This window comes from Helianthus annuus, chromosome 8 (genome assembly GCF_002127325.2).
Source record: "Helianthus annuus cultivar XRQ/B chromosome 8, HanXRQr2.0-SUNRISE, whole genome shotgun sequence".
NCBI lineage: Eukaryota > Viridiplantae > Streptophyta > Magnoliopsida > Asterales > Asteraceae > Helianthus > Helianthus annuus.
Genome location: NC_035440.2, coordinates 136,224,358 through 136,296,446, shown reverse-complemented (window position 1 = coordinate 136,296,446; position 72,089 = coordinate 136,224,358). Strand labels below are relative to the sequence as shown.

Below are 72,089 nucleotides of genomic sequence, written 5' to 3'. Positions count from 1 at the left end.
ACTTTTCATTAATTACAAGATTGCCACCTTGCCTTTTGACTAGATATAACACTATAAAGACTTGATTTCTTCGGTTTCTCGCTACAGCTCGGATTGACGAAGGCGATAGACATTAATGCACTAACAATCTCCCCCTTGGATATTGCCGCAGTCAATCTCGTAGCGTTTTGTCTTTCTCTTTCTCGAACAGAATCCCCGTGGATCTGTCTTCAGCTTCAGTTGCTTCCCTCCTTGATAGTCTCTTTCTTCAGGCTCCCCCTTTCGTCAAGCTTCCGTGCTTTTAGGATCGACGCCTGGCTTTCCGTAGCAACAGAATCAGAAACCTACACATCTCAACCTCTCATAAGACAAAATAATTTTGACTCTAAAAGAATTCACTCAAAATTCTCAAACATATAACACACAATATTGTGATTCAAATTAATGAATAATCTAAACATTTGAGGATTATCTTCCAACTTCTCATCATCTTAACCAAACCAATTGTTCATCTTTTTTAGCCTTTGAGATTTTGAATATCAGCTTTTCAACATCAGTTGTCGAAAATCTTTTTGGATTTTTAAAATTTCTATGCTAATACACACTAAAATCTTTTTGGATTTTGGGAAATAAACTATATACAGACATATTTTTGTGAGTTTGTGTAAGAGGATCATATCAGTTTTTGAGACACATCACAAGCACCGTTAAGCTTTAATTATTTTAAGTTCCAAACGATTCACCTTGATTGACGATATAGTTGTCCTCTTAAGCTCAATCTAAAAACTTTCGAAAATGCTTACCGATACGTTAAGGTATATTAATTTTGCACTAAGTTCTTATGGACCCCACGATCTCAGCATATCCCCTCATCATGCAATACACTAACTCAAGTAATGCCTTTAAACTTTCATGAACTATGATATGTGCGAAAATAAAGAAGAATGTTTAAACATTAACAATCAGGTCGATACTTCCGTATACGCAGAGAAAGTCCAATGTTTAAACAAAATAAGAAAATAAAAACAAGTTGAAGTTGTTTAGGCTTTAACCACCAGGTCGATACTTCCGTATACGCAGAGGAGGTCCAAAGCTTAAACGAAACACCAAAGAAAATAAAGCAGAACGTTTAGGCAATAACATCCAGGTCGATACTCACGTATACGCAAAGGATGTCCAATGCTTAAACAAAATAAAGAAATAAAACAAGTTTAAATCTTTGCAAAATGAAATGCACAATCACAGTGATTTTTCAGCAAAATTGTGAAAGTTCACAAATTTAACCAGTTTTTATGCTCTTTGCATTCAGCGATTACTGAGTAGGCACACAATCAAGAAGGACAAAACTAAGTACTATGCTTTCAATCATGTTTCCCACTAGAACTAGGCTTTTTCATTTAAGTTTGTATCGATATCGCAAATCTACTAGTCTAGCTGAGCCTATCGTCACATCTTTTGTGAGACCGTTTATCACATTTTACATTTCATTTCTTTAGCATGCTGTGATAGTCCACTGATTTACTATCATTTCCTCTTATCTCAACAAAACTCATTTTTGATTTTTTCAATGTTTTTGACATTTTCAAATTTTCTAATTTTTTAAAATTTTTCTCCCCCTAAAATCAAAATATGTTCCAATTTTGATTTTTTGGGAAAATTTGAAAGAAACTGTACAAACTTGACAACTTGACGAGAATCACTTCAATTCTCCATCCACTTGGCGTAAACAATCAGAACTCCCCCTGACAACAAACTATTTTCCCATTATGATTTCAGAACACTTAAGTTTGTTTTAATCAAAATGGTTTTTCCGGAAAATTAGTTTTGTTTACCAAACATTTGTAGGTTCGGGGTCACTTCATCACTTTGTTCTTCTTTAATCACTTAACGGAAAGAGAAATCAAGTACAACTTAATGCCCTTGATTAGTCTTTTGAAAGTCGAAATATCACCGAAGTGAATTTCTCAAGAAAGATGCCGATTCCTACTCCCCAATTACCAACCCGGGAGTTCCGGCAAGTCAGGTTTTTCAGTTAAAGAGATTCACCCAAGCCTGACGGTCCTTGGGTGATTTCGAATACTTGTTCAACAATGGTGGAAAGTTTGCATCATCCATTGTTAAACCATAATTCTCGACTTTTACCTCAACACATGGCTCTTGTGGCTTTACCACACCAGATTCATTGCCTGAACGTGGCATGTCTGACTTTGATGAGCCAGATTCATTGCCGACATGTGGCTCCTTTGTTTTCACAGAAACAGATTCATCGCCAAGAAGTGAAAATTTCACTTTCTTTGTTTTGTTAATATGCTGGTTAACAACTTTGTCTTTCTTCAAAATTCCTTTCTCTTCTGTCCTCAGATTTGTATCTGATGAATTCGTTTTGCAAGATTTATCATTCTTTGAAAAGCAAGACGATTTATCAGAACTGCTGTTTGCTTTTCCTGATGTACCCGAGGACAAAATCTTCTCTAGATACTCTCGTGCTTTCTTCCTCTTTTTCCTCAGTCTGTCTTTCTGCCCCTGAGAAAGCTTCACTTTCTTTTCTAGAACTTTAGGTTCTTGAACCTTCTGTTCTTTGACTTTCTGTTCTGAAACCTTCAGTTCCTTGGGCTTTTCTTTGACTTTGACTGACTTTATCACCCTTTTCTGAGATATAGCCCTCGATCTTTCATTTGATCTCATTGGGCAATATCTGGCAATGTGACCTATGATTCGACATTCATAGCATCTCCTCGTTTCAAAACTCTTACTCTGGCAGTTAACAGCAATGTGTCCTTGAAAACCACATTTGTAGCACACTCTGTTATCGTATCGTTCATCACTATCATACCAAACACTCAAATCATAACACTGATTTGATTTGTAGTACTCATGACTTCTCCTATAAGCTTGATTTGACGCTTGAGCACTGTGGTCAAACCTGCACCACTTATTACCAACTTTTTGTGAGTTTTGATTTTCCAATTTTTGTGGTTTTTTATCACGATTGGATGATCGAACTGATGAGCTTTTATTTTTGTTTTGAACATTTTTTGGCTTTTTAACAATTTGTTTTTGTTCTACAATCTTCTTAACAGGTTTTTGCTTTGAGCATTCACCTATTTCAGTAGATTGCAAAACAGTATTTTTGAATTTTTCTTTTAATTTCATAAACAATTTTTGTTTTTCAATTTTTTCATTTTCATCATCAGATTTCTCATCATAATCTTCAACTACGACTTTTTCATAGTTTGTGACAACATCACTTATTGAAACTGAATTGATTGGTTTTGGACATGTAATATTCAAATACTCTGAAGAAGTCACAAAACCTTTCAATTTCGTTTCTAACTCAGCAATTTTATTCCGATCACTTTCAGCTTCTTTTTCAAGCTGAATGATTTTAGCAAGATGAGAATTTATTGCAATTTGTTTTTCAAGATTATTTTTACCAAAAATATCTTTCTCATCTTCTAAAATCTTTATTTGACTTTGAAAATCTTTTTCAATTTTTACTTTTTCATTTTCTAAATTTTTTATTTGAATTTTCAAATCATTTTCTGAATTTTTAAAATTTTTGTTTTCTAATGTCAAACTCTCTAAATCCCTCAAGAGTTTGGCATTTTCAGATTTCAGATTTTCACAGTTTAAGCACTTCCCAGACGTCATTCCAGCTTCAGCTTTCTTCTCAGTCTTGATAGCTGAAATTTCATCAATTTGCTTTTCAACGTCTTGAACAATTTCCTCAGATTTGAATTTTACTTCAACAGTTGCTGCTTTACTTTTCTCTCTTGAATCAGACTTCAATTTTCCAATCTATTGGAACTCAAGTTCTTGAGCTTGAATCTTCTCGACTAACGAGCTCAAATTGAATCCAAAATATCCAAAGCTACTCTTCCAATTCAACAAATACGTTCCCCACATATCATTTGGTAAAGCATTTGCCAACTTTACTTTTTCATTTTCTAAATTTTTTATTTGAATTTTCAAATCATTTTCTGAATTTTTAAAATTTTTGTTTTCTAATGTCAAACTCTCTAAATCCCTCGAGAGTTTGGCATTTTCAGATTTCAGATTTCAGATTTTCACAGTTTAAGCACTTCCCAGACGTCATTCCAGCTTCAGCTTTCTTCTCAGTCTTGATAGCTGAAATTTCGTCAATTTGCTTTTCAACGGCTTGAACAATTTCCTCAGATTTGAATTTTACTTCAACAGTTGCTGCTTTACTTTTCTCTCTTGAATCAGACTTCAATTTTCCAATCTTTTGGAACTCAAGTTCTTGAGCTTGAATCTTCTCGACTAACGAGCTCAAATTGAATCCAAAATATCCAAAGCTACTCTTCCAATTCAACAAATACGTTCCCCACATATCATTTGGTAAAGCATTTGCCAACTTATTAACCCACGTCTCATCCATTTGGTTAATGTTCAAACGCCTCATCTCTAAATATAACTTGACATACCTTTCGATCAACTCTTCTGTAGACTCTCCCTTGATACATGTAAAATTGTCAAACTTGTTCAGTGCAATATAAATCTCAGAATCCATGCTTCGGTAATGAAAAATACACAACAACAGATTTTCAAACACTACAAAAATTCACACAATCAACTGACTATCCGATTGAATAGCAAAGATCAGGCGATAGTGGATCGAGTGGGGATTCGCTCGTGCGAGTATCCGATGCTTGACAAATCACCTGAAACACGGACAAATGAAACTGATTAGGATTGGTTGGCAACTTGTTTGGATTGCCACTCGATTTGATGCACTTTAAACTCGAACAAAAACACAATCCTTTGAAACAAATTGTGACCCGATCAAGGGAGTCAAACAAAATCAACTTTCACCCACCACTTGATAATAGTACTGAATGACAAAAACAATCTGATCACCTTCAAGAATAAACTTTGATTTTCAAGTTATTCTCACATGCCAACACTTTTGAAAATGGCCGACAACAACAGTTTACCATATGCTTCTATTGGGCCGCAATAAAAGCCAATCACATGGGCCGACAAAATTGATGAATCAATTGATGATTGGGCCAAACTATATATTCAGTCAAAACACATGGATTTCAATTAGTATATTCTTGGACCAATTAGATTGAATCAGATCACATAAAGCATTGATTGGGCCTCTCTTTTATTCAAAACATGTGATAGGGCCTTTATATGTAAGTGACTGATTATAAAATGTGACTGATTGGGCCTTTAAATGTTCAACCAATTTGGCCAAACAATCTTACATCAACAACCAATTTGGCCACTTATAACAACAACCGCAAATCAACATCAAACTGATTGGACCAAACTATTATTAAATGTGAAATTTGCAAGTATTAAATGTGGCCGACAACACTTTTAGATTGCAAATTATGATTGGGCCGATATACTCACTTTTTATCCAAACCTTGAATGTTTCACATGGGCTGCTGAAACCAAAAAACAAAACGACACACACAAAGGACTGATTTGTTAAGTGGATTCTTATGATTGGGCCGCTCAATATCCTACAATTTTTATTGAACCAAAACTTATAATCTCAATTTCGTACTTGACCGAAAGTCTCATTGGGCCTTCACATGCAATTTTACACTTTGTCAGACAATATCAAATTGACAATTCAATTAATACATCACATGGGTCGGTCGTCACATTAACTGATTTTGATTGGACCTTATCAATTAGTGGTTCACAATTCAATTAATGAACTTATAAAATGTATTGGGTCGATGTAAACAGTGAACCAACACAAGTTCAAATTCTCAATGGACCTCCCAATTCACTTAACCCGACAAATGAGTGGGCCTATTCAACCACTAAACCGACAACTATCAATGTGTTACAATATCATTTGGCCGTTTATTTTGATCACATGCAACTGTAACAATGTTTCACAATTGATGGCCGACACTTGATTTAATTGAACCGTTGGAGCGAAACCACCTCGATATGTTGTCACAAAAGCGAAACCTGTCACAGACCAAATGAGCGAAACCTTTTGATGTCACTATGAGCGGAACTTGTATTGTTCAAATGAGCGGAATATGATGGTTAAGGATGATAAATGAGCGAAACCATTTGAAAACCACAAGAGCGAAACCACTTGGAAACCACAAGAGCGAAACCACTTGACACAATGAGCGAAACCACAAATATTGATCAAATGAGTGGAACCTCAAGGTTCATACGAGCGAAATCTGAGTTTTGACGTGAAATCGGACCGAAAAACTCAAATTTCTCCTAAACAGCTAGGAGTTTGGATCTGAAACTTGGTAGGGTTATAGATTAGGTGTTTTCGTACAACATATCAAAAATTCAGCCGATTCAGACCGTAAAATCCCGTTCAATTTGACGAATTTCAGCGAAAAACGTGATAAAAATGAAAAAATGAAGAAATATATGAAATTCGGATATGAAATCGTTGAAATCTGGTACGAATCAATGTGTTTGATCAAAGCAATCGAGCTCCTAGCTCTGATACCACTTGTAGGACCGGTTTTGATACCGTTCGATTGCGTAACGAACGTTCGACGTGCGGAATCCGTGAACGTGCGTGACCGAACACACAATAACGTACTAGAACCGTGAATCTATTGAAAGATATGACGTGTACGATACAAGAATCACGTAGAGAGTACTTTCTCTCTCTAGACTTTCTCTCTCTAGACTTGAATCTTCTAGATCACAAAATGAGCAAAAGTCTTTAAACTAACACTATCACTCCCTATTTATAGGCCAAGGCTTTTAATGAAACTTTTCATTAATTACAAGATTGCCACCTTGCCTTTTGACTAGATATAACACTATAAAGAGTTGATTTCTTCGGTTTCTCGCTATGGCTCGGATTGACGAAGGCGATAGACATTAATGCACTAACAGGTGGCCTATTAGTTGTTAGGTTCTTCTCTGTTTGAGCGTACACCTTGGCCGCCGCCATAACCTTCTCCCAGCTCTTTGGGAGACCCTCTGTTCCGGATAAGACCTTTATCATATCATCGCAACGAACCGCGTATTTGAATTGCACGCGAATTAGTTGCTCATGGACTCCCCCAATCTCCAGAACTTCTTTGTTATACCGAGTGATGAAATCCTCTATGCTTTCGTCGTCATGGCGCCATATATTCATCACGTCGGATGTGTCTCGTTCAGATCGTCGCTGTTAACTGAAATGAGTTAGGAACTTCTTGCGCAGGTCTTTCCATGATGTGATGCTTCCGATGGGTAAATTATCGAACCAAATCCTTGCAGCGCCAGTTAAGGTCTGTACGAACAGATGGCACCATAATGGTAGGGTCCAGCCCCCAACCAACCCTGCGCTTGTAAAAACCCTCAAGTGGTCATCAGGGTCTGTCAACCCATTGAATTTTCCCACGTTGGATGGTAATTTAGCTTTCTCAAGTGCAGCTAAAGCTATTTCCATGATGAACTTTGAATTTTCCGCTGCTTCCGCAGGACGGTAAATCAAATCATAATTATGCTATGCCTCAGGGTTATAAACCGCACGAGGTCTGCATTTGTTGTAATTTGGCTGCAATCTGTCAAACACACTGGTATTTGCACTCAAACGGTAGGTTGGATCAGATTCATCGGTGTGGGTATGTCGTTGAGATCCCAACCTAGTGTGAACTGATTGTCTTCGGTGAGGGTGTGATTCATCTCGATAATCCCTCTGATGGCTTCCTGGCTGGGTGTACTCATATTTTGATGTGGATTTGGAATAAACTTCTGTATTCTCGGTGTGAGATGGACCCTCACGTTGAGAAGCATGAGCACGAGATCCAGGCCTTCTCGACTGAGTTTGAGGTGCAGTTTGTGCACACAGCTGTGTGTATACTGCATTCAGAGCCCCTTGAGATCTGACATACCAGGAGATTGGAGTTTCTCCTGGAGGCAGAATTGAGTGAACAGGATTCTCTGGTAGGACCCCTGGAGTGACAAGTTCATTTACTCGATTGGACTGAACCTCGTTGTCATCCGAGGCATCTTCTGGATATCCTTCCACCTGAAAATTGTTTCCGACGTTCGGCCGAGGGCCGGTTTGCTGATGAGATGACGTTTCTTCCATATGCATATGGAATTAACAAAGTGAATCGAAACGAGATAAAACTGATGGAACAGAAAAATCGGTGGGCGCCAATGAAGAAACACTAGATTAACGACCAGAATCGAATAATCTAGAGGGTTTGGATCTGCATAAAAGGGGGGTTGTTTCTCTCGTTTGTTTCGGTACAACAGACCTTCTTCTCTGATGAACTCTGCAAAAAAGAAGCACCGTTAGCCTCGCCAAGGGGAGAAAGGGGTTCTCTCTTTGACCCGACTCCGGTGTGAGAATAATTATGGATTATGAAGAAGAATATGTATTGTAGAAGTGTGTGTAACTTGAATTTCATACCTGAATGGTTCTCATATTTATAGCCGGGAGTCTTTTGGGCGGGAAAACCCGTTAGTGAAAAGTTGAGGGAAGATGCCAACCCCGTAAGTGGTTACATTTCCTTCCGTTAAGTTTCTTGATCCGTCGTGAGTACACACGGATCGTGGTTTAGATCGATGGCTGGGGTTTTGCCACGTGTAAAGTGATCAAATGGAGATTACTCTCCAATTGCATGCTCTCGTTGTGATTTCAGGGATGCCTGAGGTGGCGACACGTGTCCAGACGGTTATAACCGTCTTAGTGGTGCACGATTGAATTCCTTCTAGAAGATTACTGTTGTAATCTGGTGTGACTCCTTATCGTGTGGAATCAGCTGAATAAATAAATCCCAAGTCTGGGTAAATAATATCCAAGCCTGGATATTATTATGCGGAAGTATTTTAACTTAGGATTTTTATCCTTTGTTTGTGGGGAAGGCGCAAGGATTTATGATTTCCTTTTGGCGCACGAGTGCCGTTTGCTATCTGCCTTTTAAGCCTTCTTTGTAGGACCAGTGCGCGGCCACGCAAGGTCAGAATGGCTATTTGACCAAGTTGTGGTATGGTTCCAAGTACTTGTCATAAGGCTTTTGGGACGTTACCCCTTCATCTACCCTTATCCTGCTGAAACCCAACTTCCAATAAATTTGGAACCAGCCATTCCAGACCCTCTAATCCACACCCAACCTTTAGGAGAAATGGACGAGTGGTGGACTAACGTCTGGCAGTTTCAAAACCTCCTTAACAACCCTTATACCTTTTTCCCTCAGTTCGACCCAGAACCTATACCAAACCCACCGATGAGTAATGAAAATTTAGCTGAACTCCGCCATTTTGGCGAGGAGCTGATAGGTGCAGGGAATAGGATCTGGGAGGTGGGAGAGCAAATCTCCTGGAAGTACGACGAAAGGGAACGTCGCTTCTAAGAATGCCAGCTAACAAAGGAATAGTGGAGTTGGGAGGCTGTGTTTGTATAATACCATTAGTAATAAAAATATAACTCTGTAAAATAGCTTAAAAATAAAACTTGTGTAAGATAACAGTGTGTACGGATGCCTAATATAATCTAAAAAATGGAAGTCGAGAAACCAACAATTTTGGCTATACGTGTTTATGTGATTATGTGCAATTGATTTGTTATATTTGGCTATTAATTTATGCTAATTATTTATATAAATTAATTATCAGATGGAAAACGCTGGTAATGAACCAGTTAATGAAGTGAATCAATCTGATCAAAATCAGGAAAATCAATTTATGACTAGGCAAGATATCGAGAATATCGTTGCTCAAGGGATAGCCAATGCTATTCCAGCAATCCTGGCTGCTGCCCAAAAACCTGTTGAACCTCAACAGATTATTCTTAGTAAACGTACTCAAGAAGATAACTTCAGTAATAGCATAAACAGGAGGCGGTAACCATACTAATCACGATAATGATCCACGGCAGGCCCCACTTCTTAAGAAAATGAACGATGCAACGTCTGGTTGCACTTACAAAGAATTTCTTGCTTGTAAGCCAGCAGAATTTGCAGGCAATGAAGGGGCGACTGCGGCACTACGTTGGTTGGAGAAAACCGAAGCAGTACTTATGATAAGTAAATGTGCCGAAGAAGATAAGGTTATGTACGCTTTTCATCTTTTTAAAGAAGGGGCGCTAGAATGGTGGAATACAGTACTTCAAGCCAAAGGAAGAAATATGGCCTACGCCATGAATTGGGAGGAATTTAAGCAATTAATGGAAAGAAAATTCTGTCCCGAATATGAAAAGGAACAAATGGCAAATAAGTTCCTGAACCATCAGATGATGGGGGTAGATTGTCGAGGGTATACCTCAACATTCTTTGAGTATGCGAGAGTGGTACCAACCCTGGCTTCGCCAGAACCGGTGCTTATTTCCCGTTATATTTGGGGATTGATTGGCGAAATCCGTAATATCGTTAAGGCGGCGAGACCTCGCACTATTGACGATGCGGTAGAATTAGCTAACACCCTAACTGACAAGCTGGTACGCGCAAGTGAAGAAAATCAGAAAAAGGAAGTAGCCCAAAAGATTACCCAAGGATTCCGTGTGAGTAACCGTAATAATTTTTGGAAAAAGGGAAATTGGCAATCCTCCACTGTTCCATTTTGCAATGTCTGTAAAAGGAAGCATTTTGGAAGATGCAAGGGGTATTGCAATTTCTGTAAAATTCCAGGGCATCAAGAAGAAGATTGCAGGAAGAAGAAAGCCATGGTCTGCTATAATTGTGGAGAGGCTGGACATCTTAGGCTAGACTGCCCAAAATTGGTCAAACCAACAGACAATAAAGCCAAGACGACCGATGGAGTTACTAAGAAGAATGCCAGAGCATTCCAACTGACCACTCAAGAAGCAGAACTCATTCCAGATGTGATAGCTGGTACGTTCCTAGTACACAACGTGTATGCAAAAGTATTATTTGACTCTGGTGCGAACCAAAGTTTTATCAATACTTCATTTTGTCAAGCTCTTAATTTACCCTTAACCAACCTTAGGCAGATTTTTACAGTCGAAACGACAGATGGAAATTCTGTTAACATAGATAAGGTTTTGCGAGAAGGAAAGATAGAACTTTTAGGCCATATGTTTTCTGCAAACCTATTACCTATGAATTTAGCCGGATTCGATGTAGTATTAGGAATGGATTGGTTAGTAGCCAACCATGCTCGAATTCTCTGTGATAAAAATTCCATAGAAATTCATACACCTACAGGAGAAGTAATTTTGATTACTAGAGATAAACCTCGAAAGCCACTAAAATTCATTTCAGTAATGAAGTTGGCCAGTTATTCAAGAAAACAAGAAGGAGTGTATATGATTTCAGTAATCATTAACATGAAAAGTAAGGAACTTAAGGAAATCCCAGTAGTCTCAGGATACCCCGATGTATTTCCAAAAGATCTACCTGGATTACCACCTGACAGGGAAGTAGAATTTAGAATTCATTTAATTCCTGGAACTATACTGATAGCTAAAGCACCTTACCGATTAGCACCCACTGAAATGCAAGAATTGAAAAAGCAATTAGATGAATTACTGAGCAAAGGTTTTATACAACCTAGTTCATCCCCGTGGGGAGCTCCAGTGTTGTTTGTGAAAAAGAAAGATGGGTCAATGAGGATGTGTATTGATTATAGGGAATTGAATAAGGTTACAATTAAGAATCGATACCCATTACCTAGAATTGATGATCTTTTTGATCAACTCCAGGGAGCTAGGTATTTTTCTAAGATAGACTTACGCTCCGGATACCATCAGTTGAAAGTTCAAGAGGAAGACATACCTAAAACTGCTTTCAGAACCAGGTATGGTCATTATGAGTTTACAGTCATGCCCTTCGGACTAACAAATGCTCCTGCGGCATTCATGGACATGATGAACTGGATCTGTAAACCATACTTGGATAAATTCGTAATTGTCTTCATCGACGATATACTTATTTATTCCAAAAGTCAGGAAGAACATTGTAAGCACCTGCATGCACTCTTAACTTTGTTAAGAAAGGAAAAGCTTTACGCTAAATTCTTGAAGTGTGAATTCTGGCTGCAAGAAGTGCAATTTTTAGGGCATATGGTGAATCACGAAGGTATTCACGTAGATCCTTCTAAAATAGAAGCAATCACCAAATGGAAGGTCCCGCAAACAACTATGGAAATTAGAAGCTTTCTAGGCTTAGCTGGATACTATAGACGATTTATTAAGGATTTTTCTAAGATAGCCGTACCATTAACTAAGCTAACCTGTAAAGCAGTTAAGTTTGAATGGGGACCCAAACAAGAAGATGCTTTAGGATTTTAAAGCAAAAGTTAACAAATGCTCCAATTCTAGCCTTGCCAGAAGGAACTGAAGATTTTGAAGTATACTGTGATGCTTCAAAGTTAGGATTCGGATGTGTGCTAATGCAACGCAAAAAGGTAATTGCGTATGCCTCAAGACAATTGAAGAAGCACGAGGAAAACTATACAACTCATGATCTAGAGTTAGGAGCCATAATATTTGCCCTTAAGATTTGGAGACATTATCTGTATGGAAGTAAGTTTACTGTTTATACAGATCATAAGAGTTTAAGATACATATTTGGGCAAAAGGAATTAAACATGAGGCAAAGAAGATGGATGGAAATCCTAAGTGACTACGACTGTGATATTCAATATCACGAAGGAAAAGCAAATGTAGTCGCAGATGCTTTAAGTCGTAAGTATCATGAAAAGCAAAAGCGAGTCCGTGCTCTTAGATTAAATCTGCAGTTAGATTTAATGGAACAACTAAAGAAAGTTCAAGAAACAACAATTGAAGACGATGCTGAAGGAATGAAAGGACAGATAAAAGAGTTAGAGCAAGGAAGTGATGGAATTTGGAGATTACACAAGAAAAGAATTTGGGTACCTAGACAAGGAGAATTAAGAAATAAAATTTTAGAAGAAGCCCATAAATCTAGATATACCATGCATCCTGGTAACAATAAAATGTACCAAGATTTAAGGAATAATTTCTGGTGGATAGGAATGAAAAAGGATATAGCTGAATATGTATCTAAGTGTCTTACTTGTTCACAAGTAAAGGCAAAACATCAGAAACCTTCGGGACTACTACAATAGTTAGAAATGCCTGTATGGAAATGGGAACTCATAACAATGGACTTTGTTACTAAGTTACCCAAAACCAGAAAAGGTAATGATGCGATTTAGGTAATTGTGGATCGATTAACCAAATCAGCTCATTTTTTACCCATGAAAGAAACCTTTAGCATGGAAAGGTTAGCCAAGTTGTATGTAGACGAAGTAGTATCCTTGCATGGAGTTCCTCTCTCCATTGTATCGGATAGGGATAGTCGTTTCACTTCCCATTTCTGGACAAGTTTCCAGGAAGCAATGGGAACCCGACTAAATTTAAGTACTGCATATCATCCCCAGACAGACGGACAAAGTGAAAGAACAATTCAAACCCTGGAAGACATGCTCAGGGCATGTGTAATAGATTTTGGTGGAAATTGGGATGATCATCTACCCTTACTTGAATTCTCCTATAACAATAGTTATCATTCAAGCATCAAAGCTGCCCCATTCGAAGCACTGTATGGACGCAAGTGTAGAACTCCAGTTTGCTGGGCAGAAATAGGAGAAAGTCAATTATCAGGTCCTGAGATTGTGCAAGAGACCACCGACAAGATAACACAAATGAAGGAGAGACTAAAGACGGCCCGAGATCGTCAGAAAAGCTATGCAGACAATCGCCGTAAGCCGCTAGAATTTCAAGTCGGAGACAAGGTACTTTTGAAAGTTCCTCCTTGGAAATGAGTAGTTCGATTCGGTAAGAAAGGAAAGTTAAGTCCAAGGTACGTAGGACCATTTCCCGTAATCCAACGAATAGGACCCGTTGCTTATCGTTTACAACTACCAGGAGAACTAGCCGGAGTACATGATGTGTTTCATGTATCCAACCTCAAGAAATGTCTATCTGACGAATCCCTGGTAGTACCTCTTCAAGATGTGGAAGTAAACGAAAAACTGAAATTCATGGAAAAACCACTGCAGATAGAGGACAGAAAGATTAAGTTTCTCAAGCGCAAACGACTAGTGTCAGTCAAAGTCAAGTGGGATTCAAAGAGAGGACCAGAATACACTTGGGAGTTAGAATCAGAAATGAAGCGAAAATATCCTCATTTATTCCAGTAAATCTCGAGGACGATATTTTTATTAAGGTGGGGAGGATGTAACAACTCTCATTAAAATTATTATTTATGTTGGACTCTGTATGCCCAAGACACATATTAAATTGATGTGGCTAGTACGTTATGATCCAAGTCGGGTCATACCCAATAACAAGCTAGACAAACACCTATAATATTTGTTTATGATATGATCGAACAAATGAATATTAACACTTACAATATTTAGAAATCGGTTTTCTAAATAATTGCACTTGAGAAAGCAATAAATTATATGGATACTTTATTTTGAGAGAATATTTATTTTGTTATTTAATGGGTTAAATAACATTATAAAAGCTATAATTTGTTGCATAAAATCATATAAAGATGTCATGTAATGTTTTATAAAAGTTATAAAACTAAACAAGAGACATAATAATAAATAAGAAAAAATTTTGATTGGGTGAGTTGGGAGGTGGCTTGGGCCGCCCACTTTGGGTCTTCCCAAGGTGATCTTCCACCAATAAAATTGCATGCAATCTTTTCAAAGAACAAGGCACTTGATTTTCCTTTTAAATGTTTGCAACATCTTCTCTCATGGTTACTACTAATTTTCAAGTTGTAAGAACTCTTAAAAACTCCTCAAGAATTTCGGCCAAGGTGGGTTGATCAAGAGGGTGTTTCATTTGAGTTTCAAGTGTAGAAATCCTAGCAACATAAGGTGTTCGTTGGAAGCTTGGGGTATGCAAGCTTGAGGTCTTCTCCTTTGAAGATTTCCATTCAAGAATATCATCTTCTTCATATCACCTTGCTCTTGAAAGGTAGTATTCTAAAACACCTTATGGTTGTATTTTTGATAGCATGCATTTCATATATGGATCCGATTTTGGGTTTTTGCATTTAAAATGGTTTTAAATCTTGCAAAGTAACATGTTTTAAATAGATATTCCGCTGCGTTTTAATTTTATTCGGATAAAATTACTTTGATAAACATGTGAAAAACCCAACAATGGCATCTAGAGCCGCTTATATGAGTGCTTGCTTCATCGGATTTAAAGATTTTCGGGTTTTCGGGTTTGGAGAAACCAAATAGCCGAAATTTTATCCATGGTTTTCCTTTTGTTTTTTTTTTCAAGATTTATTTCCTACATGCATAAAGGAATCTTGGAAAAATTATGTCATATGGATGATTTGTTTTGACAAAACCTCACATTTTTCGGTTTTTCATTCTTGGCCGAAAAATATAGGTTGTAAAAGGAAACCATTTTGCTCTTGAAATTAATATATATTTGGATATATATTTTGGTGTTCATAACCTAGCCATGACCTTGTGTGAATATATTTGTGTTTGTGATTTTATTATTCAATGGGTTGTAATAATTATTATTTTGTCTTCCATTTGTAAAAATATGTAATTTATTTATTTTCATTTGGCATGTAAGTAAATAGATTAGATGCATTTTATTTTACTAGAAAAATGTATTAGGATACTTTTATGTAAAAGAAGATGCACACAAAAATGCGGTTTTGGGTTTTGCCATTTTCGGGCATAAAGGACTTCATAGTTCTTAATGGGATTTTAGCCCGATAACCAAAACACATTTTTTGAAGTCCAAAGGAGTTTGGAGCTGAATATTAAAGACATTTGGAAGCTCAAAGAATGTGAAGAAATCACAACACAAGATGAAGACTTGAAGCATTTGGATGCGGGATCAAGTGGGAGTTCAACGACACATTATTTGTGTCTATATTCACCCTTAGGAAGGACCTTTTGACAACACTTGTTTCGGCTAACAAGTATGGTCAAAATAGTTGGCTATGGTTATGCACCTATTGATATGTGTGTTGTGCTTGTGTGGTTGTTTATTTATGTTGTTTGGATGATATTTGGATATGCATGCTTAACAAACTAAAAAATCAACAACAAGCTTAAAATTGGTTCTTACAAAATCATTAAAACGATTAATAAAAGGTTTTATTAAAAATTAATGATTTTATAATAAAATGAGTTTTATTAAAAGAACCTTGAAAAATTGGTTTTCACTAAAGTACCATTGATTTGAATGCATGCAAATACATGGTACATAAAATTTTTCTAAACTAGAATTTTGAAAAATAAAAATCCCTTTTATAAAACAAGTCAAACACCATCCTTTTATACAACACTCGAATTACTTGGGAACTCTTTGTGGGATAAAGGTCACCTAACCACATTTGAGGAAACTTGTATATTTGAGGTGGGTTCACCATGTTTGTGGGATAAAGGTCACCTAACCACTTATGTGTGTAAACTCACACGTGTGTATAAGTTGGACGACTTGATTTGGAAACCATGAACTTAGGGTCACCGAAGCATGGGGAACAAAGGTGTTGATGGGATTAAACATGCCAACTAAACATAAAGATGTTTAACCGATCCCATATAGCTAGAAGTTGCAAAGGGTTGCAATTGTCAAACGTTGACTACCTTGTTAATTTAAATAATGGGATAAAGGTCACCTAACCAATATTTAAATGTAACGTTGGATTCTAGATTTTAATTATTAATTGTCTATGAGACATTAAAAGGGTATTAATGATTAAAATTTTAATAATATCGAAAATACTAAAATTGAACTTTGTTAAATTTTGTAGATGGCCGCTAACAATGCAAACCCGATTACCCAAACCGTCCGTAACCTATCACTAAGAACCATCCTTGAAAAGGATCGTCTCAACCATAACAACTTCATGGATTGGTTTCGAAACTTGAGAATTGTTCTCAAGCAAGAGAAGATATCCTATGTGTTGGACGATCCTATTCCCGACCAACCTGACGAGGAAGATGTAGAAGCCTACAATGATTGGGTTAAGTATACCGAAGACTCCATGCAAGCCTCATGCCTCATGTTGGGAACTATGATTCCCGAGATTCAAAAGGACTTTGAACATCATGGGGCATACGACATGATTACCCAATTGAAGGAAATGTTCCTACAACAAGCAAGGGTAGAACGCTTCGAAACGGTTCGAGCGCTTCATGCATGTCGACTGGAGGAAACCCAATCAGTCTCATCTTACGTCCTTAAGATGAAAAGCCACATTGATCGCCTCGAGAGGCTCAATTGTCCCGTCTCTAAAGAGTTGGCTACGGATTTGATCCTCAACTCTTTAACAAAGAAATTTGAGAGTTTTGTTATGAACTATAACATGAATGGATGGGACAAGAGCATTGGTGAGCTTCATGCAATGCTCAAAACGGCCGAAGCGGGAATGGGTAAAAAGGCTTTACCCGTTCTAACGATCAATGAGGGAGGCAAGAAAGGGCATCACCCCGACTCCAAGGCAAATGTTGCCAAGGGAAAGGGACACGTCAAAGGGAAGGGAAAAAGAAAGGCAAAAGCAGAACCACCAAAATCAAAAGAGAAGAAGGCAAAAGTTGCCACAAGCGATCCATGCTTTGAGTGTGGAGAGATAGGACATTGGAAAAGGAATTGTCCAACCTATCTCAAAGAGTTGAAAAACAAGAGGGATGCGGGGCAAACCTCAGGTACAATCTTTATGATACATATTGATCTAAATGTTATTTCTTCTAACACATGGGTATTAGATACCGGATGTGGAACTCATATTTGCAATTCGTTGCAGGGGTTCAAAAGAAATAAGCATTACAAGAAGGGAGACACTAGTCTCTTCATGGGCAATGGAGCGAAGGTTCAAGTTGAAGCCCAAGGAGACTATGTTTTAAAACTTCCAAGTGGTTTGGAAATATGTTTGAAAAATGTTTTGTATGCTCCTAGTTTGACTAGGAACATTATTTCTGTTTCCCTTTTAAGACAATATGGATTTGATTTTAAGTTTGTGAACAATGAAATTTATGCTTTGATGAATGACATGTTCTACTTTAAAGCTACGCCTTCAAATGGTATTTATGAATTGGTTCATGATAATACATCATTTGATAATTCGATGTACCAAACAAACACCAAGAAACTCAAAAGGGATTTGAGTGAGACCTATCTTTGGCATTGTCGTCTTGGTCATATAAACAGAAATCGCATGCAAACACTTCAAAAGAATGGTCTTTTGGAAACAAATGAAATTGGTTCATTTGATACATGCGAATCTTGTTTACAAGGAAAAATGACCAAGAAACCCTTTAGTGGCACAAACCAAAGGGCAAAAGATTTATTAGGCATCATACATTCAGATGTATGTGGTCCTTTTAAGCCAATGACTAGGAATGGTGAAAGATACTTCGTAACTTTTACCGACGACTTTAGTCGTTATGGTTATGTGTACTTGCTAAGTCACAAAGATGAAGTTTTTGAAACGTTCAAAATCTTCCAAAACGAAGTAGAGAATCAACTCACCAAGACAATCAAAGTTCTTCGTTCCGATAGAGGAGGTGAATACCTTAGTGATGCTTTTCAAGATCATCTTAGGAGTTGTGGGATCATCTCACAACTTACTCCACCTGGAACACCACAACATAATGGTGTGTCTGAGAGGAGGAATCGAACCTTATTGGATATGGTTCGATCTATGATGGTTAGAAGCACATTGCCTCTATCATTTTGGGGTTACGCTTTGCTCTCCGCGGCTCGTATATTAAATATGGCCCCAACCAAGAAAGTGGATAAGACACCTTTTGAAATATGGCACGGAACAGTTCCATCTTTATCATATTTAAAAGTGTGGGGTTGTGATGCTTATGTGAAGCAATACACCCCAAACAAGTTAGAAGTACGATCCATTAAGTGTATCTTCGTGGGATATCCTAAAGATGATATAGGATATTATTTCTACGATCCAACAGAGCAGAAGGTATTTGTTGCTCGAAAGGGTAAGTTCTTGGAGGATAAGTTCCTTATGGAAGGAACTAATAGAACAATGGAACTTGATGAGGATCAAGAACCACAACCTGATACACGTTTGGTTGATACTAGCACTCAACAAGAGGTTGTTGAAAATGATCAAATGGTTGATCAACATACACAAAACGTTCGCAGATCTGGTAGAATTAGTAATCCACCTGAAAGATATGGATTTTTCATGGATGGATTCTATGTGGTAGATTCAGATGAACCAACCACATACCATGATGCAATGTCAAAATCTGATTGCGACAAATGGCTTGAAGCCATGAACGTAGAGATGCAATCCATGTATGACAACCAAGTTTGGGAATTGGTTGTGCCACCTCTTAACTCCAAAGTAGTTGGAAGTAAGTGGGTTTTCAAGAAGAAAACTGATATGCATGGTAACTTGGATACTTATAAAGCGAGACTTGTAGCAAAAGGTTTCACTCAAACTCAAGGGGTTGATTATGATGAGACCTTCTCGCCAGTGGCGATGCTAAAGTCGATTAGGATATTATTTGCCATAGCTGCATATTATGACTATGAAATTTGGCAAATGGATGTCAAAACGGCTTTCCTCAATGGATATCTTGATGAAGATGTCTATATGGTCCAGCCTGAAGGTTTTGTCAATCCAAAACATCCTAACAAAGTATGCAAGTTAAAGAAATCAATCTATGGATTGAAACAAGCATCGAGAAGTTGGAATCACCGTTTTGATGAAGAGATTAGGAATTTTGGGTTCATCAAGAACGGCGATGAAGCTTGTGTGTATAAGAAAGCTAGTGGGAGCACTGTCACTTTCTTAGTATTGTATGTCGATGACATTCTACTATTTGGAAATGACATTCCAACCATGGAAGGTGTAAAAGCATGGCTTGGAAGATGTTTTTCCATTAAAGATCTTGGAGAAGCTGCCTATATTTTGGGAATAAAGATCTATAGGGATAGATCAAGGCGCTTGATAGGTTTAAACCAAAGTGCATACATTGACAAAGTCTTGAAAAGGTTCAAGATGGAGAACTCTAAGAAAGGTTTGGTACCTATTCAAAAGGGGACAATATTGAATGTAACTCAATGTCCAAGCTCAAAGGACGAGCAAGAAAGAATGAAGGGAATCCCATATGCGTCTGCTATAGGATCCATAATGTATACAATGATATGTACTAGACCGGACGTGTCATGCGCTTTAAGCATGACAAGTAGATACCAGCAAAATCCAGGTAACAGTCATTGGATGGCTGTTAAGAGCATATTGAAATACCTTAGAAGGACTAAGGATATGTTTCTAATATATGGATCTGGTGAAGAGGAACTCGTTGTAAAGGGTTACACGGATGCGAGTTTCCAAACTGATCGAGATGGTTCTCGATCACAATCGGGGTACGTCTTCATTTTGAATGGAGCTGCAGTCTCTTGGAAGAGCTCGAAGCAGGATGTTGTAGCATTGTCCACTACAGAATCAGAATACATCGCCGCCTCATTGGCAGCACAAGAAGCTGCGTGGTTAAAGAAGTTCATTGCCGACCTAGGGGTAGTCCCTACCATTCAAGACCCCCTAGAGATCTTTTGTGATAACGAGGGTGCGATTGCTCAAATCAAGGAACCTCGTGCACACCAAAAGACTAGGCACATTGAGCGGAGATTCAACTACATAAGGGATGAAGTTGAAAAAGGAAAGATATGTATTCGCAAAGTTCACACCGATCAAAACATTGCGGATCCACTCACGAAGCTCCTTGAACGGCCAAAACATGAGGGTCATACTTGTGCCTTAGGACTTCGATATTCTAGTGATTGGATTTGATCTATTTTGTATTTGGATATTGGAACAATTGTTATTTTAACTCTTTTATGGTATTTTGAGTTATGTTCCAATTTTAGCATGTTTAAATCCGTGAATAAATTAATTATTCTAAATGTCCGTAGTCGATCATACTTGTGGGAACAAATATGAATGTAAGACTATTATGAACTTGGATTGGTGGATATTCATTAGGTATGAATATAGAGCAAAGTGTTGCTGCCAAAGTTCATAGATATTTGTGGGATACAAATATTGGATTGACCTGCTCTCAAATCTTACTGCATGGAATCTTTTGTGATTGATCATAAGTAAATTTGAGCAAAGGCGAATATCATAGTATCCTCTGACCTGAGATACATATTGGGTCTTGATATTCACCAAATATTATACCTTGACTTGGTTCTTCGCTGTCTGTAATAAGACAGTACACAAGGCTAAGCTCAGGTGTGGTACGAGGTGATTGTGAGAGACGTATGTAGTCAAGAAGGGATTTGTTCCTCTTATTCGTTGAGAGTAAGATGTCTAAGGCCTGTTAAAGTTAAATCAACAGAGAATGATCACACTGTGTCTCTGGATCTAACATGACATCTGTAACGGAAGGATAAATGATAGATTCACCTAAATCATTTTCAAGTAAGGGACTTGAAGGGGATGATGTTATTGAATGGCACTTCGTCATACGTATTAGGGGTAGTGAACCGTTGTTAGGCGTTATTTACTACTTGCATCAATCTTCTATGTATCTTGTGCAAGTGAGAGATTGTTGGACTCTGTATGCCCAAGACACATATTAAATTGATGTGGCTAGTACGTTATGATCCAAGTCGGGTCATACCCAATAACAAGCTAGACAAACACCTATAATATTTGTTTATGATATGATCGAACAAATGAATATTAACACTTACAATATTTAGAAATCGGTTTTCTAAATAATTGCACTTGAGAAAGCAATAAATTATATGGATAATTTATTTTGAGAGAATATTTATTTTGTTATTTAATGGGTTAAATAACATTATAAAAGCTATAATTTGTTGCATAAAATCATATAAAGATGTCATGTAATGTTTTATAAAAGTTATAAAACTAAACAAGAGACATAATAATAAATAAGAAAAAATTTTGATTGAGGTGGCTTGGGCCGCCCACTTTGGGTCTTCCCAAGGTGATCTTCCACCAATAAAATTGCATGCAATCTTTTCAAAGAACAAGGCACTTGATTTTCCTTTTAAATGTTTGCAACATCTTCTCTCATGGTTACTACTAATTTTCAAGTTGTAAGAACTCTTAAAAACTCCTCAAGAATTTCGGCCAAGGTGGGTTGATCAAGAGGGTGTTTCATTTGAGTTTCAAGTGTAGAAATCCTAGCAACATAAGGTGTTCGTTGGAAGCTTGGGGTATGCAAGCTTGAGGTCTTCTCCTTTGAAGATTTCCATTCAAGAATATCATCTTCTTCATATCACCTTGCTCTTGAAAGGTAGTATTCTAAAACACCCTATGGTTGTATTTTTGATAGCATGCATTTCATATATGGATCCGATTTTGGGTTTTTGCATTTAAAATGGTTTTAAATCTTGCAAAGTAACATGTTTTAAATAGATATTCCGCTGCGTTTTAATTTTATTCGGATAAAATTACTTTGATAAACATGTGAAAAACCCAACAATTTATTATACTAATTGACCAATAGGAAACCCTAATTGAGACCCCCAAGTAATTCTGTACAAACCCTAAAATTTTCAGAACAATCAGAATCAGGATCAGGGCCCCTAAAACTCAAGGGGGTAAACCCTAGCTTACGATTATCCATATAACTTGCTTTCTAAAACGAATTTAACAAAACTGTCAACTCAGCTAAGCTAGTTAGGGACGTGGCTACCCTATGGGGTTGGGTGACCCCTCGCGTCACGCGACACCCCCACTTAGACCCCCCGCGTCACGCTAGGGGGTCACATTTTCAGTATAAATAGTAGAGTTTGGGACTTGCATTTTGGCGTTGGAACGACATCGAAATTCAATTCGTGCACTGAAATATCGACTGTTTACTTCAAAACACACACAAATCACGAAACGCTGCCGCGATAACAGGGTAATAACTCGATCGCTATTACGATTCAATGTCCAATCGACTGAAACTATCATACGGATGTTTAACTGCCGCTCAAATTGAGTTTATACTTTGTCATTCGTTGTTAATTCGATGGATGTTTAAGTATTGCACTTTGTCATTCATTATGAGGGTTTAATCTCGTGAGTTATCGCAAATGCTGTATTAGTTACTAACCTAGTTCGTGTGCATTGTTATTTAAATTAGGTTATCAGGCTAATCAGTAGGCTAAACTCTGCCCACATAAACTTGCAATGTGAGTCATTCTCTTTTTATCAATCATATTTTACAATACTCCAAATTATTTTCAAAGGTTATAATTACAGGGAGTAAGTCGTGGTTATCTTAATCACTTGCTAGTGGGGTATTGTGCACATTACTAATTTCTCACGGGTTAGGCTAATAAGCCCTAACACAGGTTAGGCTAATAATCCCTAATAGTACGTCACTACTTGGGGAAAGACCCAATAGTGATATGACCATCGTCAGCAAGTGACAAAGTGCCAGATAAAAATAAGATAGAAGCCATTGTAATCGCTCTTATGCTGTAATTTATAACTAGGTGTCATTTTCTCAAAATGAATGATTCACTTAGTATTTCCCCGCTGACAAAATATTTTTAAAACATGTTTCAGGCAACCTGCTGTAAATCAAGGAAAACGTGCTATGGAGCACTAATCAGCTTGAAGAGGTGGCTCAGTTAAAATAAATAAACATGTTTTAAATAAAATCAGGGAATGTTCTAGTAAAATTCCTCTATTGTAAATTACGGGGTTTATCCCGAATTATGAAATAAAATAATCGGGTATTTCATGTTCTAAAAGATCCTGTTTAAAATCTTCCGCTGTCGCATAAATTAAATACCACGGGTTCCTGTCCCGTGGCTCTTGACCGGGTCAAACCGGGGCTGGGGCCGTGACATTACAAAACCTCAATTGTTTTAAAATATAATAACAGTGATTGAGTCTATGTATTCTTCAATTACTACCGGTATATTGGGGTTTTGCATACAAAATGTAAAAGACGTTACCATTAGACAAAGAATTAGCCAATGAGTAATATGACCCACCAGTCAGGATTGACAGTACTGAATGAGTAAATGTGTAGATATAAACATTGTAATCGCTCTCAATACTGTGAAATTATAAAAGCTGTTTTGATTAAACTGGGATGCACTCACCAGTATTTCTTGCTGATAAAATGTTTTAAAACGCGTTTCAGGTAACTTAATGTGAAGCCGATAAAAGCCAGCTGGAGACACTGAAGGCTTAGAAAAGTGGCTATAAAAGTTACCTAAATAAAAAGGAAATCATGCTTTCACTAATTAGGGTTTACCCCTGTATATGTATTATCAGAAAAACTTGGGTTTCATCCCATTTATCTATTTTAAACATTTGGGTGTTTAACTCTGATAAAAATATTTCCTGACTACGGTCCTGATGAAAATTTCCGCTGCCAAATTAATAGACACCGATACAATCTGATTGGCTCACGGATCCCGCTCCTAGGGTGGGGTCGGGGGTTGTGACAAAATATATATATTTATTAGAGTTTATATATATTTAAACTAACAAAAATAGGTTATATAAAAATTATTCGTAATTTTATAAACTTATCTTTTATAAAATATAAGTAACCTTTAAAATTTAGGCTAGCTCATTTACATAATTAAATAAGCGAAGCCCATTTATATAATTAATATAGGAAAAGCCCACTTACAAAATTCAGTTGGGCTAGGTCCAGTTTTATAAATCAATTGGGCTAGGCCCACTTTTGTAATTCAATTGGGCTAGACCCACTTTTATAAATCAATTGGGCTAGACCCACTCTTATAATTCAATTGGATTAGGCCCACTTCTATAAAATTTTGTTGGGCTAGGCCCACTTATAATTTAATTGGGCTAGGCCCATTACTATAAAATTTAGTTGGGCTAGGGCCAATTATATAATTCAATTAGGCTAGGCCCATATATAAAATCAAATGGATTCATTTCACTTGTCTTTTGGGCTAGGCCCATCCAAACTAAAACGAATACAAAATATATATTAACAAACAAAAATATAAACGAATATAAGTCTAAAAAAAATTCAAGATAAACGACTTGTACAAAAATAAAACGTAAGCCTAAATGTCTAACGAGATTAGAACACTTGTAGGTTACGCCACGAGCGCAGATTTAGATATTATCTAGAGATTTGCACAAGACGCAAATATGTGAGTTCATGTTTCCCCTTTTATTTAAACGTTTTATAGTTTTAAACTATCGGGGAAGGATACATGTTACAATTTGTATGGTTAAGCTAGTTAACGAAACAAACATAAGATCATGTGTGAATAGGATTGTCTCAAGGGGCCACTAATGTATATCCAAGTACCGAGGAATGAAAGGGATAGATCTATTGGGTTTTGACGAGCCCCATTCTTATCAGAACAACAAAGTTCGTTAGAGTGCTTTTGTGTCCAAAACGAGTGTCACAGACACAATTTATCATCTATGGTTTGGTTGTCTCCTATGTCGGCACACATATTAGTGTCCTTGCAAAACATTAATGATCAACGATTTCATTAAGGCTTACATACCGTGTTTTCAATACAATACTTCAAATGTTTTAAAGATTCATTTGATACAAAACTAAACAATGAATTCACTAACTTTTGTTAATGTTAATAAGCTTAACATGTATTTCAGGTAACTAGTGGACAACTTTGGAAAAAAACAGTTTCATGGGATTAAGAAGTCAAGCGATAAGATGTCATCCACTTAACATAGACTTTGTTCACATGTCGCGCCCTCGTGCGAAACATGGAACGCAAAGTCTTAGTTGTTTTAGAAATATGTTTTGTAAACTTATGTTTTAATTTCTAACAATGTACACAAAGTTGTAGTTAGTATTTCCATTGAAACAATATATAGTTTTTGAACATGTTTTAAATTAATCATATGGATGAACATCTTACTTTTATATTACACCTTGCGCTTCCGCTACGACCGGGTGTGACAACCAATCCATTTGTATTCACGCTTTCGCTTGATAGCAAATATTAAAACAATGTATGAATCTCAACAGTGGTGTCTAAGCAACTTTTAGAAAGAAATAAAACTGTTATTTATGTGAAAATCTTGTTTTATTTTGTCATAAATTGTGTGACAAAAGATTGTATCCTTTTCGTTTTGATGTGGATTGTGTTGTTTTTAAATCATGCCCTAAGCCCGTGGTTGTGTTTGTTTGGTTTTGTTTTCTCTTGTGGTGTGAATTTTTTGTTCTTTGTGTGTGATAGCTAAGACTTGCACCCAATAGAGAAGGTGCAGGGATATACAGTAGTAAAGTTTCACAACCCTTTAAAAATATACATGGCTGTGGTTCTCTTCACTTTCTAGGAGCATCTAATTTGCACTCCTTTTTCGTTCTCATTTGATTCTTCATGCAAGCCTCCTCGACACTTACTCTTCTATGAAAACAGAAAGGTGATTATTCCAATTTAATAATGATCCATAATGAGAATTATAATTATAATCTAAATAGGATTATAAAAAGAAAGATTAACTCAAATATGCATGGTCATTAAAGTTTCAAGTGAAAGATATGGACCACCAGTTGCGCTAACATGAAGCCAAGATGAGTTAAGACAGTGGTTGATTCATTGTGCTTTTCATTTCACAAAGCGGGAAAGATATGAACCACCCGTTGTTGGAGTAAAGATAGATGCTCACTAGAGCCACTCAAGTTTATGCATTTATAGTAATAACAAAATATTGGCCACGGGATTGGATCAAAGCTGAACCATACTATATAATTGGAATCTAAATTTTATAGCCACTAGATTGGATCTGCCATAAAAACTAGGCGTTGTCATTCATTGCCCTTTTGACAATCAACCATTCCCCAAGGGAATAGAAAAAAAGTATTATTCTTTCAACATATGTCAAAAGACCTATGAAAGATATAAACAATGTTGATATCTATTGGCAATGTGTCTTAGATACTTTCGAATCTTGGAATGTTCAACTAATAAAAAAACAGATCAATTATTTGTTTGTTCCAAAAGAAACAAGACAAACCTAACTCCACCTTTGGGAGAGCATTAAGTTGCAACCTATAGTAAAAAGAATAGAAAATAAAAAAAGAAGATTTATGTTGCACCATCCAAGTTTTTCATTCGTAAGTTTTGGTTAGCTCAAAATAGACTAATCTTATTAATCCCTCCTTCATCTATATTTGGGTGTGAGCATCATACACCAATATCACAAGTATCACACACCCCAAAGACGGGGTGTGACCGCTAGTTGCATTTACACAAATCGTTCTGTTATTATCAATTACATTGTTATGGAACAGTTACATTGTTAAAACTGAAGAGCACCATGATCATGTATCATTTTGACTCGTGTATTCCCATTATAATTTTCTAGAATTAAATTGAAGAACTCATACGTGAAACAACACTCAGGCATCGCCTTTGGTGCACATAATATGACTTTTTGGTGATAAATGAAAAAAATCCTATGTAGCTCATGATGATATAATGTCTAGTGACATGGTAACCGCATACTCTTACATAACGCATTCTTTCATCATAGTCTATTTTTTTACGCAACTCGAAAAATTAACTACAATCCTAAAGATGCACTAACAACATTTTACATTTAAAGGATTTTAAAGCGACGTCGTCTTATTTTAGATTAATAACGTCTAGAAATTGTTATCGATTTATTAATTTAGCGAACGACTTTTACATAAATAATGTGCGACTATGGATCACAACGGGGCTCAATTATTAAGGTTCACAGAAAGAAGAGGCACTAGAGGTAGAAGACCCGAACTAAGAACTTTGAAAAGATGCAGAATCAACGAAGAAGACTGAGTAAAAGATGCCATTATTTTCATCACTTGGGGCATATGATCGCCTTCTACAAACTGAAAGATTATGATGAGGCTCACGATGATGAAGCAACACAGTTAATCCGACAAGACATCAACACTGGGAGCCAAAGTCAGAAAATTGTTCAAGATGTTTTGGAAGAATACATCGTCCATGGAACAGATTCAGGTGTATGATCTGAAATCTGGTACGTAAGTACGTCTTTTAAACATCAATATCTGGGTAATAAATCCACGGGGGAGTTAGAAATTCATATGAGGTGGAGATCAGAACAGGAGAACATGATTATTTATTTATAAGGGGTATAGGGGTTGTAGAATTCTTTTCAGGCTACGAAAATTTAAGAATTCAAAGTGTGTTTTATACCGCCAGATTTAACCCGAAACATTTTAAGCATGGATAAATTAATTATGCAAGGATATACAGTCAAAATTAAGTGTGAAAATGACAGAATTCAATGTATGAAGTTACAGGTCTTTTTAAAGAAGAAGAACTAGGGGAGATGGAGAAGCAGGCAAGTATAAACAATCATAACGGTCAACAGGAATTCAAAAAAGACTATTTGAATTCCTACTTTGAAGATTTAGAAATGTCCTCAAGAGAACCGGATTGGAATGTCATGACTATTCAAGTAATTGAATTTTGTGACTTTACCAATGGCAAGTCTTCTCTCGACATGTTAAATGATACAAAATTTGCTCACAAATCCAAATTTCATATTGAAAGCAAATTCAAATAAATGATACGTAGGTTCTTAAGGGATCATTTAAAAATCCCAACTCGACCAATTCCGTCTTACACCGGAAACAATCTGAAGATAGATCTCTTAGATTTATATTTACTTGTGAAAAAAGATGGGGTCACAAGGCTGTCAGTCCAACAACACTTGGATGGTGATCGCAAAAGATGTGGGATTTGACCATACCAATGGAGATATAATGCAAATAATATATGCAATGTATTTAGATGTTCTGAAGTATTATTACATGATCAAGATAATCCAAGAGAAGCTAAAATAATTTTGCAGTGAAAAGGTTTTTCGGAAATACACATGAAATTACATTCACTAATTGAACATTTTCAAATCCACCCAATACACATTCAATTGGAAATAAACCCGTCAAATTACAATCCTTTGTTGAATGAATAACCAGCTACATTAAATTCCATAATAAACTACATATAATTTTATATAAAGCTAAACTTACGAAATACCAAACTCACTAAAAATTTCGCCATCGTCATCAACAAAAAATCTGTACCATTATTATTTGTAGCCTCTCTTGTGTCTTGCCACATCTACAAATAAGAGTAAATAGAAAGAGTTATTACAAATATTACCGACTAAAATTAAAAGCAAAGAGAAAAAAAAATCGGCAACAACATCTAAAACAAGTATATAATTAAGCCAACCTTCTGTTATATAAGTGCTCTTATTAGTAAAAGTTAATTCATTCAATTGTAGAACTAGAGCAAGGCTTGAATTAAAAAAAAAAAGATTTGTAACCTTCTGTTAGATAAATGCTCTTATTACTAAAAGTAGTGTGTCCACCAATTAGTTTTCTTTTTTGTTGTTCCTTTATACTATGTTCTTGTATTCTCAACTCATTATCAATTCTACTTCCGCTGCAATGCACTACAATCCCTAACAAAGTCTTTCATCTCCCATTCTATTAAATCTGTTGGCAAGTATTAAGTACATGTTGTTAGTCCAAGGTGATGGAGTTTAAGATTAATGATCTCAACTATTGATAGACATTTTGTGCGGAATGAAAGATTGAGACTACGTCACGTCGAGACCAGAATATATGTACAAATAATCTTGAGTTAATATTGAATATAAAATGATTTTCACATAACAAAACGATTTAATACAGCTAACATTTATAATCTAGAGTACTCACTGAACAAAATAAAGTGTTTGGATGGGTAGTCCACACACCTGTGTTTTGTGGAGTCGAATGAATCTGGCTTAACATGGAAACTAGATTGGTGAAGTTAAGGAGAGGCAACAATTTTGATTGGCTGGCTTCATGTAGAGGTTCAGTTATAGTAGGTCGTAGGATAATCTAACTGCTTAATATTTTTATTCTTATTAGTTATGGGTTGCATACCAAGTTTATACATTTTATGTTGTGTTAACCCGCATCAGCTTTTGATAGTGTGTAGGTCGGAGAAGCTCGAGTACCACATCCTTCAGCTTGAGAATAGACGAAAAGTTCAGACGTAATGCTTAAATGGTTCTGTCAGGGTTGTGTTAAGATTCTTGTGTATAGCAATTTCAATTATCATTTATCTTAATAAAATTTAATAAGGGAACCGATTCAAATAATGCCCTAACAGTAGCCATTTTCTGCATTATTATTGCCCCATCAGAAGAATACTTAGGCCCCCACCCACACCACAGAGCACTCACTTTTCTTGGATTCGCTCTACTTACAGGCATCTATAAAGACCCCAACCAAGAAATACTTTCTAAAAAAAGACCAACAAAATGTGGGGCAGTAACTCAATTTCATGTGGCTTTTGCTCTAATAGGCAGTGTATGTGCCACACATCCAGGGTGCCTTATTTATGCATGAACTCCATAAACCAGTACTTTCACGATAATGCACTGCTGAGTTCAACTAGTTTCCAAAATTACCCAAATCCCCCTGAAAATGCCATCTATGGCTTTGCTCATGCTAGCAATACTGTTAATCCACTTTTTCATACTGACAATGATCATGAATCTGGTGAGCAAATAGAAACAAACGAAACTGGTTCTTGGTTGCTGCCCAATCCAAACACTAATCAGACTGGTGGGTCCTTAAACCTTCCAAGTTACTGCTCCTGGACTGGAAATCAGGATCAAAGTAAGTTTGATCACATGCAGAATCAGGGTATTCAGGTAAATTACAATGAAGATTATGGTCAATCTTCTAGGGAAGGGATGGTGGAGAAACAAGAACAGCAATCAATGTTCTCCCAGGGAATTCAGAATGATCATCCCACCTTTGCAAGTTCATTTTATGTAAGGTTTTTATCTCATTTTTTCTTCTGGTGAAATCTAAATACTTTGAAAAAGTAACCCATAAATCTCCTAATTTTCATCTCTTAGAAATTGTTTTCCTTGTTGCCGTATCCATAATTTTCCGTGGATCCGCCAGTAGTGTCTCATGATTTCCTTTTGGGTCTATTTCAAAACTGTAACAACAAATAAAACGGTAGCAAATAGGTGACAGGCGTGCATATAAAGTCATATAATTTGAGAGAACAATTCGGAGGACATCCTCATGAATCTCTAAAATGATTGAATCTTATGACATTCGGTGTTAAGGGCAAATCAATAGATACCTCTTCATGCTTTGTGATATGCTCATGACATTTGCACAAACTCTCGTATGCTCAATTTGGCGAATAGTCAGTGGCGGATCCAGGGGGTTTTTGGGGGTTCCTAGGAACCCCCTTGGTTTGGAAAAAATGAAAAAGTTAGTGGAAACCTTATACGATTTAGGAAAAAATAGTGAGAATTAGTGAAAATCTACCAAAAGGAACCCGGTAGAAAAAATTCTGAATCCGCTACTGCGAATAGTTATTATCTAGTGCTAGATGCTTAAAGGCATAAGGTCTTCAAATCCCTGGCATAATTACACCATGAAATTTGAAATAAATAAAAATAGAAATCAAGGGACGCAATGGACGGAACCCCAATGAATTAGGTTTTAGTTTAAGGTTAATATTTAGTGCCACCGGCAACATTAAGTTATGAATAAAACAAATTAAAATGAGGAAAAAAACACTTATGTATGATAGCTAAGTGATGAAGTTAATTTACCTGAATTGCTAGCATGAATAAAACAATTTAAAATGTCCTTAAAATCAAGAATAGACTATATGCAACTTTCAACACATTTCGCTCCTCCCTATTTAGTGAATTCCATGATGTTACCAACATATGATTAAACATCAGCTTAATCAAACCAGTTCATATGTAGATATGTAAAAAATAAAAGATTCAGATGTAACATTTGTAGTTAGGAAATCTTTTAAATGTAAGCTTCAAATCTATTTTTCAAACAATCAGGAAGCCGAAACAAAGAACTAGATTCTGACACGACAGTGACACACCATAGAAAAGAACCAGATTTATGTGAGGGTTATTTCACATGCATGCATAGATTTAAAATCATATCGTTAGAGTGAAATGTGAAAAGTTCGGAGGATGTCATCATGAACCTCTAAAATGACTGAATCTTATGATTTTCCATGAAGGGCGAGTGATCAGTACATACCTCTTCATTATTTATGATATTTCAATGACATATATCCAAACTCTTATATGCTCAGTTTGGGGAATTGTTATTTTCTAGTGCTACATGCTTACTTGTATAAGGTCTTCAAACTGGCTACAACGATATTAACATTAAACTAAAACCTAATTCATTGTGGTTCCGTCCATTGCGTCCCTTGATTTCTATTTTTATTTATTTCAAATTTCATGGTGTAATTATGCCGGAGATTTGAACAGTGGCGGACTTACAATGTTAGTAGGGGTAGCACGGGCTACCCCTCAACCCCGTCTCCATAGTATAAAAATACCCCTTAACTCCGTCTGCGTAGTGTAAAAATACCCCGCAACTTCGTCACCTTTATACAAATGATACTCCTGGTCTAAAAATAAAAAAAAAATGGGATACCCCTAAATTTTTGGGCTAGTTCCGCCGCTCGATTTGAAGACTATGCCTTTAAGCATCTAGCATTAGATAATAACAATTCGCCGAATTGAGCATACAAGAGTTCATGCAAGGCACAGACTATTCACACACCAAGGCTGCCTATTTGCACACTTAGGGTTTATATACGCTGCGTATAGAGCAATACGCAGCGTATAAGTTGCATGGAATTCAGAGCCTGCCCAACAATCATTGGCATAGACAACTAGGGTTTATATACGCCGCGTATAGAGCTATACGCAGCGTATATAACCCAACAGATTTTTTTTGGTTATTTTGATGTTTTTGTGTTATAAATTCTCACCCAGTTTCAACGTTAAATCGCTTAAAATATATAACCACTAATGTTATACCATTAATATTATATGCCGTTAATTTTTTTTGGAAAACGTATATACGGTTCGAATATATTATAGTATTATCTTTTAAATTAAATTATTATACCATGTCTAGTGCGGTTCGAATGCTATAAATGTTTAAATATCATACGGTTAAGTATATTTAAATACTTGTGTACGGTTCAAATATATTATATCCTTTCCATACTATACCTTTTAAATTAAAACCGTTAAATATTTTGAAATATCCGGGTACGGTTCGAATATATTATGCCGTTTCAATAATATTCCTTTAAAATTAAATAATTATACCAAGTCTCGTTGCGGTTCGGGTGTTGTATAGTATCCTATAGTATCGTATCGTATTACATTGTATTGTATAGTGTATAGTATAAGTCTCGTATAGGTTCCCTATAGGTCTTGTATATGCCTATAGGCCTGTATAGGACCTAAACCACAGCTATAGGCCAATAAGGGAGCTCTACGGGACATATACTACGATATACGATACGATACGATATTACACTTATAGGCTTATACGAGGTCAATACGTGACCTATACTACACCTATATGATACGATATCACACTTATATGCTTATACGAGGTTAATACGTGACCTATAATACACCTATACGATACGATACAAAATTTATCATATAAAAATGATTAATGTTGTATACAAAAGCTTGTAAGAAACACTTACTTTTTTATTTATTTAAATTAGAAAACTTTTTTTATAAAACTTTACTAAAACCATCAATAATGTATAAATGTTTCTAAAAAAAGAAAAAAAAAAACCTTTATATACGCTGCGTATAGACCTATACGCATATAAAGGGTCAAAAAGACAATTTTACACTGGTTTGAGCTCCGTATAGCCCCCAACCCAGAGGTAAAATGGTCTTTTTAACCAAACTTGCCCCATATATATGCCACATACAGGGCTATACACGGCGTATAGTAAAAAAGACGTTTTAGCCCTAGATTGGGGGCTATATGCAGCCAAAAACAGGGGTGACATTGTCTTTTTGACCCTTTATATATGTTGCGTATAGACCTATACGCAACGTATATAAATGCTAGTTTTTATTTTTAACACCAATCCTGCGGTAAAATTATCTTTTTGACCCTTTATATACGCCGCATATAGGCCTATACGCAGCGTATGTAAAGCGTGTATCTTAAAAAAAAACATTTTTAAGTATCGTATCATATAGTATAAGTCTCGTATAAACCTCATATAAGTCTCATATAGGTCTTGTATATGCCCATAGGCCTATACGGGTGTTCTATAGTATCCTATAGTATCGTATCGTATAGCATCATATAGTGTAGTATAAGTCTCGTATAGGTTTCCTATAGGTCTTGTATATGCCTATAGGCTTATACGGGACCAAAACCACACCTATAGGTCTATACGGGAACTAAACCACACCTATAGGCCTATACGGGACCTAAACCACACCTATATGCCTATAAAGGACCTATACTACATCTATAGGCTTATACGAGTGTTTTATGGTATCCTATAGTATCGTATCGTATTACATCGTATCGTATAGTGTATAATATAAGTCTCGTATAAGTTCCCTATAGGTCTTGTATATGCCTATAGGCCTATACGGGACCTAAACCAGACCAATAGTACTATACGAGACCTATACTACACCTATAGGCCTATACGGGTGTTATATCGTATCGTATAGTATAGTATCCTATCGTATAGCGTAGTATAGGTCTCGTATAGGTTCCATATAGGTCTTGTATATGCTTATAGGCCTATACAGGAGCTAAACCACACCTATAGTACTATACAAGACCTATACTACACCTATTGGCGTATACGGGTGTTATATCGTATCGTATGGTAGAGTATAGTATCGTATTGTATCGTATAGTGTAGTATAAGTCGCGTATAGGTTTCCTATAAGTCTTGTATATCCCTATAGGCTTATACGGGACCCAAACCACACCTATAGGGCTATACGGGATATAAACCACACCTATAGGCCTATACGGGAACTCAACCACACCTATAGCCCTATACGGGACCTAAACCACACCTATAGGCTTATAAAGGACCTATACTACATCTATAGGCTTATACGGGTGTTGTATGGTATCCTTTAGTATCGTATCATATTGCATCGTATCGTATCGTATCGTATAGTGTATAATATAAGTCTCATATAAGTTCCCTATAGGTATTGTATATGCATATAGGCCTACACGGGACCTAAACCACACCAATAGTACTATACGATACCTACACTACACCTACTGGCCTACACAGGTGTAATATCGTATCGTATAGTACAGTATCGTAACGTATCGTATAGTGTAGTGTAGTGTAGTATAAGTCTTGTATAGCTCCCTTATAGGTCTTGTATATGCCTATAAGGGAGCTATACAGGATATGTACTACGCTATACGATACGATATCAGACTTATAGGCTTATACGAGGTCAATACGTGACCTATACTACACTTATAAAATACCATACAATATTTATAGTATAAAAGTGATTAATGTTGTATAAAAATGCTTGTAAGAAATACTTAATTTTTTTATTTATTTAAAATAGAAAACTTTTTTTTTATTAATCTTTACTAAAACCATCAATAATTTCTAAATGTTGCTAAAAAAGAAAAAAAACCTTTATATACGCTGCGTATAGACCTATACGCAGCGTATATAAAGGGTCAAAAAGACAATTTTACCCCTGGTTTGGGCTCCGTATAGCCCCCAACTCAGGGGTAAAATGGTCTTTTTTACTAAACTTGCCACATATATACGCCACATACAGGGCTATACACGACGTATAGTAAAAAGGTCGTTTTACCCCTGGATTGGGGGCTATACGCAGCCAAAAACAGGGGTAACATTGTCTTTTTGACCCTTTATATACGCTGCGTATAGACCTATATGCAGCGTATATAAAGGGTAGTTTTTATTTTTAACCCCAATCATGTGGTAAAATTATCTTTTTGACCCTTTATATACGCAGCATATATACCCATACGCACCGTATATAAAGGGTGTATTTTAAAAAAAAAAAAAATTATCGTATCGTATAGTATAAGTCTCGTATAAACCTCATATAAGTCTCATATAGGTGTTGTATATGCCTATAGGCCTATACGAGTGTTCTATGGTATCCTATAGTATTGTATCTTATTGCATCATATAGTGTAGTATAAGTCTCGTATAGGTTTCCTATAGGTCTTGTATATGCCTCTAGGCTTATAAGGGACCTAAACCACACATATAGGCCTATACAGGACCTAAACCACAACTATAGGCCTATACGTGACCTAAACCACACGTATAGGCCTATAAGGGACCTATACTACATCTATAGGCTTATACGAGTGTTGTATGATATCCTATAGTATCGTATCGTATTGCATCGTATCGTATCGTATAGTATATAGTATAAGTCTCGTATAGGTTCCCTATAGGTATTGTGTATGCCTATAGGCCTACACAGGATCTAAACCACACCTATGATATTTAAACGTTTATAGCATTCGAACCGCACTAGACGTGGTATAATAATTTTATTTAAACGATAACAATATAATATATTCGAACCGTATATACGTTTTTCAAAAAAAATTAATTGTATAAAATATTAATGGTATAACATTAATGGTTATATATTTTAAGCGATTTAACGTTGGAACCGGGTGAGAATTTATACCACAAATACATCAAAATAACCAAAAAAATCTAATGGGTTATATACGCTGCGTATAGCTCTATACAAAGCGTATATAAACTCTGGTTGTCTGTGCCAATGATTGCTGGGCAGGCTCTGATTTCCATTCAACTTATACGCTACGTATAGCTCTATACACAGCATATAGGTGTAACCCTATACGCTGCGTATAGCTCTATACGCAGCGTAAGTAAAGGTAGGGTTTGATGTGCAAATAGCCATGTTGGTGTGCAAATAGGTAGACCCTTTTGCAAATGTCATGAGCATATCACAATGCATGAAAAGGTATCTACTGATTTGCCCTTAACACCGATTGTCATAAGATTCAATCATTTTAGAGTTTCATGAGGATGTCCTCCGAATTGTTCTCTCAAATTATATGACTTTATATGCATGCCTGTCACCTATTTGCTACCGTTTTATTTGTTGTTACAGTTTTGCTACCATTCGTTTGCCACCGTTTTACTAAGGCAGTCTGTCACTATTTTGCTACCGTTTTATTTATCACCATTTTGCTACCGTTCGTTTACCACTGTTTTTTTGCTACCACCCGTTTTTTTGTCACCATTTTGCTACCGTTTTTGTTACTATCTTGCTACCGCTTTTCTTTGCTATCATTTCGTTACTTTTTTGCTATCCATTTACAGCTGCTGCATTCATAAAATTTATACCTACCTAATATAACTCAAAAGGTAACCATTTTATGAAATTTCAAAATCACAACAAACATCTAATCCAATGTTACTCATAATAAACATCCAAATCAAACCATCAAATAACCAAAACTAAAACATCCGAATTTAAACATTCAAACTAGAAGTGTTTATAGCTATTTTTGAACAAAAGTTATAATTTTATTGAACTGTTCTTTCTTTTTTTTCCTTTTCCTTAACGAGCTCCTTGATAACCTTGTTCAACTTCTCAATCAACAAAACAACCAATGCATAAAGTCAATTCAGATTAAATGATTCATCCGAAAATATTAAAATAACTAAAATCTGCAATTTGGGTTAGAACAATGTCTAAAAACACTACATGAAGTATAAGTCCAAAAGAAACCAAGCAGTTACTTATTTTAAAGCACATACCAAGATCACGGAGGATGAGCAGACTGTGGCCAATCCAAGTGGTGATTCTTTCTGCACACCAAATAAAAGTAAACAATAATATCGATTAACTACCATACAAGGCCTTATATGTTTTCTCCTTATCTTTTACCATTAACATTTTCATTTTTTAACTAACAACACATTATTATTATTATAATTGTATCAAGACCACCAAAAACTAAAACAAGATCCTATAAGTACCACCAAATTCTTGCTAAAAATAAAAACTTTATATGAGGAGCATAGAAATGCAATACATAGATGATAGAACAAACTATTACATACAATTAAAAATAACATAAGTAAAACAATAATTTCAAAGCTAGATACTAAAACAGATAATTTCAAAGTCATTTCAAAGTCAGATAGTAAGAGTTGCATACCTAACCAAGATCTTGAGACGCTGTATCATCTACATAAGAGCCAGAATCATCTCTTTCAGGTTCCCCAATCTTCACCTTATGTTTAGTATCTTTCTTGTTAGTTGCCGCCGGAATCATCTTTTTCAGGTTCCACAACCTTCACCTTATGCTTAATATCTTTCTTGTTAGCTGCCACTGGTTCCTTCTTTCTTAGCACCCTGTTTGCTTGCAAACCACATAAACGTTATAAACCACAAATATTACCCAAATCAAAATTCATTACACAAATATGTATCTTGCAAACTCCATGTTTCTTGTAATATGTTAGCTAGGGATGAGCTCGGTACCAACCGGTGCCGAAGCGGTACCTATACCGAAAATCCTCAAAAGTGGGTACCGGTACCGAAAACGTCAAAAGTCGATACCGAAATATTTCGGTTCGGAAATTTGATACCGGTACCCGGTACCCTTTGCTCATCCGTAAATTATTAGGGTTATAAACTAGCCGAGTCGGGGTGGGCTGGAGCTTAGCTTATTTACAAACCAAGAAGCACCGAGCCGATTTATTTATCTTAACGAGCTAAAAATGTTGATAAGAATATTTTTAGTAGAATATTGTTATAGCTATACACACTATGATCTATGAAATCAAGTATCTGATAAGAATATTTTTAGTAGAAAGCTAGAATGTGAAAACAATACTGCTTTTACATGTTTCATACAAGTTCTAGCAATGTTACATCGTTGCTACATACCCAAGTCATTACATTAAAAAACCAAAATATGTATCTCTAGTCAAATAACTTAAAGTAACCAACTCTAAATGCTAACTTCTATTAAGTAAAGCTACATCAATATTCACTAACTAAATGTGCTACATTAATTAAATGAATATAAGTGCCTTATCAAACAAGTATCATACCAAAAGAACGACAATACAGCGAAAAGGAATTGGCCCGCTCCCCACAAGGCCCCTTCTTTGTTTCAAGAAACTACATCATTAAAAGATGCGCTGTTAGTTTCAATAACTAGAAACTTCTTGTAGGGAAAAACAAAGCTTGCTTACCTTTATTGGACCGTTGTAGCATGGGAAACATTTCGTTCTAGAACATGCGTTGCAACTAGGTTAACACCACTTTGAGTTTTGCATACGTACCCAAATGATAAATTCACAACCTTATTTAAAAAGTTAAAAAGGAAAAAAGAATATAAAAAAAGTCTTAGAAATGATCTAGAACTGAAAGAATACAGATGCAAACAGAATCTCATATATAACTAATCAATCAAACGAAACCGAAGATGGTATTCTAGCAACAGAAATAAAATCTTATTTATAACAGATCAAAAATATTCTTTCCATACCGATAAAGTTCAACTTGAGAGGCAGCATAAGCTAACTTTGATGAATTCGCCAATTTTCGGGTTGACTCGGTGCTAACTTTAGACATAGATTGAGACTTCAATCATGTCCATGATCTTCCTGTAGATCAAGAAGTAACCAATATCAATTATGATGGAGTTTTCGGTTCATCTTTTTCTTCACGACTTGAAATGTAAAACAATACATAGCCTCCAAAGATTTTCAAGGATCCAAAACAGGGTTAAATTAGAACTAAATGATGTTAGATAACCCTATAACCTCTAAACAGACTCTAATGATGTCAGATAACAAAAGTAACACAATTAACAATCTAAACTTAATCTTTCTCAAATGAAGATGTAATATAGACAAAAACACAACGTAAATCGGCGATTGAGAAAGGTACGGACACTTACCGAAGCAGAAGAGCTTCCATTAATGACTTTTCGCCATAAAACACCAAACATGGCTACCTTCAAACTGATACACTACTAACAAAAACAATAGAAACATATAAGAACAACTTGAACTTTTAACGAGCCCTAACTCTTCTACTTGTCTTCCGACTTGATTCTAAGAAAACAGAAATATATTCGGTTCCAATTGCACAGATTGGTGTTAGTTTGTATGATTTTGTTGTAACAGTTGCGAATCCGGATATATGATATGTTGAAAATACGTAACAAAATTCAGATTTTAGCAGTTGATGTTGTGAATCGCCTTTGAGAAGCTCATCAATTGGAGAGATTGCTTGTGATTTTGATCCGATTGTGAAACTGCAGATCATTCGGTTTAGGGGGAGATGAATCTAGGGTTAGAGCTCTACGTGATGAATCTAGGTTTAGATGCATGTGAGAGATGAGCGGGAGTGTGATAGATTTAATTAGCGTAAATTTAGATATCCTATCTTGCCACCGCTCATATGGTAGCAAACTGTTTCTTATTTGGTGTCAACTTCTCTTTTTTTTTGTAGCAGTGTCTCTCAGTATCTATTTCTTCTTTTCCACTTCCTGATTGCTTCAAAAAGAATTTAAACTTACATTCACATGATTTCCTAGCTAAATGTGTTCCCTCTGGAGCTGTTATTGATCATATATCTACTTATAAACTGTTCATATTAAGCTTGTGTTAAATCATAAATTGGTAAAATAATGAAATTTTAGTAGAATGGGAAGGGGTATAATGGGTTGAAATTTAAATCAAGTCTATTCTCGATTATATTGTTTTATTCGTGCTAGCAGTACTGTTAATCCTGTTTTTATTATTGACAATGATCAGGAAACTGGTGAGCAAATCACAACAAATGAAACCAATACTTTGCTGCCCAATCCTTACATTAATCAGATTAATGGGTCCTTGAATCTTACAAGTTACTGTCCGTTGACCGGAAATCAGGATCATGGTCTGGTTGATCACAATGCAAATTATGTTCGCTTTTCTAGGGAAGGGTTGGAGGAGCAACAAGAACATATATTAAAGTTATCTCAAGGGATTCAGAGTGATTACTCGACATTTCCAAGTTTATTTTATGTAAGGTTTTCCACATAATTTTCCTTCTGGTGATATCAAAAAGAAACTCATAATTTTCCTTACCTTCATATCTTAGATATCAGAAACTGTTGGAGGTCCAAGGATAAATAAGAATGAAATGATCTTATCTTATAAGCGAAAAGTCATAGTTAACTGTAAAGTTGATGGTCGATGCTCAAGTCAATAGTCAACAAGTCAAGTTCAGTAAATAATTACCATTTAATTATTGAAACGTTAGATGTAGAACTAGTCAAAATGCATTCATGTGTTCTTATGTATAAATAGACTTGTAAATAAGTTGTAATCATTATTTTTCTCAATCAAATTTTCTATACCATTATAAATAAACATATAATCAATAAATATAATTTTATTCATAATGTTTGGTTAAAAAGATTTAAAAAATAAAACTATATGTAAGATAAGATATAATTGAAATTACGTATAACTTACTATATTTTATTTTTCAATATTTAAAACATGAATATTTTTTTTAAAGAAGAGTAGAAAAAATTTTGGGTTGAAAATCGGTTAGATATTTTATACGGTGTATCATCATAATGTTGGCATCTACATCTTTGTTAAAAAACATCTTTGTTTAGACTTCTTGATAGTAGCTTACTACTATAATCGCGTTGAATTAAGCTTTTCCTTTACTACAAAATGGTGAAATCATCAACTTTCACAAAAAAGAGTGAAATAGGTTGTAAGTTGCATTTAGTCTAGTCTTGATTTAAATGAAATTTTAAATCTATTTATTCAAATATTTAATCAAATCTTTATTTAGGCTTTATAATACATTTGTAAAAAATGGACAATAACATTTTAGTGGCTCATGTACAAAAATTTAAGCCTTTCAATTCTTGAGCCCAATTTTACGTTGATTCAATTCTTGTCACCTTTAATAACTTATTTCTGTTTTCTTAACAAAGCCTTTATGCAGTATGCCAGAGGTAACAATTAGCACCATGAATATGCCACAAGAATGGGCACTAAACCAGTTATGTTTTACTCCTTTTCGTCCTGGAAATCTAGTTGAAGAAACAGTTGGAAGTAATTCAAACTCATGGGATTATTTAAAACCGCTACCTCCGAGTCCTCCAATGAGCAGGCAAGAGAGAATCTTACGTTATCTAGAGAAAAAGAAATTAAGAAAATACACGAAGAAAAAATTACATTCTGCAAGGAAAACATATGCTCAGAATCGGCCACGGGTACGGGGCAGGTTTACAAGATGTTCTCAAACTAATGTCTGATGACAAAATAAATGTTTTTACATAAACTGCGGAAGTTAATAACAATAAGAAAGAATCAATGCTATGCATGGATTGCTTTAGCAATCTTACTTTTCTCAGGTTGATTGTTTGTGTTATCACCTTGTAAAAGTTATGTTACAAAATAAATTTATAAAGCAGTAGTTTGTGTTTGATATGCAATGGCTCAAACTATTGGCACACCCTTGGTGCCTATTTGCACACTTTAGGATTTAAATACCCCGCATACAGATATAGAAGTACATAAAATTCAGTGTCAGAGTGAATTTCAGCACAAGATTTTAGGTTATATATACGTCATGTACAAGGCTATACGTGGCGTACATAAGACATCAGAAATTAGATTGGTGAATTTGGTGCTATAAAGTCTTGTTCGGTTTAAACATTATATTGTTTAAAATATGTTAGGATCTGAGATGCTCTTAGTATGCTTTGAAGAACAAGTATCACTAAATTTTGTGTAAACAATGGAAATTTGCGGAAATAAATGAGCATACAAGAGTAGAAAGTTATATCAAACTTTTTTCCATTGAAAATCAGATTGATTACAAATACGTAACGATTATACTAACTCCCCCTCTGCCAGATCACTCAACTTTGTTGTTCGTACAAAAGTAATGTAGGTGATTTGATGAAATAGATCTCTTTATACAAATACTAAAGCTCTGTTGGCAATAAGTTGACGTCACCTTGATAGTGACATCTAATATTCCTAACATAAAAGATTCCTCAGATGTTAGCAAACATCTAGGATAATGTAACATCAGATCTATTACATACAAACTTTGTTCTAAGCTAAATAATGTTACATTGAATAAAGCTCTGTTTTTCAAACATCTCTTGCTTTATTTCAAATATATGTTTGGCCAAAACAATAGTTTGGTCTTCATGATCAGTGATTTTCTTCAACAGGGCTTTGGTTATTGATCAACAGTTTCTTCTTCTTTAACAGTGGTTCCAAGGCTCTGAACAATTGTTTGAATGTCTTCAACAGATGTTCTGACTAGTGTTCAAGATTCACTATCTTTGGGGGGAATAAGTTTAACTTAATATTTATTTCTGGATCTGACTGGACTGTTTTTGCTTTTAGAAATCAGCTGTTATTTTGTAGGTCTAACAATCTCCCCCCAAGAAAAGATGGTGCCAAAACTTAACCTTATTTGATCAACTTTTATTCCTCATCAGCTTCTCCCTAATTTGGCCATTGAATTGTAATTCAAAGTTCATGGAGTAGCTATCTTCTAGATCACTTTTGAGTGGAAGATTTATTATGTCTTGCAGATCTGCAACTTTGAGCCCAAAGGCACTATTCATAGAGATCTTTTGCACTTCCCCACTAGCCCTGAGTAGAGTAAATTCATGGGTTGACTTGTCAGACTTCCATTTTAGAATTTTATGACTAGGAGTGTTTGCTGGTACCGGAGTTATTGTAGACGAGTTTGGTGAGACAGGTCTTACCAAAATTTGGCCAATGAGGTTTTCTAGATTTTAATCTGCATGTGCATAGATTAGTTAACATCTGATCCCTTCTCTTCTCAGTTCATCTTGGTACTTCTTCATATCTTCTATAGACATTTCCTTTTGCCATTTAAGGTAACTAATTGCAGCTAATGAAATGTTCTTTGTATTAGTAACTTTTGAGGGATTAACTAGAGATATGATGGGGAAGTCTACCTTCTCATATGTTGTCTTTCTAGGGACTGAGGGATCCTTTTCTCTTAGGACTTCTAGTTTTTTGTAGTTTTCTTGGATAGTTGGCTCATCACTTCTAGCCATGGAGCTCATAGTCCCAAACTTTGCAGAAACCATCTTCTCTTTCATTCTTTTTAACTGGAGGGCCTTTCTGTCATTTGGGCTCTTTCATGTGTTTCTAGGTTGGAGTAGTGGGCTTGAGCTTAGGATTTTACTTTAGCTTTTCAATCCTCAAAATTTCATTCACGGGGGATTCTGTAGACCATCCAGTGAAATGAGCTCTTATTGCTTTGTAAGGGTTGTTCTACATGATGTATTCCATATAATCTTCCCTTAATCCCTTTTTGAGGCCATGGTTGTTTACAACACCTTGTGAAGCATTTTTTGTAACACGCCGACCATGTGGAACTTGTGGCGGAAACGTCGAAGAGTCACGTTACAAGATTGTTCACAACACATGGTAGTAAAGTTTCATTATTATAAACAAATACATTATATTGTTTTTTAACACAAAGGATTAGAAGTATTTCTTTTAGAATTAAGCAAAACTAAGGCCCGAGTCCATTTCTTTGTGTAGCCTACTTGAATATCATGCGTTAGTACTTGAAATATATGTGAAAATTGACAGTCAACAATAAAGTTGGTGAGTAACATAGGTTTAGTGGTCAAATTCATAGCTATGGATTTGGTATTGCAATACATTGTTCGACTACGAGACTCGATGAGTGAAATAAAACTTGTATCCAAATGGATGTCAGATGTGTTTGGTAGTGAAATACGTTGACCAACTAGAAGAGTTGGTATAATGAATAAACTATTGTAGCCATGAATTTTGACAAAAATGTCACTTTGTAATTGTGACAACTGCCACTTTTCGGTAACTTTCTTACACTTAAAGTACTCATTTTTAGCTACATTTTTATGCATTTTGAACACCCGAACTGCGTATTTCGTGACATACACTTAGAATGCTCATGGAATACTTACTTAGGATACACATGATTCATTTTTATTGAATACATTTGAAACAGTTTAAACAATGCATCGAAACTACTAGAAAAGCACCTAGTAAACTAGTATTCTGGCGAAAACGCAGGATCCGCCGAAACCATCTAAACGACATCTTTAGGACTCAGACAAAGTCCAACATCTAATATACATTAAACCCTAACTAGGAATGCAAGGGTTTGGTTTAAAACCTTCCCGAAGTCCGATAACACTAAAAACTACCCGAAAAGCACTAAAAGCGACAATTTCAACACTTTTCCGTAGAAATTCTGAAGAAATCAGCTTTTTAATATTTTTGCAATATGTAAAAATGCTGTTTAACATAGAATTCATATGAGAATACCTTCGAGTATCATCCGAACCAATAACTACATCAATTCACACAAGTTACACAACTTAGCGTTCAAATAACGTCTAATGGAAACAATTCGAAACGAATATCCAAACAATATCGGATCTTTTTTTTAATGACCATCTAGTGTTAATTGGATCGTTATGGTCTTGTAGTGGCCACTTAATACTCTCTAATCACTTAAACACTTGAACATACAAGTATTCCTAACATAACATCTCAAAAACTAACATTTTTAACTAAGGAAACAAGTTGCCACTTACCCATGTGGGACCCACTTTTTTACCATTGTTCTCATAAATATCTTAGATATTACTAAGGTGTTGCAACTTGCACAAGTTGGTGAACTTGGTGGAAGACTTAGAACGTTAGTTACCATAATCACTAAAGCATTTCATCTCACTTTTCATCTTCTTTTACACATAGTTAAGAAACTCTCTCAACCTTCATATCCTAGCCATGAACACCCACCAAAATCACTCATCTTTTTAACATTCTTTGATGACCAAAATGGAGCTTGAAGTTACTTAAGGTGATCAAAAGCAACAACAAGAAGAAGCAAGCCATTCCATCCATTCCATAGCTTCCAAACACCAAGATCCACACTTTTTCTTTTTTCTTAATCATCATCAAGATCATCCCTAGCCATTAGTGCTAGAAGTAAGCTTCTAAAATCTCTTTTTCATACTTATTTATGCGTTATTTGTTTAAGAACATGTAATAAACTAAATAATCATACAAAATAATATGAAAAATACAAAGAAGAAAAATAATAATCATGATATAAAAGTGTTTTTATGTTGTGATTTAAGGATGATTACTTGCATATTTGATCTAGTTTTGATGATTAGTATATGAATAACTTGTTAGATGATGTTTAAAAACATAATCTAACAAGTATACATGTTAATGTTTAAGGGTTTTTGTTAAGCATAAATGTTTAGATGGATGATCATAATCTTTGATTTTGTTAAAGTATAAGAGGTTTTTCACTAAAAATAATACTTTTACAAAGTTATACAAAGAAACATACAAGATGGGTTTTTATAAAAAGTTTGTTAAAACTAGAATTAAAGCATAGATTTTGAACTAGTTAACTTATGTTATGATCATACCAAAACCCTACATATTATTGGTTTCATCTTGTTCAGATTTTGACATAAATCTCATATGTTTTTATTAAGAATAACATGAGATTATTTTTGGTGATTTTTATAAGAAAAAGATATGTTTTATTAAACATGGCTAAGTATATATTTCAAAGGAAATCTGGAATTTTTCTTAAAAATCATGTGTTATAAAAACTACCCTTTTTGACAAAATCTTTATTAGATTAAAAAGATTTTAAAAGAATAGTTTTTATAAAAGCAAAATTTGATGTAAATATATATTTTTTTGAGAAAATATATATTTAGTTAACTTAAGAACTTATGTGCTAAGTGTTATTTGCTTGTATTAGTTATATATATGATAGCTAGGAACTTGAATACAATGGTACAAATAAACATAATGTACATTTCAACTAAAGTCTTACAAGACTACATGTAAATATGCCTTAAAAACAACTTACGAACATTCCGAGCCTTCGGAGACAACTTATGGTCAAACCAGACGACGGGCGAATCTATAAACATATCGCCATTCCGAGGAGTTACTACGACGCTTAGGCGATCTTTCGACGCGGATACCTAGTTGGGCACATTGTAAGATACTGCCCATACTTGCAAAAATTGAAGGGAAAAACAAGTGCTCCCCAAGAAACCAATTATCAAAAACAACCGGTTTCCCCGAAACAAGACCCACGTGTCTTGAAAGAAAGGGAAAAGAAGGTAAAACAAAAGAACAAAAAGGTAATTGAGAAGGCCTTAAAATCAGAGGTCAAAGAAGAAAAACCTGTTCAAGCTAAATCTACAAATGTAAAACCAGTACTTTCAAAAACAATTAATACAAATACTGGCAAAGGACAACAAGCTTGGAAACAAAAACAGGTAATGAAGTCAGGGGGAGCACCAGAGGTTCTATTTCCTAATCATCAAGTGATTGAAATCACTTTCCTTGATGATCAAGGACGACCCAAGTCCACAAAGGCTTGGTTCCCCCTCTCAAACTGATATTTTAGTTGCATGTGCAGGCGGCTCCAGGAGGAACTATTAATAGTCTTTGGATTGTTGATAGTGGGGCTTCCAGGCACATGACAGGCGACTATCGTCTTCTTTTCGATGTGCGAAGTATAAGAGGAGGATATGTTGCGTTTGCTGGAGACAAAGGAGGGTATATCACCGGCGAGGGAATGATCTCAAATGGAATTGTGAGTTTCGACAAAATCAATTATGTGCAACAGTTGGATCACAATCTCCTGAGTGTTTCTCAAATCTGCGACAAGAAGTTCACCGTGCATTTTGATGATGCCGGTTGCTATGTGCTAAAACCAGGATTCAAGATTCCCGCTGAATGGATTCTCTTATCAGCACCAAGAGTTAATGATTTGTATGTCCTTGATATGAGTCAAGCAATAACTCAGTCCAAGCAAGTTACTTCTTTATTTCAAAAGCCACTGAAAAGGAGACGATCTCTTGGCACAGACGAATGGGTCATATTCACCTCAGAAAAATGAATCACCTAGTAAAAAACAATCTGGTGAGAGGTGTTAATGTGAAAAATTTTCAACTTCAAGATGTCTGTGTGCCATGTCAAAAGGGAAAGCAGACCAAGAAATCTCATCCATTGAAGAAGGTTAACACTGTCAACATGCCACTCGAGCGTTTGCATATGGACCTTTTCGGCCCAGTCAAACACAAGAGTGTGCACGGAGAAGTTTTCTGCTTGGTAGTTACTGATGACTACTCAAGATTTTCATGGGTTGACTTCATGGTCCACAAGAGTGAGACTCCAGAGATTCTGAAGAATTTGATCACCTTGTTGGAAAATCTGTATAATCTAAAGGTGAGGCGAATTCGAAGCGACAACGGTACCGAGTTCAAAAACAGGGTTATGGATGAATTTTGCACTGCAAAAGGAATCCTTCATGAATACAGCTCTCGGTACACGCCACAACAAAATGGAGTCGCTGAAAGAAAGAACAGAACCTTAATTGAGACTGCAAGAACCATGTTGGTTGAGTCTCAGCTTCCAGTTCGATTCTGGACTGAAGCTGTTGCCTCGGCTTGCTACACGTTAAACAGGGTTCTCACAGTGAAAAGACATGGAAAAACGTGCTTCGAACTCCTACACAAGAAGACTCCTGACTTGGAATATCTAGAACCTTTTGGTGCACCATGTACCATGATTGAGCCTGACGGGAAGTTTGGTGCCAAAGCTATCGAAGGTTACTTCCTTGGGTATGCTACTCCTAATCTGCGAGTATGGAACCTGACTACCAAAAGGATTGAAGAATGGGGTGAAGTAAGAGTTCAAAGATATTCTAATCCTCTGAAGCCTTCTGGAGATCCATGGATGTTCGATTATGATGGTCTTTTCGACTCATTCAATCTGCTGACATTTGATGATGACAATGCAATTGCTCAAATGTTGTCTGAAAGCGAGAATGCGACTGGCTGTCAGTTAGCTCGTCCAATCATTGTTGACTCACAAGCATCTTCTTCTGTCAACAATCTCGTTTCAAATGAGGTGTTTAATGATGCTGTCGATTACAATTTGTCATCGGAAGATGAGGAGTATGTTGATGCAAATGATGGTGAAGCACTGCGTCCGGTTCAAGGTACTTCAGAAGCAACGGATCCAGTGTCTGCGCCAATTATCCAAGAAGAAAATGCATCATCTTCTACAACTCACCAGCTTCAGAATGATATCGGGAATTTAAATATCAATAACTTGAGGTCAAATGTTGACGTTCCTCCAGTTTCTGAAACCCGAATTCATAACATTCATCCTCAGCAGAATATTATAGGTGATGTTCTCAGTGGTGTAAGGACAAGGAATCAAATCAGAAATAACGAAAATGCTGGCTTGTATGCTGAGATACGAGAATCGGGACAACAAAATGATTGGTCTTTCGCCTGCTATGTTAGCCAAGAAGAGCCTAGATCTTGGAAGGAGGCATTGAAAGATGATTCCTGGGTGGAAGCAATGCAAGAAGAACTTCAGCAGTTCGAGAAGTTGGGCGTATGGAAATTGGTTGATAGGCCCGACAACTACAAAAAGATCGGAACTCGCTGGGTGTTTAAGTGCAAAAAGGACGACCGTGGGATTGTTGTCCGAAACAAAGCAAGGTTAGTGGTTCAAGGCTTCAGTCAGATTGAAGGTATTGACTACAATGAAGTGTATGCACCTGTTGCTCGTCTGGAGGCTATTAGAATCTTTCTAGCCTACGCATCCTTTAAGAAATTCAAGGTGTACCAGATGGATGTTAAAAGTGCTTTTCTACACGGAGTAGTCGAAGAGGAAGTATATGTCGAGCAACCACCGGGGTTTGAAGATCCATTACATCCTGACAGGGTTTTACTTCTTAACAAGGCGTTATATGGTCTTCATCAAGCACCTCGGGCTTGGTATGAAACGTTGTCTACCTACCTGCTGAGCAATGGTTTTAGACGGGGTTTGATCGACTGTACCCTTTTCATCAAAGAAAAAGGTGAAGATCTTCTGTTGGTACAAGTGTATGTTGATGATATTATCTTTGGTTCTACCGATGATAAGCTGTGCAAGGAATTTGAAAAGGTGATGCAAGATCGATTCGAGATGAGTGCGATGGGTGAAATGACGTTCTTCTTGGGTTTGCAAGTTAATCAGTCCGAATCTGAAATTTTTATCCATCAAACCAAGTACGTCGGAGACATCTTGAGCCGGTTCCAGATGTCAGATTCGAAGCCAATTTCTACTCCTCTTCCGCAGAATCACGGGATTACTCCGGATGAAGAAGGGGATGCTGTGGATTCTTCACTTTATCGTGCTATGATTGGATCCTTAATGTATCTCACCGCATCAAGACCCGACATTATGTATCCAACTTGTCTTCTCGCTAGGTATCAAGCGAATCCGAAGGTCTCTCACTATGCTGCTGTCAAAAGGATTTTTCGTTATCTGAAGAGTTACCCTGACACCGGGTTATGGTACCCTAAGGATGATAACTTCGATCTCAAAGCTTTCAGTGATTCTGATTTCGGCGGCTGCAAGAAAGATGGAAAATCAACTACAGCAGGATATCAGTTCTTAGGCAATCGCCTAGTCACTTGGCAATGCAAGAAGCAGACATGTGTGGCTACGTCTACATGTGAAGCAGAATACATTGCTGCGTCTAGTTGCTGCTCCCAGGTTCTATGGATCCAACAACAGATGCGGGACTACGGTTTTGAATTCCTAACTACTCCTATTTATGTTGATAATGAGGCTGCCTTACAGATCACTAGAAATCCTGTACAGCATTCGAAAACGAAGCACATCGATATTAACTATCACTTCATACGTGATTGTTTTGAAAAGAGACTTATCGATGTGGTTCATATTCATACCGACCACCAACGTGCCGACCTTTTTACCAAAGCATTTGATAAATCAAGATTTGATTATTTACTTTTGGTAAACGGCATTAAGGTGAAGCAAGAGTAACCGACATCAGGAAATCGTTTTTGTAAATATTTTTCGAAAAACCAAAAATCCAAAAATATTTTTACTTTACTTTATTTTTGAATTTTAGGGGGAGAAAGTTTCAAGAAAAATACAAAAACATTGAAAAACCACAAAAATACAAAAATATGTCTTTAATCTATTTACTTTCTGCATTTAAGGGGGAGAAAATTCAGAAAAACACAAAAACAATAGAAAAACAAAAATGAGTTTCTTGGTAATATAAGGGAAAATGATATTACATCAGAGGTCGGTTGAAATATGTTTCTAGAAATCAAAAGAAAAGAAAATGATAAGTAGCTCTACTAATGATGTACCGGTAGACTCACGATCATTTTAAAGTATGCAGGAGATATAAACATAACAGACTGAAAACCGGGTGGGAACCGCTCATTGGCATATGGTCTTGGTACCGGAATTTCGTTTGATAGATTGCCGAGGTTCTGAGATATTCGGGGTTTATGCTGTTTATCATCTGGGTATCATGTTTGTTTCTATAAAAGACAAAGTCTAAGTTCTTCCATGATACCATACATACGTGTACATATTTCATACTGCATTCGACCTCAATAAGTGATAAACAATCACATGTCCATACAAAATAAGTGATAAAATATCACATTTATCCGGGAGTCAAGTTCGTCTCTCTGCTGTACGGAAGTACTGACCTGTTCACGGACTTGCTTCTGTGCCCTCATGCATCGAAAATCAAGTTCCTCATCAATAAGTGATTCTATCACATAGGGCTTGTTTTCAAACTTAAATAAGTGACTTGTTCACATTGTATATATATACGTTAAAAACGGATGATAAATGGTATACTTCCCAGTATGATGAACTCTCGTGCATACCTTGATACGGGAATGTGTCGTGAGTGGATGAACACCGGTCGGTAAGTATAAATCATACCTTAAACGTATCTCATTGTATTATGATTACACTTGATTGTTGAGTTTAAGTGGATAACAATATCGGTAATTGTGGTAGAATACTTATCCGCTTCTGTAAAAGAATTTAAAAGGAAATATGTTTTGACAAAAGACCGCAAGCTGATATGATTCTCTTCGCCAGAAACTCGCAAAAATATTGTTGTGTTTGTACATATTTATTTACTGCTTTATTTTTTAAACAGTTTTTGTCGTTTGGTGCATATCAGCACGACATTAGCGGTGATGTCGTTTGATAACATTCAAAGGATACTAAAATTGTTGCCTTTTATTTTATCAAATCACAAAATCCAAAAAGATTTTCCATTCAATATTATTTTTGGTTAACTGATGTTGGTGCTCGATCCGATACCTGACAAGCCGAGATACTTCATAAAACTAACCTTTGCAGAACTTCATAACGGACAACTTTTCAAAATGGTCATTTCTGAAAAACCTCCAAAATTTGAAGGGTGTAAATTGGAAATTCCCAAAAAATCCAAAGTGTGTTGGTGGAAATCTGATCCTTCGAGGAAGCAATGGCCCTCGAAAGATCAGATGGTCAAGAAAGTCAACGAAATTCAACCATCTCAGTCGAAAGATGATTGGTCAACGAAGGATTTGACCAATTGATCTTTCGAGTTGACCAGATCCTTTGAAAGATGGTGTAGATCGAAAGATATCTTTCGAAGGATTCTAAAATATCTAGTATCCTTCGATCCAGATCTTTCAAATATCTGGATCCTTCGAACCAAATAGGGATCCTTCGAACCCAAGATCATCCTTCGAGACACCTTTACATCTTTCGAATGGTTTTGGGTCCTTCGAGGCGGTTGGACTTTCGAGGTCAGGGTATAAAAGGTTCTTCTTCTTCATTTGCACTTATCAGTTTCAAAAAGTTCATCTCAAAAACCTCTCATCATCACAAAACTCTGCCAAAATTTTATTAACAAGTTACCGTATCAAGATTTGTACACACATTCGGTAGGATGATCATTATTATCTTAACTTCAAATGATTCAAACATAAACATGATCTTGTATTCTTATTTTTCAAAATTGATTAACAAGAATAGGATAAAATGTGAAATCTGAATATGTGTTTATGAATTAGTGATAGTTTTTTTGATGATCATGTGATGCTCTTTTATTTGTTTGTGTATGTTCAAAATGATAGTTTGAATCTTGATAACTGGGGTGTTTGGGTTGGGTAAAACAGAGTATTGTTTGGGTTTTGGTTTGTGTTTATCATCCGGGGTGGATTAATGTCTGATTTGGTTTGTTTAGATGTTGGTATTTTAAATGGTTTGATGTAATTGTTATCTGATCTAAAACACACTTAAATCTGCTTTAAAACCACCTGAAAACCATTTGAGACAATCACCGGAAAAACACTTAAAACCCTACCGGAAAACTCGCCGTTGAACAGTGATGCCGGAGATAAAAACGAAGGATGATGACTCATCACCTCGATAGATGTGCTGTACAACATCCTTCGAGTTGAGTCTCGAAAGATGTTAGATATCTCGAAAGGTGTTAGATATCTCGAAGGATCATCCTTCGATTGATCAATCCTTCGAATGATCAAGATATCTTTCAAAATTCTTGATCTTCCGAAAGATGATCTTTCGATAAGGATGTCATCCTTCAAGAAAAGTGACATCTTTCGAACTGACTAACATCCTTCGAACAGATTGCCATCCTTCGTGCCATGTTCAATCCTTCGATGGATACTTGGATCCTTCGAAGAGTTCAACACATAGAATTTTTCCAAGAAATTGAAAATTTTCTAGGTGTGGAACTCCTTGTTGACTGTTTGACTTTTCCTCATTACGTGTCAATGTGATGTGCAGAAATGGCACCAAAAGTAGCGAAAAAGGAACGGGCCAAGCCAACAAAGAAGGTGAAATCGGAGCTTGAATCTATGTCTGAATCTAGACATAACATGGCTGCGTACTTACAACCGGAAGGCAGTATCAGTCCGGAGTTTACTGGAATCATGGAGTATCTTCATAGGGCGCGTATCAATTATGCTATCATGACACAACACATTGCCTATCAGTCGCACATCAAGGCGTTTTGGAGTTCAGCTGTGATTGAAACGGTGGAGAATAAGGAAGTGATCAGGGCAACAGTTGCTGAAAAACCCGTGGTTATTACAGAAAACACTATCAGAGAACGTCTACGGCTTGGAGATCAACCGGAAGATCCTACTTCTATAGATTTACAATGTCAGCGGGGGTTACTGATGAGGCTGCGGTACAGCGACGACGTTCTTGCCAATCAGATCAACAAGAAGTATATGCCGCTTCGATACAAGTTCCTGTTGCATATTCTTATTCATTGCCTAAGCAACAAGCGTTCTGGGTATGATCTGTCACCGATCGATTTGACTGGATTGTTTACGGCGCTGATTCTGAACAAGCCATTCAACATATCTCGGTATATCTTCGACAATCTGAAGGAAAACGCTCGAAGGCCACTTTCGTCTGCAACACAGCGAACATCCACCAAGTTCTGGTTATATCCCAGGTTTCTGCAGATGATGATAGATGATCAGATTCCTGATCTTGCTAAAGCCGAGGCAGATGTTCTTCCTGTGAATCCAATGAACGAACGCACTCTGCTGATATTCAAGTCTATGGCCGCCTATAAGGAATCGGACCCAATTAGGAAACTTATTGGTCATCTTGATATTCCTAACTACGAGGCACCGCAGCACAACAAATGGCGTCGAGACGCGAGCGATTCTGATAATGAAGAGCCAAGGTTAATCGCTTTGGCTGATACGCAGCTCGGGGCTAAACATGGAATCAAAGCAACAAGGAAGTCAGTTGGCAGTTCTAGTGCTGCAACACGTGTTGAGGTTGATGTCAATGTTGCTGCAGAAGACGTTCAGGGATTGTTTGTAGATCCTGATGCTAGTATTGGTGCAGGTGGTGATGGTGGTACTGTGGTTGTTGAAACAGGTGGTAGTGCAGGTGGTGCTGGTGGTATTGCTAGTCAGTCCGGTACTATTGCGACTGACAAGGGTAAAGGCAAGGTAGATCAGCCAAGAAAGCTAGTTGATGAAAGCAGCTCATCTTCTGATGAGGAAGGAGGTTCGGGTGATGGTGGTTCATCGTCTGAGGATGATAATCCTCCTCCTCCAGGGATGAAGAAAGTCTTTGATAAACGCGGGAACCCCCGGTTTGTACGTATAAAGAAGACGGGTAGTACTGGAGAATCTGACCAGGATGAAGATTATACGCTTACTTCTCCGGGTTTTCTTAAGAAGAGGAAGGCAAAAAGGCAGGATGTTCGTTCATCAAAGAAAGCTGCTGGTGATTCCTCTATTCCAGTTTCTGTTCAGCCTTCATCTGCTCCTAAGCAGCAGTTTCCTCCCTCTGGTGATCAATTGACTGAAAAGGAGACGCTGGAGCTAATGTCTTCTCCTCCGAGGTCCTCTGGGACGCGCACGGTGACTGTTGATCAACAGCCGCCTGCAACTCCCACCTCAGGTACACATGCCCGACCCCCTCTCACTATTACTGGTCCTACAGGTGCTTCGGGTCAGGCTGGTCAGTCTGGTTCTTCAAGACCTGAGCCTTCGCGGCCAACTCTGGCAGAAACCTTATCTGGATTTTCTGAAGCTGACAAGATACAATTCCTGATTGAACAAGTCAGTGAATTGGGTTCTATAGTTGGTCGACACACAAGAACAATTGAAGAATATCGTGTCCAGCGAAAACAAGATGTAATGGCACACAACCAGCTGTGTTCAATTGTTGAAGCTCAGAATATCAAGATCAAGGAACAGGCCGAGGAAATTGAAAGGTTAAAACATGCAAACAAGGAAAGAGATAGGGAGGTCGAAATTATGAAAAGGCATAGTACTAACTTGGAGACTCAGGCAAAAGCGTTAAGGGAGAAGGTCAGTAGTCGCGATGATAGACTAATGGAAGCCTTCAAACCCATGTATGCAAACTTCAACAAGATTCATTCCAAGGTTGGTACATTATGGAGTGAGAGGTGCAGTACCTTAGGGATAGTTCCCTCAAGGCGTGAGGATGATAAAGATGATGATGCAGCTAATCCAGATCAAACAACTGCCTCAGGTTCCGGTGCAACTGCATCCGGTGCTGCAGGTGGATCTGGTACACCTCAAGACACTCCTTCTGCTCCTCCAACAGCTACCACTGGCCCATCAGAACAGACAGAAACACTGGAAACGTCTACAGGGCCTGAACATATTAGCTTGGAACCAGAAACATTTGCAGATTTCCTTGAATCCTCAGGTTCTCAGAAGTATCATCCTGTCACGGGTGAACTGATAGAAGAGGGAGAGTTTATTTCTGAAATGTCTGATGAACAGATACTGATCTTGACTGATTTGGATGAAGTTGCTGTGAGTATGATTGATGCCACTCCGTTGGAACAGGATCAAACTGATTTCTCTACAATTGAAGAAATCTTCATCAGTTCTGATCCTGATCGTCCTGTATATGTTGGAAAGGACAATGCGGAGGTGAATGCCCTTGATGATGATTTTGTGGCTGAAAAGACTGCAGAGTTTGCCAATCTTTCTTCTGATTCACCAACAGCTCAAGAAAACCGTGAAAAGACAGTGAATGAATGGCGAGCGGATTCCTTGCTAGGAATCCTCCTCCGCTCGCTCCGTTGGATCAGGTTAACTATATGAGGCTGGAGAAGAATCGGGCTCGGGGTCGCATTATTAGTTGGATGTTCGTCAAGGAACTTCACTGAGTGGTCGTGAAAAGAGAAACTGGTCTTCAGTATTTCAGAACTCTCCTCAGTATTCTCTCACTTCCGTACTATGATGTTGCAGTGTTAGCTCAACTAGATGTTATCAATCGAGACGAAGAAAAGATGGTGGATCTCTTTGCTAAGAAAATCAGGTTGGAAAGGAGAAGGGGTTGGAAGGATCCTCTGTACAAGCCACAGTTTCCCAGATACGAGCAGATCAGATTTACACTTGTTCCAGAAACGAACACTGCTCGTTATCGTTTGGTATATGATCCTCCCAAAGTGATGAAGAAGATACCGTTGCTAAAGATGAAGACCGACTTTCTTGGAAACTTCCGCTGCTGGGTCTATGACGCGGATACTGGTGAAGCCGTGATCCTATTCAGAGATAATCAGGAGAACTTTAGAATAATAGATCCGATGTGGATTACTAACATGTCCAGATCGGATATTATTGTTTTGAAGGATCATGAGATAAACTACCTGGTTCGGGATCGAGATCAAGCTATGAAGTTTCAGAAGATGGCCCTGTACTGCTTCAATCTGCTGGTCAACGCAGGAAGTGCATGGTCATCACATCATTTGACAGTGGAAAGGACGTCAGAGACTTAAGACACGAAGACCGAGACAAAGCTACAGCCAAGGGGGAGTTTGTTGGTGCACTTGTGTCTGTACTTTGTCTGTATTTTGTAATGTATAAAACGATGTCTTTTGTCTGTCGTGTTTACGTCTTTTGTTGTATTTGTTTAAGTGTTTGACTAAATGTTTGACCAAGTCAACCATCCTCCTGGTTTGACTTGGCCAAACAGTCAACATTATGTGTAAGATTGTTATGTTTCGAAGGATGTCATCGAAGGATGTTATGTATCCTTCGATGACCTCGAAAGACATCTTTCGTTGGATACTTATGGACCTGGAAGGATATATCATCCTTCGAGGTATGTATGGATCCTTCGGTATCTTTCGATGGACATTCTGGTCGATAGATGATCCTTCGACCAGAACTCATCATCCTTCGTGCATGTTATCTGTTATGGTATATATATACCATGTTGGGGTTCATTTCACAGTAGACACTTAGAAAGATATTGTGAGAGCATTGTGAGTGAACCCAAGGTCTTGTAAGAGAGCATTTCAGTTTGGTCAAGGGCTGTAACCGTGTCCACTGAAATACAAGAGAAAACTTTGATATATTGCTTGTCTACTCTTTCTCTTTGTAACTTGTGCTTTCATCTAAACTATCGGTTTGCACTCTAGCTTGGATTCCGCACTTGCTAGAGTGTTAAACATAACAAGGAATAGGTTTATCCTCAACCTCCGAGGGACCTACATACCTATATATATTACTGTTAACAAAAGTCGAAATTTTAGAAACTTATAAAAACTTATAAAAACCTATATGTCTTCTATTTAACTAAAAACTCCATGTATGGTGATTTTATAAAATGAAAGATGTTTTATAAATGGGCTTATAATTACAAATGGGCTTATTTTTATAAATGGGCTTATATTTACAATTGGGCTTATCTTCATAAATAGGCTTATCAAAATACTTGGGCTAAGCCCAATAACATGAATACATGGGCTAAGTCCAATTGCAAAACATATGGGCTAAGGCCCAATAACATTAAGCCCAATAACATGAATACATGGGCTAAGCCCAATGTTAAAACATATGGGCTAAGGCCCAATAACATTAAGCCCAATAACATGAATACATGGGCTAAGCCCCACATATGGGCTAAGGCCCAATAACATTTAGGCCCAATATTATTTAGGCCCAATAATATTATGGCCCAATAGCATAAATTCATGGGCTAGGCCCAATAACATTAAGAAATGGGCTCGGCCCAATGACACATAATTGATGAAAATACAATTATACAATTTATTCATAGAAGACATGAAATCAAGAGGACAAGACCCGATGATACAGCTCACAAGATACAAGATATATATATTTGGTGATATATATATATATATATAAATCTATACATATAACAGTTTAACAAATCATACATCTAATATACAGTTCAACGAAAAACAAAGACATACAACTCTTACACACATTCAAGACACAAGACTTGTACTCAAGTCATTTATAAAGATTGAAGTGTCTAACAAATATAAGAACATTTGTAGGTCGCAACACTATTCAGGACAACCGCACGTGAGATCATAGTTACTTCTATTCACGGACGCGATTCTGTGAGTTCATGTCCCCTATTCATTTTAAATGTTTTACAACTTTACAACTATCGGGGAAAATACATGTTTATAGTATGATAAGTCATGGAATGAAGCACCTTAGATCATGTGCGATTACGGTCATACATCTAAGCACCATTAATCCAGTTTGGACCTAGGTACAGAGGGTTAGATCTAATGGGTATTGGCGAGCCCCACTCTTGGTCGTGGACCCATACAGAAGAGTGCGTTTGTGTCCCAGTCGATAGTAGTCGACACGAAATCGTCTAGGTTTGGATTGCTTCCTAATTCGTCACACATATTAATGTCCTCGCGAAACATTAATGATCAACGATTTCATTGACGCTTTACATACTGCATCATTACATATAGATACATCTTATACAACTCACATTTTACGGATACATTTTATACAACTCACATTTTACAGATACATTTTATGCAACTCATATTTTACAGATACATTTTATACAACTCACATTTTACAGATACATCTCATACAACTAAACTGCATGAACTCGCCAACTTTTGTTGATGTTTTTAAACTTAACATGTATTTCAGGAAATTAGTGAACCATGAGGATATTTCAGTCAAGGAAAGCAAGTATCAAGACTCCATGCCACCATTTGAAGGGCTTGCCCGTTATATACCGCCTCTTTGCGATGTTATAGTGGTAAAAGCCTTGACATTTTAAGACTTACATTTTGATGTATAAAACAATGACAACTTATTTTAATTTGATGGTTTATAACCAATACATTTAACTTATGTTGCATTCTTTTGAAACGATTATGACAATGGCATTGGAGCTTGTTTTTATTAATTTAGTATGTTCACTTATATTGTTATGCAATAAGAACCGATCAGATCACACCTCGCGCTTCCGCTATGAGCGGGTGTGACAGATTGGTATCAGAGCATCGATTGTAGTGAACCAGGATTCTTCCTCGAGTCTAAGTCTACAATCTTTAGGGACCTCTCACGAAAACCTCTTGTTCATGTTGAACAGATTATAAATAAAATTGGACAAGTCAAAAGGTTTTCATTGCATAAACATTTTTCAATGTCAACTACAACAAAAATTCACTTAATATAAATCAAGCGAGGACATTTCCATGGGTGAAGTCTATGATAAATAGACACATTACATTAACAGACTATGTGCCTACAATACATTACATTATCAGTTTACGCATTATAAACGGTTTACAAGTTCAGCTTATGCAAGATAGAAATCCTTGTTAGATAGGATTTTATGTGATTATATATAATTGATTTATATATGTGTTCTAAGGAATATTGTGGCAAGAACAAAATGCCTTCGACTTCGAATTCCATTGTCATCCTTGACACACATAACATGGTTAAGACACGACATCTTTTACACAAGATATGATACTCTATTTTCAAACATGACATATTTTATACAATACATCTTCCATGAGAATATCGACCTCATGTCTATTGCGGAGCTTATGGCGAACGTGGTTCCTAAGTGAGACCACAAAGTATTGATCCCGTGGAAGATGGTTGCTTTCTCGCGAATGCTGAGATGCCTGACTTCAGTAGTGTCGATGAGGCGGAGGTGGTAGCCTTGGAGAACAACTCCATTAGTGGGAAGAGGTCCCTGTGGCTTATACAAATCATAATTGACGACACTCTTATCCAGGCAAGGAAGATGAAGTACTCATCTTAAAGGTGCCTCTCCAGTTGTTATTTTTACAAAATCTCTCTATTCCTCTTTCATCTAACGTCGTGCCGTTCTGCGAGTAATGACAACGGACGTTGACACGTGAACTATCACGAGGTTTCCTTCTATGTTGAAGGTATATAGACAATAGTGTCCTCTCTCTGACTGATCGCCTGCTCTGAACGAGAGAATGCTAGGGTGACCATGCAAGACAATTTATTATTACGGGGGCCCACGTAATAACAACTTGTAGTGCATGGAAATTCTGGTGGACTCTGCGGGTCAAGCTAATGATCACTATCCATTCAAAATTCTTAAGTGTTCAAGTTTCTATCCAGTAGAACACTAACCGAGATGGTTACTATAACACCCTACAATACAATACAGGAAGATGATACGTATTCATTCGCGTCTAAACATTTGATCTATAACACGAGTTGTTCGAGACTAGTCATCTAAGCAAACAAAACTTGTTAACCACTCATGGAGGATCTTTCCTCAACATTCTAGAATTCTTGTACATGAGTTGGTTCCTTGGTGTCTATGGCACCTTATCTTACTTATTGGAAATGAATACAATAAATTCCGTCATTTGACATTTGTCCTATCCAAAGGGATAGTATGGCATGAGCCATGCTACAACTCCCTCATTGCATTCTATTCGACATCTATGAAGATATTAATGATCTTGTTCGTGAAGCTCAAGCACTATTACCATATTCGTCACATGGGCAAGTACGACAAAGGAATTTCTCTACTTCGGATGATCAAAGCCTATTTAGTATGGAATGCATACTATAGGGACGGAGGCCACTGGTTGGTTTCCCCTCCTCAACAAATTATTTCGTTTTCCACTTAGACATATGTCCAGTACACGCAAGAGGCTCTATGCATTTTGGTTGCGGTTATCCACATTATCATTTATTCAAAGATGTATGAACAATACGATCTTGAGGATTTTATGACCAATTTCCTTCTTCATTCTTGGGCACATGATATACTATATTTATCCAAAATATATGTCTAGATTCTTTTAATGTTGTATATTAAAAAGATCATGGCGCGCCAGGAGGATGGTCTAAACCCAAAAAGGGGTTAACTAATCAACATCTCACAGTCAAACTAAAGTTCTTGTGGAACCACACAAGGGTGCAGAATTTGCACAACATGAGGTTAATCGGGACGACACTAGTGACAGTACTGGTGGTACTGGTAGTTCAAGTGATTCAAATCCCGATGGATCGGGAATGAGTAGCAATGCCACACCAGAAGATGCGACCACACAAGGCCTTAATTTTAAGACTTTTCGGATTGTAAGTGGCAAGACCTCGTTAATACGAGAGGTGCGGTAGGTTCTGTCTGCCACGTAAAGACAATGAAGTCGGTTATTCATACTGGGAAACGCATTCCTGAGTAGACAATTAGATACACAGAGAGTCTCCTGCTGAACGCAACCTTAACTTGGTGGAATCTCCAGGTACAAACACTAGGAAGGGATACAGTGAAGAGGTTGTCGGGGGAAGAACTCAAGGATCTTATACGAGAAGTGTATTGCTCGCTGATTTAAATTCAAAGGTTGGAAACAAAATTCTAGAACTCGATCATGATTAGAGCCAATGTTGTTGGTTACACTCGAGGCTTTCACGGTATCTCAAGGGTTGTTTCCATACTACGTAACACCCGAATTCAAACGCATTGCGCGTTACATATGGGATTTAGCCCCGGAGATCCGAGGCATGACCGCATCATCCCACCCTACCTCGATCACTCAAACAGTAGTTAGTTGACACGTTTCCAATCAACCAACATTTCACATCCATGTTATTTGATATTGGTGCCAATTTGAGCTTCATCTCAACATTTCACATACATGAGTTTCATGGCTAGGGACGGGATTGTCCTAGCTACAATTAGGGATTGGGTTATCTACATCTAAACATATGGTTGGGTTATCCAACATCTAAACATATGGATCGGGTTATCCTACATCTAAACATATGGATTGGGTTGTCCTATATTTAAACATAGGGTTCCTAAAACTTTACAGTGAAGTCCTCGCCACACAGAATTTAAAATGTATTTGGCCTAGAGCCAAGTAAGCTAGACGTCCCCTCATTCTATAGAATCGACATACGGTAAACTAGTCGAGTCAGGGAAGGTTGTTAGATGGTGTTCCTTGGAACTTGGCGAGCGAAGATTCAGCATCGATCTCTTACCCGTTGAGTTAGGTAGTTTCGACGTAGTGGTTGGCATGGATTGGTTATCCGATAACCAAGCCGAAGTCTTTTGTCATGAGAAGGTCATTCACCTACCACCACTGAACAAAGAGACACTTGTTATTCATGGAGAAAAGCACGACACACCATTGCAGATCATTAATTACAAGAAGGCACAGAAGTGCTTACAGAAAGGTTGTATTGCCTTTCTAGCACATGTTGTCGACAAGAAGGTCGTTGGGCCACAACTGACAGATATTCCAGTGGTAAAAGAGTTTCCTGAAATATTTCCTAAATACTTTCCGGGACTATAACCATATCGACTAGCACCTTTTGAAATGCAAGAGTTATTCACACATCTTCAAGAGTTGCTGGATAAAGGATTCATTAGACCAAGCTTCTCGCCTTGGGGAGCTCCAACTTTGTTTGTAAAGTAAAAGGATGAAACACTCAGAATGTGCATTGACTACAGAGAGTTGAATAAACTCACCATCAAGAATCGGTATCAATTATCGAGGATTGGTGATTTATTAGATCAATTGCAAGGTTCAAGCTTCTACTCCAAGATAGACTTACGATCAGGGTATCACCAATTACGAATTTAAGAGGAAGGCATACCGAAAACGGCTTTTCAGACTTGTTATGGTCATTACGAGTTTCTCGTTATACCTTTTAGTTTAACGAACACGCCTGCGGTCTTCATGGACTTAGTGAACCGCGTGTGCAATCCATACTTCGACAAATTCGTCATAGTGTTCATTGACGACATTTTGATATACTCATGATCGGCAGACGAGCACGAACAACATTTGAGAACCATTTTAGAACTACTCAAGAAGGAGACACTAATGCAAGTTTTGGATTCGTGAAGTACAATTTCTCGGGCAGATAGTGAACAAGAAAGGCATTCAAGTAGACACCTCGAAGATCGAAGCAATTAAGAACTGGGAAGCGCCCAAGACTCCAACTGAAGTCTGACAATTCTTGGGATTAGCATGGTACTATCGGAGATTTATAGAGAATTTTTCTAAAATTTCTCAACTGCTAACCTCCCTCACCCAATCGAGAAACAAGAAGAATCATTTCAACTTCTCAAGGATAAGTTGTGCGATGCACCAATCTTATCACTACTCGATGGTACCGATGACTTTGTAGTATATTGTGATGCTTCGCATCAAGGATTGGGTAGCCTACTTATGCAACGGGAGAAAGTTATCGCGTCAACTAAAAGTTCACTTAAAAAAAACTATACCACTCACGACCTTGAGTTAGGCGCAGTGGTATTCGCTTTGAAAATATGGCGACATTACTTATATGGTACTCAGTGTACAATTTTCACGGATCATAAAAGTTTTCAGCGCATATTCAATCAAAAAGAACTAAATATACATCAGCGACGTTGGATTGAATTGCTGAACGACTATGATTGTGAAATAAAGTACCTTCCGGGAAAGGCGAACGTTGTAGCAGACGCCTTGAGCCGCAAGGAACGAGTTAGAACTTTGAGAGTTCGAGCATTAGAGATGACGATTCACACGGATCTTACCACACGAAGTCATGATGCACAACAAGAAGCGCTCAAGGAAGAACGTATTTAAGCAGAAACACTTTGAGTCCCAGAAAAACAATTAGTACCGAAAGAAGATGGAACTTTATACTCTGTGGGTAGAATTTGAGTTCCACTCTTTGGCGGCCTTCGAGATGTTATTTTGAGGAAGCACATAGGCCCAAGACTTGAAAGAGTACTATTGGTGGCCTAACCTCAAAAAGGATATCGCGACTTTTGTCGGGAATGCTTGACCTGCACAATGGTCAAGGCAGAATATCAGAAACCCTCAGGTTTGCTACAACAACCCGAGATTCCTATTTGGAAATGGGAACAAATATCGATGGACTTCATTACGAAGTTACCCAGGACCACAAGAGGCGATGACATGATATGGGTAATCGTCGATAGACTGACAAAGTCCGCACACTTCTTGCCGATTCGAGAGAAGGATAGTACAGAGAAACTGGCGGAACTCTATCTCAGAGAAATAGTGGCTCGTCATGGAGTGCCTATTTCAGTCATTTCAAACCGAGACGGACGCTTCATTTCAAGAATTTGGAAGTCATTTCAAGAGGCCTTTGTGTAATAACCCTCGGTAAAACCAACACCCTCAAAATAGTTCTAACACCCTAATATATCTTATAATGTCCCAATATGTCTTTATATGCATCCCGTATGTGAAAACCGAGCCCGAAATATAACATAATTTATAAAATAAATTAAAAATAATAAATATTAAGTTGAGGCGGGCCGCATAGACCCACCCCAACCATTTACGCGGGCCGTATGAGGGTGTAACCGGACTCCGCTGAATTCTTTAGTTCATGCGGGCCGCGTATGATCCCATTTAAGTTCATGAGGTCCGCGAGTGTCCCAAATTGTGGCGCAGCCCTGAGCTGACACGTGTCAGCACCGTGTCAAGTCTACTTGGTGACCCAGCCAAGCTACGCGTTGACCCAGCGTTGACGCGGGCTGCGTAAGCTTTGCCTGTTCTTTACGCGGGCCGCGTGGAGACTCGATTACAGCCCTATATAAGAGGGCAACGGGCCTTCAGTCTGTTTCGTTCATTTCTTTCAACTCTCTCTCTAAATTCTAAATAGTGGGCATTATACCCGAGTCCAATACACCCTAAATAGCGAGATTCTGCTACGATGTAAGTATTATAACCCCTGGAGACGTATTAGATACGCTTCCCGATTGATCTAGGGTTCCGTAACGGCTGTCGTGGTTCTGCCCGACGTAGTCGTTGGAATGCCGTCTCGGGGAGGGTTTACTAATGTTAAAATGGGTTATTATACTAACACACGTGCATTTGTGTAAATTATAGATTATTCCCAGGAAATTATTATTGAAAACCCTAAAACAGCAATGTGAGTTGATCCACTTTTTATTAACTGTTTTTACAAAACCTTAAATACCTTTCCATGCGAATAACAGTTATTGGGTATTTGTAAGAATACAATTATCATGGGTATGTTGGGGTTTTGTATACAAAATTTGTTACCACCTGGTTAAGGGGTAACATTTCCACAAGTCAGGTCTGACAGTATCGACGGGTGATAATTGATATAACTTGGAAACAAATGTAATTGCGGGATTGCCCTCAATACTGTTCACTGTGAAATGATTTTAGTTAAACTTGATTAAAATGGGATTCACTCACCAGTATTTCCCATTGACAAAATGTTTTTAAAACGCGTTTCAGGTAACCAAATGTGAAAGCCAAATAGAAGCCAGCTGGACAGCACTGAAGGCTTGGAAAAGTGGCAATAAAGTTACCTAATAATAAAATAAATGTTTTTTTAAATAATATAGGATTTATTCCTATAAAAGTGTGTATACTGAAAACTTGGGTTTTACCCATGTGTTTAATATTATAAAATGTGGTGGTTTACTCTGATTTAATATTTCCTAACTACGGTCCTGATGAAAATTTCTGCTGCCAAATTGGATAATAATGCGATACCACCGAAACTGGTTCGCGGCCGCCCGTTCCTGGGAGCAGGGATTGGGGGTTGCGACAGAAGGTGGTATCAGAGCTATGCCACTGATTCAGCCACAGAAGTGTTCCGCTGACATCAAAATTCAAAGTGTTAGGAAATAAATTACGGGAATACGTACATAATTGTATTTACTTACTATGTGTTATCTGACTATTTGTTAGTTTACAGTATGAGCGACCAAGGACCATCTGACGCGTATCGTCAATTGTCTGGTTCGCCTAGGAGCGAAGGCACCTCCTCTTCTCAGCCTGCCCTCTCGGGGTACTCTGCTGATACGGAAGAAGGAATCTTTGTGTTTAAGGCTCAATCTGAAGAGCCATTTCCTCAGAAAAAGAGGGGATGGTTCACTAGGGGAGCACACGAGCGTAGGAAACGTATGAAAAAGTTACAGGAACAGCGAGTGTTAGCCACAGCAAAAAGAGAAACTGATGCCTATAACCAGGATATGCTCAATAGGGGTATAGCTAATATCCGTATTTTAGCAACCACTGCTGCTGACCCAAACCTGGAGCAATTGCTAGCACCTCAACCACAACCACAAATTCCTGACCAACCCATGGAAGTAGAAAACCCTGGAAATCAAGTAGAAATGCATGATTTCAACCCGGAGGAGATACCTAGGGTACCTGCACCAAACCCCCTAGACCCAAATTATGACCCCTGGTGGGATGAAATTAGGGACTACGTGCAACAAAACCCAATACAGGAAAATGTGCCAATGTTCAACCTAGGAGCCTACCCAGGGTTAAATCCTCAAGATCCCTACAACATTAGTGATGCATATGTTAGGGAAATTTTAGAGAATCCATATCCATACCCGGCCCCTATCCCTCCGTACCAGGAACCCGCACCCCAGATTCCAAACCCAGTCCTAGAACCTGCACCCCCAATGAGTGCAGAAAATGTCCAAGAACTTAGGACTTTCGGTGAGGAAATTTTAGAAAACAGTGAGAGAATGCGACAGGTGGGAGAGCGTCTCGTATGGAAATACGATGAGCGCAATATGGATTTCTGGATGAATCCATATCCCTGAATCGATGGGGGAAACGGTAGTAGTAATAATAATAATAATAATAATAATAATAATAATAATAATAATAATAATAATAATAATAATAATAATAATAATATAATAATATATGTGTGTATGTGTTAAAAAAAAACTACGGATGCATACTACTAGTATTGTAGCTTTACATTTCAGTCGGTATTGTAATTTTTAAATTCAGTACTGGTGTGTAATGATGCATAATATATAAATAGAGTAAAATTCGCAATGCTCGACGCTTTTGGCTAAAAGTGCGTGTCATGTGATTGGCTATATTCAAATATTATTTGTGATATTAATATTTGGTAAATGTTTAAAATTCAGATGGCCGACGAGGGAAATCAAGATAATCTGAATAACGATAACCAGAGTAACAATAACGTGGTTAACGAGAATCCAAACAACAATGGAAACCAAATGGATAATAGTGCCGTTCAACACATAGTGGCACAAGGAATTATAGATGCAATGCCGTTTATTATTTAAACAGTTCATGAAGCGAATAATAAAAGTAAGCATAGCAGTAAACGACCAAGTGAACCGGAACACAGCGTGAACAATGGACCCATACTTCAGGTGCCCATTCCCAAAAGAAGAAGAACCATGCCATATGGTTGTTCTTATAAAGAATTCTGGTCCTGTAAACCAATAGAATTCTCGGGCAATGAAGGAACCATTGCAGCTCTACGCTGGATAGAGAAAACTGAGGCTGTTCTGAAAATAAGCAAGTGCGCTGAAGAAGATAAAATAATGTTTGCCTCGAATCTGTTTAAAAATGCAGCCTTAGAATGGTGGAACACTATCCTCGAGTCAAGAGGAAGTGATAGGATTTATAACATGGAATGGGAAGAATTTAAAAACATGGTAGAAAGGAAATTATGCCCTCCCAATGAAAAGGAACAGATAACAAACAAGTTTCTAAACCTTAGAATGACTGGAGTAGATAGTAAGGGATACACTACTACATTCTTTGAATATGCTAGAATAGTGCCAACCCTTGCATCACCTGAACCGGTATTAATCTCCCATTATATCTGGGGATTAATTGGAGAAATTAGACATGTAGTCAAGGCAGCTAGACCCCAAGCCATAGAGGAAGCTGTAGAACTAGCCAATACCTTAACAGATGAGTTAATCCGTACTAGAGAAGAAGACCAGAGGAGAAACCTAACCCAAAGGCTTACTCAAGAATTCCGTTCTGGGAATTCCAACCGTAGGAATGTAGGTTCTACCTCTGCACCATACTGCGAAAACTACAAGAAGAAGCATTCTGGAAAATGCTCCATTCACTGTAATTACTGTAAGGCACCAGGACACAAGGAAGAAGATTGCAGGAGAAAAACCAGTAATGGAATGTGCTACAACTGTGGAGAAAAAGGTCATATTAAGACAAACTGTCCGAAATTGGCTCCAGCTGCAAACAACAAGAATCCTAAAAATGCTAGAGCCTTTGCTCTAACTGCAGATGAAGCCAAGATGATTCCAGACGTCATAGCTGGTACGTTTTTAGTTAATGATATTTTTGCTAAAGTATTATTTGACTCTGGTGCAAACCAAAGTTTTATTAATACTTCATTTTGCAAACTTCTAAATCAATCATTAACTAAACTACCACAAGAATGTCTAGTAGAGACAGCAAATGGAGAAACCGTTAAGATTTCTGAAATCTTGCAAGGAACAAGAATAGAAATTTTTAATCAAAAGTTTATTGCAAACTTTTACCCAATGAATCTGGCTAGATTCGATGTTGTGTTAGGAATGGATTGGTTGATAGCCAATAAAGCCAATATCTTATGTGATCAAAAGTCAATTCAGGTAAAATCACCAAGTGGTGAAAAGATCACAATTAAAGGAGATAAACCATCTAGATCCACTAAATTCATCTCTGTGATGAAAACTGCAAGTTATATAAGGAAAGGATCTATAGTGTATTTGATTTCTATAATCACTAACACTAAAGGAAAAGAATTAAAAGACATTCCAGTAGTGTCTCAGTTTTCAGATGTCTTTCCAGAAGAATTGCCAGGACTGCCACCAGACAGAGAAGTTGAATTCAGAATCCATCTGCTACCAGGAACAGCACCAATTGCCAAAGCACCTTACCGTTTGGCACCCGCTGAAATGCAGAAACTGAAGAAACAATTAGACGAATTGTTGGAAAAAGGATTCATACAGCCAAGCTCATCGCCATGGGGAGCACCAATTTTATTTGTTAAAAAGAAGGACGGGTCAATGTGTATGTGCATTGACTACCGTGAATTGAACAAGGTCACGATTAAAAATCGGTATCCATTACCGAGGATCGATGATTTGTTTGATCAACTTCAAGGAGCTCGATTTTTCTCTAAAATCGATTTAAGATCAGGATATCATCAATTAAAGGTACAGGAAGAGGACATTCCTAAAACCGTATTCAGAACAAGGTATGGTCATTATGAATTTACCGTCATGCCATTTGGTTTAACCAATGCCCCAGCCGCATTTATGGACATGATGAACCGAATATGTAAGCCATATTTGGATAAATTCATAATTGTCTTCATAGATGATATTCTAATTTACTCTAAAAGTAAGGAAGAACATGCAAAGCACTTGCACTTACTCCTAAGTTTATTGAGAAAGGAAAAGCTTTATGCTAAATTTTCAAAGTGTGAGTTTTGGTTAGAACAGGTGCAATTCCTTGGACATTTAGTTAATCATGGAGGAATTCATGTAGATCCAACAAAGATCGAGGCAATTACCAGATGGAAAACCCCTGAGTCGCCAACTGAGGTTAGAAGTTTCTTAGGATTGGCCGGTTATTATAGAAGATTTATTCGGGATTTTTCTAGAATAGCCATTCCTTTAACTAAATTAACCTGTAAATCTGTTAATTTTGAATGGTGACCAAAACAAGAAGAAGCCTTTAGAATCCTTAAGCAAAGATTAACCCATGCACCCATACTAGCATTACCAGAAGGAACTGAAGACTTTATAGTCTATTGTGATGCTTCCAAGTTAGGTTATGGATGTGTATTGATGCAACGTCAGAAGGTTATAGCTTACGCATCTAGACAGCTTAAGAATCATGACGAGAATTATTCAACCCATGATTTGGAATTAGGAGCCATAATTTTTGCCCTTAAGATTTGGAGACATTATCTTTATGGTAGTAAGTTTACCATGTTCACAGATCATAAGAGCTTAAGGTATGTTTTTGGACAAAAAGAGTTGAATATGAGACAAAGACGCTGGATGGAATTGGTTAGCGATTATGATTGTGATATCCAGTATCATGCAGGAAAAGCCAATGTGGTGGCTGATGCTTTAAGTCGAAAGTATCACGAAAAGCCAAAAAGGGTACGTTCTCTTAAATTAAGGAAGATACTGAAAAATTAAAAGGAATGATTAAGGAGTTAGAACAAGGAACAGATGGAATTTGGAGGTTCCATAAAAAGAGAATTTGGATACCTAAATTAGGAAACTTACGTCACCGTAGATTAGAAGAAGCTCATAATTCTAAATATACGATGCATCCAGGAAGTGATAAAATGTACCAGGATTTAAGGAAAAATTTCTGGTGGATTGGAATGAAAAAGGATATAGCAGCTTATGTTTCTAAATGTTTAACTTGCTCACAAGTTAAAGCTGAACATCAAAAACCCTCAGGTTTGTTACAGCAATTAGAAATGCCAGTTTGGAAATGGGAATTGATAACAATGGATTTTGTTACCAAATTACCCAAAACAAGAAAAGGTAATAATGCAATCTGGGTGATTGTAGATAGGCTAACCAAGTCAGCTCATTTCTTACCAATGAAGGAAACCTTTAGCATGGAACAATTAGCTAAATTGTATGTAAATGAAATTGTTTCATTACATGGAATTCCTTTATCAATTGTTTCTGATAGAGATAGCCGATTTACCTCTCATTTTTGGTCAAGTTTCCAAAAGGCAATGGGAACTAAGTTAAATATAAGCACAACTTATCATCCTCAAACAGATGGGCAAAGCGAAAGGACAATCCAAACAATGGAAGACATGCATAGAGCTTGTGTAATTGATTTCGGAGGTAATTGGGATGATCACTTACTTTTAATAGAATTTTCTTATAATAACAGTTATCACACAAGTATCAATGCTGCACCATTCGAAGCACTTTATGGACGAAAGTGCAGAACCCCAGTCTGTTGGGCAGAAATTGGGGAAAAGCAATTATCTGGACCTGAGATAGTACAAGAAACAACTGACAAAATCATTCAAGTCAAGGAACGACTGAAAGCAGCACGTGATCGACAAAAGAGCTACGCTGACAGCAGACGTAAGCCGTTAGAATTCCAAGTAGGCGAGAAAGTGTTACTAAAAGTCTCTCCTTGGAAAGGAGTGGTAATATTCATCAAGAGAGGAAAGCTAAGTCCCACGTACATTGGACCTTTTGAAATTATTAGAAGAATAGGACCTGTAGCCTATCAGCTACAACTGCCAGAGGAAATGGCAGGAATACATAATGTATTTCATGTATCTAATCTCAAAATGTGTCTAGCCGACGAATCACTCATAGTACCTCTTAAAGATATAGAGGTAAATAAACAACTTAAATTTGTAGAGAGACCTCTACAGATTGAAGATAGGAAAATTAAGAATCTCAAGCATAAGAGATTAGTTCTGGTCAAAGTGAAGTGGGACTCCAAAAGAGGACCTAAATACAAATGGGAGCTTGAATCAGAAATGCAAAAGAAATATCCACACTTGTTCCAGTAGATCTCGAGGACGAGCTCTAAAACAAGGTGGGGAGGATGTAATAACCCTCTGTAAAACCAACACCCTCAAAATAGTTCTAACACCCTAATATATATTATAATGTCCCAATATGTCTTTATATGCATCCCGTATGTGAAAACCGAGCCCGAAATATAACATAATTTATAAAATAAATTAAAAATAATAAATATTAAGTTGAGGCGTGCCGCATAGACCCACCCCAACCA

General features: G+C 37.0%; 1 protein-coding gene across 1 annotated transcript; it reads left to right on the top strand.

Annotated features, from left to right (window-relative positions):
• The first annotated feature begins 30,185 nt into the window (after window positions 1–30,185).
• On the top strand, window positions 30,186–40,846 carry LOC110871519. Its single transcript, XM_022120219.2, has 2 exons — window positions 30,186–30,704; window positions 40,577–40,846. Exons 1-2 carry the CDS (start codon window positions 30,186–30,188, stop codon window positions 40,844–40,846), a joined length of 789 nt encoding a protein of 262 aa, XP_021975911.2.
• The last annotated feature ends 31,243 nt before the right edge of the window (window positions 40,847–72,089 follow it).

Coding starts and splice junctions, on each gene's coding strand:
- LOC110871519 (XM_022120219.2), top strand. CDS start 30,186: ATGTGGGGCAGTAACTCAATTTCATGTGGCTTTTGCTCTAATAGGCAG. Junction 30,705..40,576: donor CCTTTGCAAGTTCATTTTAT/GTAAGGTTTTTA, acceptor GACAATGATCAG/GAAACTGGTGAGCAAATCAC.